At 35.7% G+C, this 71,096-nt stretch overlaps 4 protein-coding genes, 1 long non-coding RNA gene, 1 other non-coding gene and 1 pseudogene across 10 annotated transcripts; 3 read left to right on the top strand and 4 right to left on the bottom strand.

The window, feature by feature from the left end:
* Window positions 1-11,285: 11,285 nt before the first annotated feature.
* On the bottom strand, window positions 11,286-18,334 carry LOC132623069 (glycosyltransferase BC10). The gene is made up of 11 exons (XM_060337775.1): window positions 17,584-18,334; window positions 15,054-15,170; window positions 14,776-14,876; window positions 14,320-14,391; window positions 13,767-13,848; window positions 13,533-13,613; window positions 13,248-13,286; window positions 13,058-13,123; window positions 12,125-12,274; window positions 11,725-11,853; window positions 11,286-11,581 (listed from the first exon to the last, which is right to left on the bottom strand). The coding sequence occupies exons 1-11, from the start codon at window positions 17,827-17,829 to the stop codon at window positions 11,540-11,542; spliced, it is 1,125 nt and encodes a 374-aa protein (XP_060193758.1). The 5' UTR covers window positions 17,830-18,334; the 3' UTR covers window positions 11,286-11,539.
* Window positions 18,335-24,793: 6,459 nt separating this feature from the next.
* Window positions 24,794-32,044, top strand: LOC132621243 (sirohydrochlorin ferrochelatase, chloroplastic-like). 4 transcript variants are annotated; one of them, XM_060335433.1, is made up of 8 exons: window positions 24,891-24,948; window positions 25,627-25,694; window positions 28,765-28,904; window positions 29,060-29,268; window positions 29,361-29,422; window positions 30,355-30,465; window positions 30,647-30,739; window positions 31,357-32,044. In XM_060335433.1, the coding sequence occupies exons 3-8, from the start codon at window positions 28,864-28,866 to the stop codon at window positions 31,459-31,461; spliced, it is 621 nt and encodes a 206-aa protein (XP_060191416.1). In that variant the 5' UTR covers window positions 24,891-24,948; window positions 25,627-25,694; window positions 28,765-28,863; the 3' UTR covers window positions 31,462-32,044. The 4 variants fall into 4 exon arrangements, with proteins under 4 accessions (XP_060191413.1, XP_060191414.1, XP_060191415.1 ...); XM_060335430.1 differs by lacking the exon at window positions 25,627-25,694 and having other exon boundaries at window positions 24,794-24,948; XM_060335431.1 differs by lacking the exon at window positions 25,627-25,694 and having other exon boundaries at window positions 24,803-24,948; window positions 28,726-28,904.
* Window positions 32,045-32,654: 610 nt separating this feature from the next.
* LOC132624766 (DExH-box ATP-dependent RNA helicase DExH17) lies at window positions 32,655-47,267 on the top strand. Its single transcript, XM_060339493.1, has 30 exons — window positions 32,655-35,985; window positions 36,311-36,385; window positions 36,738-36,851; window positions 38,357-38,430; window positions 39,296-39,479; window positions 39,924-40,085; window positions 40,182-40,419; window positions 40,505-40,541; window positions 40,624-40,670; window positions 41,164-41,201; window positions 41,446-41,467; window positions 41,574-41,786; window positions 41,955-42,111; window positions 42,187-42,238; window positions 42,409-42,480; window positions 42,648-42,697; window positions 42,802-42,919; window positions 43,009-43,072; window positions 43,152-43,235; window positions 43,311-43,436; window positions 43,517-43,713; window positions 43,793-43,981; window positions 44,064-44,315; window positions 44,423-44,472; window positions 44,985-45,002; window positions 45,145-45,227; window positions 45,322-45,514; window positions 45,831-45,868; window positions 45,957-46,316; window positions 46,387-47,267. The coding sequence occupies exons 1-30, from the start codon at window positions 33,805-33,807 to the stop codon at window positions 46,947-46,949; spliced, it is 6,051 nt and encodes a 2,016-aa protein (XP_060195476.1). The 5' UTR covers window positions 32,655-33,804; the 3' UTR covers window positions 46,950-47,267.
* Window positions 32,864-33,024, top strand: LOC132625266 (U1 spliceosomal RNA). The gene has a single exon (XR_009576711.1). It is a non-coding gene; the product is annotated as a U1 spliceosomal RNA (small nuclear RNA).
* Window positions 47,268-48,606: 1,339 nt separating the features above from the next.
* On the bottom strand, window positions 48,607-49,930 carry LOC132623060 (uncharacterized). Its single transcript, XR_009576086.1, has 2 exons — window positions 49,767-49,930; window positions 48,607-49,688 (listed from the first exon to the last, which is right to left on the bottom strand). It is a non-coding gene; the product is annotated as an uncharacterized LOC132623060 (long non-coding RNA).
* LOC132625273 (U2 spliceosomal RNA) lies at window positions 48,628-48,794 on the bottom strand (annotated as a pseudogene).
* Window positions 49,931-50,715: 785 nt separating the features above from the next.
* On the bottom strand, window positions 50,716-55,042 carry LOC132622388 (cysteine-rich receptor-like protein kinase 42). Of its 2 annotated transcripts, XM_060336996.1 has the most exons (6): window positions 54,032-55,042; window positions 53,040-53,150; window positions 52,587-52,937; window positions 51,832-52,066; window positions 51,594-51,738; window positions 50,716-51,208 (listed from the first exon to the last, which is right to left on the bottom strand). In XM_060336996.1, the coding sequence occupies exons 1-6, from the start codon at window positions 54,765-54,767 to the stop codon at window positions 50,804-50,806; spliced, it is 1,983 nt and encodes a 660-aa protein (XP_060192979.1). In that variant the 5' UTR covers window positions 54,768-55,042; the 3' UTR covers window positions 50,716-50,803. The 2 variants fall into 2 exon arrangements, with proteins under 2 accessions (XP_060192979.1, XP_060192980.1); XM_060336997.1 differs by lacking the exon at window positions 53,040-53,150.
* Between the last annotated feature and the right edge of the window lie 16,054 nt (window positions 55,043-71,096).

The raw sequence follows: 71,096 nt of genomic DNA, 5'->3' as shown, positions 1-71,096 counted from the left end.
TCATTTGGTCCTTTGCAAGAGGGTTTCTTCGGAAGAAGTTTCACCTGAAATGTCGACGAAATCAATCGACCTTAGAGGAGTCGGGTAAAGAATTTCTTCCGCACCTGTGTGTGATGTCGGAACCAAAGGAAGGGGTGAAGCGGCGATGTCCTCCTCCGGAATGGCGGCCACGGAAGGGGCCTCACTGATACTCCGGACGAGAAGCTCGGGCTCAGCTTCGTCCCGTAAAGTCCTAACGACGCTCCTCGCCCTTTTCTTGGCTTTCTGCCCTTTGTCCGAGGGCTTTTTTCTCTTGGCAGCAGCGGCAGCAGCAAGAATACGAGATGCACCCGCTGAATCGAATTCGGGTGCCGACGTTGTGGGTTCGGCTGCCGACTCCGGCCTGGGATCCACCGAGCCTTTGGGTAAACCTGAAAATCGAAGACGCAATCAATACGGATAGAAGAGAATGCAGCGAACACGGGTATAAGTAAAGTATTACCGTGGTTCTGGGCGACCCATCGGCCGCGTGACAGGTGGCCCCACGTCCGGTTGTCGTGGGCATGCTGGCTAAGGAGTGCAGTAACCCATTCGTTCAGGTTCTGGACGACCGGAGGAATCCATCCATTGGCTAATATAAATAAGAAAAGCAGTGAGAAAGTAGGACCGAAGTGTGACAAAACATACAAAGGCAATTACTTAGAGTTCAGGCTTACGCTTGTTGTTCCACTTTTCCGGAAAGGGCATGTAATCATCCGGAATGATATCCGAGGTCCGCACCCGGACGTATCGCTCCAACCAGCCCCGGTCTCTATCTTCATCCATTTTCGAGAAAAAGGGATTCCGGCTGCGCTTTGCGAGTTTTATTACGCCATCCCGGAACAACCTCGGGGAATACAAGCGTATCAAGTGGGCCAGCGTGAGCTCCTTTCCGGCGTTATTGGCCAATAGCCGGAGGCATGCCACGACCCTCCAGACGATTGGACCAATCTGTGCCAAGGTCACGTCAAAGGTCCGGCACATGTCCAAGATGATCGGGTCGATCGGAGGATCGAGCTTGAGAGTGAAAGGGTAGGTATAAACGTATAAAAAACCTTCCCGGTGGTCGGTGATTGATTCGCTTGGCCCGGGGGCAAATACTCGAACCAGACGCGTGTCCCACCCGCAATCGGCCCGGACCAAGTCGAGTTTTTCCTCGGTAATGGACGAAGGATATCGTCTCACATCATACCTCCTGTCGGATACCGAAGAAGGTTTTTCGACCTCAAAATCTTTGTCGAAGTTAGGCTTGGCCGGTATAATGTCCGAGGCAGTGGGCTTGAAGGTGCTCTTTGCTTTAGCTGGAGATGCAGGTTCGGTTCCTTGAGATGAAACCGAGGGAATATCATGGGAAGTGGTTTCAGACATTTGGAAATATGAAAAGAAGAAGTTGAGTGGATTCGAAAAGAAAGGTGAAAGAGTAAAGGAAACAGTCAAAGAGTTCAAAAATGGCAAAAGCGAAAGGAGGAAGCAGCAACAGGAGGAAGCAGCAGCAGACGAGAATGACGAGTGGAGAAATTGGCAGTATCGATTCTTTTCACGTAGTGCAAGCAGCAGATCAACAAGAACTGAGTTTTTCAGATGATTATGAGTAAAGATATGGAATGTATAAGAGGCAGAAAACTTGAAGCAGAACGATTAATTGAAGAGGTAAAATGTTCAAATGAAGAGATGAAAGAGCCTTATATAGGCATGGGACTGTGACGGTTACGATTCCCCAGCCAACTGGGGAACGCCACGTGCCCCATCATTAATGAGGAATGACTTGAGGCGACGTGCGTTGCGGCGGTTGTCAGAGTGGCCATCCGGAATAAGACACGTGGCCGATGAAAAGGGGGACGTGACGCAACTGTTCCCGCCAAAATGAGAAGATGACAACGGACGAACGGAGTTGTCACGACCCAGCCCCGTGGGCCGGGACTGGCACCCTACCTGGGTACCCAGACCAAATCGCATATTCATTTCCGAATCCAAACTTATTTCAGAATTTTCAAGAAGTTATATCAAACATAATTTATATCGAAAATATGTCTTAAGCGGTCATATCAAATCAAACTCAAACAAAGCGGCGGAATAGACCTCGCCGGTCAAAATACAAATATATACAAAGGGTCATTTGGGGCCATCATAACAAACAGACCGCCTTAAGACCAGATAACGGAATCAGACAAACACACATAGGACCCTCGCCCCACATATATGACTACAGGCCTCTACGAACTCAAAACAAAGACATATGGCGAGACAGGGCCCCGCCGTACCCAAATAGTCAAATATACCAAATATATACAAAGCAAAAGAGTCTGTACCAAAAGTGGACTCCGGATCAAATAGGAGTACTCCGGAATAGCAAGAAGTGAAGCCTACTGCGGAGGATCACCGATATCTGCACCTGCGGGCATAAAACGCAGCCCCCGAAGAAAGGGGGTCAGTACGAAATATGTATTGAGTATGTAAAGCACGGAGTACAGAATTATAGATCAAAACCGAAAGCAAATCAAATGTCAAAGTGGGGTACAAACTGGTATGTCAAAATCTGTATCAAAATCATATACATATGTTTTATGCAAATAAAATCATGCAAACGCTTAAGAACGTGGTCGCCACTCCGACGCTGGCGCCACACACAGCATAACACCAGAAGGTTTCAAATCTCCGTACATCCCCGAACATAATCATAATCATCGGTGAGCGTATCGCATCACGAGCCATATCACAGCATAACTCCAAACGGAACCCGGCCCTATGGCGAAGCCTCGGGAACCGTAACACAGCATACGGCCGAATTGTCATAAGGCGCACGAATCAAAACCGGCCCGGGAACCGGTGAACGAAGTCATAATAAGGCACGAGCGGAGTCGTGAGCAAACAAATGCAAATCGTATTTCAAAATAGTGTTTCAAAACAAAGTAAACTCATAAATCATATCCTATTACAAAATAGTCGAATACTTAGTCGACATAAGGTTTCATTTTGCGAAACGGTTCCAAAATGGTCCATATAGTTCAAAACCTGGATTAGTGCATCGAATAGTCCAAACATACCCCGTGGAAGGATGTTCCAAAGATCAGAAGTGGTACGTTTAACTCTATTCTCAAAGATGGCCCGAAGGGCAAATCGGGCATTTTGGGGTAGCGGACCCACCTCGAGTCGAAGTGAGGTGGCGAACATATTTTTTTTATGAGTAGTAATATGCCAAGGGTCATACATAATCATTTCTAGGTTACCCGACCACATTTCGATAGGTTTCGGACGAGTAATGGCATTCTAGCCAAAAAGGGAGCCTTTAGGCTTCAATCGAATTGAATGAATAGTAACTTTCCTGTGGATCGGGTTTCGAGGAGCAGAAATGCTCCGGAAGGTCTCATATTCAACTAACACACTAAGATATGCCAAATAAAGAATTGGGAAGCTTTACATACCTCACAGACGTCGTAAGCCCTTCCAAAAGTCCAGTCCCGTTTCGTCAAAAATCTGCAATTGGTCAAAGTTACCAATTGAGATTCTTAGGCTTAAAAAAATGCCTTTAACTCCAATTTTTGCCTACCGAAATTTCGGCAGCACTTCCCCTATAAATCTAACATCCCCGAGACTTAGCTCGGCTCAAAATACAACAACAACAACAGCCCACACATCAACAAACAACACAAACAACAATCAAGCCATTCTAGCTTCAAAATTCCACTTTGTTATCTAAGTTGGCAACTTCTATTCAAACTTTCAAAACTCCAATTCTACATCTACATAATTGTATTCATTTCCACATTCAAACTTATACAATCACAACCTAACTACAATTCAAGCCATACCCGAAATTACACCAAAATCCATTATGTTCCATAATTCTTCAAAACAATCAAAAGTTCACGACGAACATTCTAACTCACGTCGTTTCATCCCGAATTCATTAACATCATTATAAGTTCATATCTAAAGTATCTAGCACCCTAAATATACAATGATATACATAATGATACCAAGGGTATACGCTTTCCGATAATATCCAAAAATCATTTTTCAACGCCAATTTCATTCACCAATTAATCATTTACGACATAAGGGTCACAACAACACATTATACCAACTTAAACAAAATCAATTCAAACCATTTCTTTCCTTCCATAACTCACGGCCAAACACACTACACACACACACCCACGACTTTCTATTTACGTTAAAATTACGGGATCTCCATCTACTTCCAATGCTTAACACATTCACATCAATTCTATAACATAAAAGGGGCAAAATTCTTACCTTTTCTTGAAAACCCGACTTGTCGAAAACGTCGTCCTCGTGCCAAACTATTTATACCACGTCGGAGAGCGTCTTGAGTACTTCACAAATATGTAGAAACCAAGATTTTTGAATCACTACACAAGCTTGGAATTTTTCTCTTCTTTTCTTTTTTTCACTTCGGCCGAACCCCTCTTTTGGTGAGTTCTTGATTTTTTTTTTCTAATTTTGTGATAAGTCAAGAGTAATCCATGTATATCTACTTTAGGGGTCATGTGCATAGCACATGCCCCTTTAAAAATGGGCTTGGGCCACTACTATGGCCGCCCCCCCCCCCCCCCCCCCCTTCATTTGTTTGGGCTTCATTTGCATTGTAATTTCTTGGGCCCAATTCTTAAAATGCCCCGTTTTGAAATTCCCGAAACTAATTTACGAAGTTCCAAGTTTACCCTTGGCCTTTCCCGAGGTCTTAGCATTTAAAGATTTCACAACCAACATAGTCATATTCACAAAAATTAAATCATTTCCTTTTTAACACACAAATCGTAATTATTTCTCGATTTCCAATTATACGAAAACACGGGACATAACAGGAGTCGCCGATTTTAAACCGGTGAGACCAAGGACCTAAGGAAGAAATTAACCAAAACGTGCACGAAGGCTTCCATTCTTAACCGGAGGAACGCTCTGACCAAGGCCAGGGGATGGCATCATTTGGTCCGGTTTTCTTCATGGCCGAGTTGGTTGTTGCTGTTGGTCCGTTTGGTCGAGGCCGTTAGTCCATTTTATCGTGGCCGGTGGTCCGGGAGATCCGTTGCGCAGTTGCCACGCGTCGATAACGTCCTGCCATGTTCAACTGCCAATCGTACGGGTGTCAGGTCGTACGGTCAACCTAACCCAACTCAGAGCTTTTTCTTTATTATTTTATTTTCCTTTTTGTATGAAGCTCATGAGGCAATACTATAAATAGGAGGCCTTGTCCTCCTTTTAGGGGGTTGGCTTCTTCATTTTCAAGAACTATTGTAATAGCAAAAACTATATAAAATCTCTCTCAAATAGCTGGTTTTGATCCTCAGTTGCTGCGTTCATCTCTCACATTTCTTAAATCAAATAATGCTCATATATTAGTAAATATACGAGTCTATAGCAAATCATTGGTTATCAGTCGCTTCTTTATAGCATACTCATACATTTCTTTTCTCTATCAAATAAACTCAAGACATAACCACATATCCTATATCTCATCAACAAATTTAATTGATTATCCAAATCCGGGGTAAACAGATATATGCATGCATTGTGAACTGCAAGTATTAATTAGACGACAACAACATATATATGTATTGTCTTCCTATTCGTGATTTTTATGGGAAATAGTTCGACCTCCCAATGGGGTGCGACAAGCAAACTAACGCTTTCGCATCAAATTTGCGTATCGTAACATTGAATTGTTGGTTGAGAGTAATGAAATTGAAAGGGATTTTAGTTCAGACGATTACGACATTATCCATTACTTTACAAGAGTTACAAAAAGTACTAACCTTAATCACTTTTCAATTGATAACTATAAATCTATAATGATCTATGCTAAAAATATCGAAGGTACAAATTAGAGTAGTTCTTGATAAAGAATTGGACATAAAGACTCTCAATAGAAAGCAGTCAAACTTCAATCTACCTCACCCATCTAAAAGCTTGGAGTTACTGCCTTTGTTTTTTGCGTATGCGGATGAGGAGTCCAGATGTTGGGCAGAAAAGGAGTACTTTTTTGTTTTTTCTTCCAAACAAGGACTATTTTAAAAGATAGTCGCCCTTTTCAAGAATGTGTGATCCCATTAGAGGAAACCATCACAAGTGACTGGTAAAGCAAATCATGCATAAGTAGACCTCTCTAAAGTTAGGGGTGTATCGTACCTGTTGACCTCTGTAACGTAAGAGGAAAACTTAATTAAGACCAAGTATTTTAATTTTCTAGTAACTACTTCACTGGTAATGATTCATATTGAATAATGATTCGTGCAAAAAAAGGTTTATCCACACTAGAATGTAAGGCAATTTGAACAAGATTAGCCGACCAAACAAAATATGATACGCTAGCTAGCAAAACACATATCGACTACTCTTTTATTTTAACCTAAAAAAAATTAAAAAATAAAATAAAAAAAGACTACTCTTTTATTCATAACACCTCTTCTTGTTTTCTTTTTATTTTTAATCCAGCACATAAATTAAATATCGGTAGAGAATAAAAGAAAAATTTAGAGCTGGAAAAAACAAACAACTAACTACCTTAATTTAATTATTCATCTTTAAGGTTCGAACTATATTGGATTGTGTTAACTTTTGATACTAGCTAGGTGACTACATGCAAGTAAAAGTTTATCATTTTAACATAACTTTGTAACAATTGATGAGCGATATACGTGGAACACACGTATCTATATAATGTTAAAGCGCTAATAATGATCAACTAAAATATTCTTAAAATGTTGATCGACTTCTATACCCTTTGAAAGCTAAATATAAGAAACAATTACAGGTGGTATAAAATTACGATTTTGACTAATATTTAGAATTTTGAAATAACTAAACAATCGGACTTTTAAATTTGTATCCGTATGGATTTACAATTCCAATTCAGAGCTAATGTAAAGTCCAACTTGGAGTAAATCAAAAACAAAAAGACACAACTATTGACAATGCTTGACCTGAATATTAGGGGCTAAAGTTTAATGTTGCTTGGTATTAACGAGATATATTTTTAGGTAAGTCTCTATTTCACATGCCATAGAAATCCGAGCAGTGTATCATCGATTTAATTTGATGCAAACTCTCCTCTACGGAAAAGTGGATAAAATTAGAATCCCAAATTATTATTTTTTGTTGGTAGATTCAGTTGGCGGAGCCACGACTTTTGAGAAGGGAATTCAAGAAGGTAAAAAGAATGTTTTTAGCGAGTTTCAGACCCACAACATTGGCAAAACATTATGCCTGTCGGTCGCTGAGTTGAAGCTCATATTGTGTTAAAGGGATTCAAAACTTAATATTTGTACATATATAATAAAATTGACCTTAAATATACAATGTAACTTTTCGACAAAGGGGTTCAGTTGACCCCCTTGCATTGTAGTTCCGCCCTGAGTAGATTTCTATTCACCCCCTTTCTTATTGCATTGAAACGTGTATTCTTCTCTCTAAGTTGTTCTCACTTGTGAACCACATATCTTTTTTTGAATCAATATTTTTTAGAAGCTTGACTAAGCATTGCTTGCAATACCAAGAACAAACTTTCCGTTCGTCTATGTAATTTCAGAACAAATTTTTTATTTTCTTTTCAAATTTTAATAATTCAATTATCATATTTATTATTTTCTATTATTATAAACAGATTACCTTTTTGAAACAGAAAAATAACCGAGGGTCAGTGACACATTATTATTTCAGTAGAATTATAACAGAATATGAATTTGAATTGGTATATACACTATGACAAAAAACCAAGTAAAAAAACTAATTGAGAGAAGAATAAATTAAGAAGGGGAATATTAACGTGCAATTCAATGGATCGACATAGCCTAGGCAACGTGGAATTTATAATATAATGGAGTTTTCAACAGGCTTAAAAATTGGTTGGGAATTAGACCTAGGCCAACCTGTTAAAAAAAATAAAAAAAAACTTCAATCCATAAAAAGAAATTATACCCTTTGAAAACTAAAATACACCGCATTGCATATAAGATAAAAATATTCTCAAATATTGAGCAACTTTTATACCCTTCAAAAAGATAAGTTATTGATCAACACATATTTCTTAAGTTGGATAAATTGTAACAACAATATAAAAGTGTCTATGGAGATATTAATTTCCCTCATGTATTTTGGTTAAAAGGTTGTTTTTATTCTTTTTAGGTCTACTAAAATGTTGTGTCACTTGGTAAAGTGGGATAGGAAAACTACGAGTTTTCACCGTTGGGTGAAACTTCTTGTCCCTATGATCTGCGTGAATTATTTGTGAACGAACATGCTATCATATATATTGTTTTTATTAGAATACATTGAACTTCTTCGGCAAACAAAATTTGATATTCTTTTAATTTTGCGTAATATAATAATTTTTAGTTTAATGAAAATAAATAAAATATATGGTCACGAGCTCAATTCATAATCTTGGGTTATTTTAGTCATAACATTTTTTCCACATAGGTAAAAACATAAATGATAATGAGAAGTATTAAGTGGATACGATCAGACGATATTGTTGTACCTTATAAAATAAATCATATGTAATTTCAAATAATATCATCAAACATTTGAGAGATTGATAGGGAATAATGACGTGTGAGGCACGTTCATAGAAACTAGTTCAACAAAAAGTTATAAGTTGGTCATCTTAATCTCACGCGTTTTTAATTTATAAGCACTTTTGAATTGACTAATTTTTTTAATGAAGCTTGCATGCACCTCCATTATTCCACCTCGTACCTGCTATTTCTGACCCATATAGATACTGAATAACTACGTCCATCAAGGTCTAAGCAGCTAAAGAAAAATCACCTAGAAATTTTTACTTTTTGTTTTTGGATTTAAATACTGATCTTCATAATTTGGCACTCACTTTATTAATCACTATATCACACTCTTGAGTGGTCTCTTTAGAATTTTAGGTGGCAGTGAAAATAGTTTAGATAAAAATTTTACTATTTTATTTGTTGTATCGTTTGTAATGTCTGAAATTCCGTTTCCATAAAAAAATCCTACCCTCTCCTTTCCTTTTCCGTTGCCCATCCTTCTCCTGGTAAAGACTATGTTTAATTTATATTTTTTGTGATTTAACTTTAAAGATAGTTTAGTCATTTTAATCGGTCTTAGTTTAACAAACTCATAATAGCTTATTGTCGGATTCAACAATTCACTTCAAATTAGTTAAGTCAAACCGACTCTAGCTCAAGCAAAGGATGTAAATCATGAACCTTTGCACCTCAAAAAAATCATAATTTAAGTTGTTTTTTTTGGTTAATCCTTTATTTTTTTATTTTTTTTATTTTTTTATTTTTTGCAGGTTTCCACAATGAGTTTGTTGTAGTACACTAACTTTAGTGATTACACAAACTATTAAGACTGACTCGATAGTCAAGTTAGAGTGCTGGAAGAAAACAATAGGCGTAGTTACTTTAGCACGCATTGCCTTCAATTAGAGGTGTCAATATGGGCTGGCCCAGCCCAATCCAACTCAGCCCTAAAGGGCCAAAGAATTAAATGGGCTAGGACGGCTGGCCCTTTTAATTGAAGGGTCTACAAAATGGTAGCCCAACCCAGCCCTAAGCGGGTCGCGGGTTAGGACGGGCCAGCCCTTTAAGTTTTTTCGTCTTCCGAAATAATATTTTTTAAGTAATTTTTGGTACAATTTGAACATGAAACTTTTGCAATATGAAATAGAATCTTCTACCACACCATTCTTAAGCAAAATCATATCATAGAAGAAAAAAATTTAAGAGAACAAATATAAATTATTATTTTTGATCACTAATTCAGATCACGTTCAAAAGAAATTAAACATAATATAAATTCTAAGACTAAAAAGTATTACTTTAGTTTCTAATTTACTACTTAGTAGTACGTACATTCTTTTTTTATCATTACTTTTTATCTTTTTGTTTAATTTACTTATATTCTTTTTTAAAAATTAATTAGTTTATTATTCTTTTCTGGCCTCAAGGGCTGGCCTCAGCCCAACCCTTGAGGCCGGTGGGCCAAGAGAGGCTGGGCTTTTGAGCCTCACTTCTATATGGGCCAAAGAAATCCTAGCCCAGCCCTACTTAAATGAAGGGTTGGGTTGGGCCGGCCTCGCGGGCCAAGCCCATATTGACAGTTCTACCTTCAATGTACATTCATTCCAACTTTGGCAGAATTAGAGCCATTTTGCTTACTATATAGGCAAGTGAAGCAAACCACCAAAATGAAATAAATATCCATCCCTATTAAAGTATAATTTAAGATAAATCCTTCATGTAAAATTAGGTGTAGAAAAGGGAAATGATATGTGAGCGTTGTGCTCACACTCTTAAGACACTGGAAGAATAATTTGCAGACGTACCTGGATATATATATATATATATATATATATATATATACATACACACACACCCTTGAGTGTGATATATATCATACGGGAAGCGAGGCTAAGATGGTCTGGGCATGTGAAGAGGAGAAACACAAATGCCCCAGTGCGGAAGTGTGAGAGGTTGGTTATGAACGGTTTCAGAAGAGGTAGAGATAGGCCGAAAAAGTACTGGGAGAGGTGCTTAGACAAGACATGGCACAATTCCAGCTTACCGAGGACATGACCTTAGATAAGAGGTTATGAAAGACTCAGATTAGAGTAGAAGGCTAGTAGATAGTCCCGCGTATCCCTTCGTACTAGTAGTCGCAATTTTAATCTATAATTTATTGTCCTTTGATTCTTGCTACTGTATGTTATTTTTTGTACTTCGATTATCTTATTTATCTGTGGTAGCTACTGCTTCTTTTCTCAAACTGCTTTATCATGACTTTTTCGCTTTCATTAGTTTCATTTTCATATTGCTTTGAACTGCTTGTGCTTATCGGACCTTGTCTCATCATGTTTTCTCTTGAGCCGAGGGTCTTTCGGAAACAGTCTTCCTATCTTCCGAGGTAAGGATAAGGTCTAAATACCCCCACATTGTGGGATTTCACTGGGTATGTTGTTGTTGTACCCAGATATATATAAGATGACAGGGACCAAAGTCTTAGTCTATTGTAGTTTAGATTGATTGAGAAAAACGATCAATGAAAAATGGAATAGAGAATGCTCCCTCTTTTCATCTCGTCGGGAACTCAGGATTGAAACTCACATTCCCGTCTTAATAAATAGCTAATAGCCAACCCGCTAAAACATTTTTCCCAAGACATCTATGGCATATCCATCAGCAACGTCTTTACACACTGCACACACATGTATATATACATTGAGTGAAAATCTAGACCACGACGTTATATATGGCTTTACAACATGGAAAACAAATATAGAATGATAATTTAATGGATATAGTTCACTCTACTTAACTATACGGTCAAACATTTTTGAGTTTTGACTGAAAATAATACAAATATACAAAAAAGGCAAGACAAATCTCATTAGTTTTTCTTTCTACTTACACGTCTTCCCATTTATTACCTATATTACAATTTTCTGTAGGTAGTCAACTTTGTATATCTTCTAACAGGTGTTGAACTCGTAGATTGATGGTGTACTGCATTATAGATGTCAAGAGTCGCTCGTTTCCTCGTGGAAAAGTCCAAGCACAGACTGCATAGAAACCAGAGCAACAACCATTTGCAAAAATGGAAAACCGGATATGGAATTAGACAATATACAAGAAAATGGACAAAACAGTGTGAAAGAAAAACTGTACTAGTATTTTTGCTACAGTGCATATATACGGCACTAACCATAGTGAGAAGCCTCAGAGCTGCAGGACGAGTGAACTTCCTTGCAAAGAGGAAGCAAGGGGCAGGTTTGTCCTTGCTGGTGCACCACTCTCTCCGGTATTCTGTCTCATAATTTATGTTGTCTATGTCCTGTCAAAAGCAAATAGATCTAAGGTGCATATTTATCATTTTACACAGGATAATTCAGGGTAAGTCTCAAGAAATCAACTTTTCCTAAAGTTGTGTGAACACTTGAAATGCCTTACTTCCTAAAATAGCTAATTGAGTGGATTACTATTTCATTATTTTCTCCTAATTGGCAATACATGAGTGATATAATTTCCTAAAATAATTTCTACCAAGTGTTTTACTAGTAGGCCTCCGAATTACTAATCTGCTAGTTGAAAAGAACCAAGAGTACCTTGATAGATTGGATTAGTGTGGGAGTAGCATCTGCTAATTTATAGGTAACGGGATGCCATCCTTTCCGATCACGCTCCTTGTTGGCTAAAATATTCCATGAAGTGTGAGTCAGTGTCCTCCGTGTAATTTCATCTTCAAGTCCTTGGTGCTGGATTAAGTGAAAAACTACTCAGAAAAAAGACAAATTTGATACTTCAAGTACTTTCAAGTGAAAACTTAGGTTACATTTTAGAGCAATAGTGCCTCTTGCACTTATTCAGATTCCACTCATTAATAACTTTGCTAGTTACCCAACCTAAGATAGGAATGCAGCAAACTTGAAAACAACCTATAAGAGTTCACAACTAGCTAAACTCAATTAACAGCGCCAGATGAGCTAAACCTAAATTAGTACTTAGCAAAATAATGAAACCGACTTGACACAGCAAATGAGAACAAAACAGAACTGCTAAGGTTCTTTTTCTTTAGGTCCAGTCCAACGTTTAGTCATATTAGGACATTTATTTTAGGTCCAAAGTATGCTAAGGGTCTTCTAGTCCCCGTAGAAAATGTAGATAACCTATAGTATAGATAAACTAATATAATTATAATTTATCTTATGTTTTGAGAATAATATTATACTTAAGGCGGGCTTAAAGTGCCTTATTCTCTCCTATGCAAAACGTATAACCAAACACAACTCCATCTTCAACTCCAACTGCATAAATTTCAAAGAGTAATGTATGGAATCTATGGCCAAACGCCTGCTAAATGTACTAGCAATCAGCTCAAACTTGAATTGAACTGTTGTAGAGGGTGGATTGCATTATGCTAGCAATGGTCCATGCAATGGATTTTCTTTGACAGGATATCACAGTTAGAAGTGAAACCTGTGTTACTTAAGGAAAAAATGAAGTTTCTAAGACGGTTTAGATCACGGAAGATAACTTACAGCAAGCAGAGTTTGGACATAGTGTTCGTCAGGTATACAATTATGAATTTTGGATGTATCTGGAGGCTGCAGAACACAAGAGGTATTATAGAACAGTTCAAGATTATATAGAAGAAGATCTTTTAGCATAAAGTCAACAGATCGACTAACAGTAGAAGAGAAGAAATACTCAAATAGCATGGATACTCACCACATACTGATCCCGCCAAAACTCAGGTAGTGGCTTTTTCTGCACAATGATAATGTAATTAAGGTGCGTACAATGAAAATATGAAGGTAACAAATGTTTTAAATTGGAAAGAACTCAAGACCACTCATTTTATTTAAAATTGAAAAAAAAAAGGCTAAGATAAATTTCCTTTTGCATTGCTCATGAACTCAGGACCATCCATGAGCAAAGTAAACCAAAATTCATGTCCTGATTTTTGGAATAAAACTAAAGCCAGATTTCCAGGAAAAATAAAAAGTAACTTGCCTTGCAATGCAACTGAAACATAGGAAATAATCTTTCATCCTTCACTACAATATCTGCATGCTTTCTGTTTAAAACAGCCCACTGCAAAGACAACGTGAAAATAAATAGTAAGATCGACATTTTATAGAAGTGAAAGATACAGGTTACTTTTTTGCTCCATTTCTCCTTTGAGAATTTCCTTTAAAGGATTTACATTGAACTTCATGAAGCTAGAATTCATATTTCAGACAGTACCTGAGAACCTTTCCTCCAGCTTTGAACGGGAATAATTGGATCCATTTTGGGATTGTAGCGGCCTTGTTTTGTATCAGCAAAGCTGTATTCATGTTTGAAGAAACGACAGTTAGGTGACTGAAGCATGAACACTGTTCCACATTTTAGCTTGTGAAAGTAAGATGCCAGCTAGATATTTGCTAACAAAATGGATTCAGAAGTAATACTCCCTCCGTCCCAAATTATGTGATGGTGTTTTGCTGGGCAGGGAGTGGAGGGCTTTTGAAACTTGTGGTCTAAAATAAGCCATAGATATTTGTGTGGCTATAATCATCTCATTAACGGTAAAATTGGAAGTTTAAAGTTAATTTGTTACTAAATATAGAAAGGTGTCATACTTTTGGGACTGACTAAAAAGGAAAGAGCGTCACATAAATTGACACGGAGGGAGTAGTTCTTTGAGAATGACTAATGCCCTTCCCGGAAAGAATGAAAGCTTACGTATTTCTTGAGTTTCGGACTACAGAAATAAATCATTTACTCAAGAAAGAGCAGAAATACCACCGTCTCTTACCTGTCAACAAAACTATTTGGCGTAGACATTATGTAGTCATATGTGTAGCTGAAGTTGTACAAAGGTATGCAACTGAAATCACACGAAAAAGCTGAAATAAATTTGATGACAGTCACAACACAAATGTTAATATGATGCATATTATGGTAGAGATAACAATGTTGGAAAAAACATAACCACTTGGCTCTCTGAGACCAATCTATGATTATGCTCAGTGATTGTATGCAAAAATCATCGTTTGAATAGTTTATTAGAACATTAATTTTGACTATTCAGACAATTTACCAAAATTAGCTTGAAAAACAAATAGGGTTATAATAAGTAAAAAGCTTCAAAAGTAGCTTACAATTATGGTTCTAATTAATAAACAGTCAATTAAGCTAATCAGTAGTACCAAATGAGTCAACTTGTGCTCCAGATTGGACAAATGAAGACATTAGTGAAATGGTATCTCACCTGTCTGAAATAAAAACAAATCGTTCATTGAGAGGATCCATCAATGCGTGCTGAAGTAAAATCCGCTCTGCCTGGATCATGCTTGCTTCTCCCCAATCTACCTGAAGGAAAACACACTCGCTAAATATTGCTGCGCCAGAAGAAGTACGTGAAAGAGAAGAAGAAATATAACTTGGATGAAGTATACAACAGAAACTCAATAGGTAAATTACCCAACTACTGCATTAAGCGATGATGATATTACCAACAAAAAAAGTTCGGAAGAAGAAGAAAGAAACCTGTATACTATCGTTAACTTGGCGATTCAAGAAATACGCTGATCTTGTCGTTACTTTGTTAAATATAAACCCTGGTCGTGAGTGAACCAATATTGAAAATTTGTTTTCCTTATCACCCTGCAAAACATGCACACACAATATATAAGTCTGGAAAGCTAGCACAAGTATATTGGAGAACTCTAAGCACTAAGCACATTTCATCTGCGCTCAAAGGACACTCAGATAACTTCTTTTAGAGCATACGAGACCTGGGAGGATTAAAATTAACCCTAAATGTTGCTGATGAATCAATGACTGATATATTGGCAAGTTCTCGAACTACAAGGATTTGCTAATGTCATTCAAAAGACATACAATCCCTCGAAATCGATACAAACTTAAGTAAGAACAAAACATAAAATGAAGCAAATTATCTGTATAGGCAACAGCAAGTAGTAGGAATTAAGGCTTAATTGTTATTGCTGTACCTGCATCAAGTCTCGGGGGGGAAAACTTACATTAAGTCAGGTTTTCCAGGAGTTTTTTGAGTCTTCTTATTACGGCTATTGTATATCAGTATAGGGTGTTAAAGTGTGTGACCATTTCATCTAAAGCTTAAGCTGTTAGAAAGAGCACACTTTTATTATTTGATTATATTCTTAACATAAGGTAAGCGCCAAATTTAGAGAAACCTTCAACTTTAGGGACTCCTATTTTTCCTTGAAAAGGCAAATTATTTATGATAGGATATAATGTGCCTGAATAGAATGGTATAAGAGCAAACGAATCATACAACTGATCTCAACTAATCTGGGATTATGGGACAGTTGATTGATTAAAGAGCTCAGCGATGGTAATATATTTGCTCTTCACAAAGCTCAGGCCCCACTAACACAAACATTGAAAATCATACATTTGATAATATCCTTCCTCTTCAAAAAGGAAATGTCACACACTGCTCAAACACTAATACTAACAAAAGAAAGATAAACAATCAAAAAACAGGGTGCTTCTATTTCACACATCCTGGATAATTTGTTACCTCAGCAAGAGCCAGGTACCCCTAACCCCCCCCCCCCCCCCACACACACACACACAAAACCAAAAAAAAAAAAAAAAAAAGTCTTGCAAAAAATACTCCCTCTGTCCATTTTTACTTGTCCTGTATTAACTTTGCGCACCCCTTGAGGAACCATAAATAGAAAGACAATTTTACTATATCACCCTAATTTTAGCCCCCGTTTGGCCATAAGAATTATTCACTTTATTCCGGAAATTTTTTTCACTTTTTTCCGGAATCAGCGTTTGGCCATGAAAATTCCGAATACAACTTGAAGTTGTATTCCGGAATACCAAAAACTCAAAAAACTTGTTTTTCAAAAAAAATTCACTTTTTTCACTCTTTTACAACTACATTTCACCAAAAACTACAATTTCAAAACTATGGCCAAACACAACTCCAATTCCAACTCCAACTCCAAAATTCCAAAATTCCAAAAAAAAGTGATTTTTTTTTTTGGTATCTATGGACAAACGGGGCCTTAATAAGTAATCTAATGGTTGAAACCAATAAAACATACTTTAAAAGTTGTGCAACCACTGACAATTCCCAATTCCTTAAAGTTTTTTTGGGCAGCCACTGACAATTCCCAATTTTTTAATTTCATTTTTGGCCCGTTGGCTGAAATTAGTTACAGGTGCTAGCCAAGATATACAAAACCTATACACTGATTATTTATATTATATGTATATTTTGTGAATACAATATGTATGTTATATGTATATGTTGTGTATACTATGGTTATCATATGTATATTTATATTTATAAGTAATATGCAAAACTTATACTTTCTGGTTATTATTCTTTTGAGCGGTCCAAAGATGTAATTAGCCCATATTCTTTATCAAAATGTCTCATCTATGGTTTACTTTTCTTTTCTTTTTGTTGGCATTAGGGATTTCTTTGGTGTTTCTGAGGGTAGTGTTCCTGTAGGATTATTGGGAGACGTAGTAGGTGTTTGGCCATAGATTGCAAATATTTTTCACTTTATTTGGAATTAATGGAGTTGGAGTTGTGTTTGGTTATACTTTTTGTGCAAAGAATATATCAAATAGTGTTCATGTATGAACACTATTTGATAATCAGGGTAAAAGAGGTATGAAATGGTAAATTATCTCTTAATTTTTTAAAATGGACAAATAAAAGTTGACATCTATCTTAGTATGCAGTACAAGTAAAAATGGACAGAGGGAGTATAATCTATGCTAACTATACTAATATTGCAAGTCCGTATACAGTTTCATTGGGACTTTTAAGTATACACTTGGTAAAGAAGCAAAAGTTCCTACAACACTCCAATTTCCAAATATGAGATAATCCACGAAGTAATCAATGTTAACAGAAACGACAGAGTTCACGCACTTAAGGGAAATGACACAAGCATAATAATTAAGGCGAAAAGACAAAATTTCCCCCAAAAAAAAATATATATATAGATAGGTAAAAAAAAGAGAAAAAACATGAAAAATTAAACTGCCACATAATTAATACCTGAAAAAATGCGTCCCAAACGATGTCCAAAGACAGACGATTCCGAGCTATAAACAGAAAGGCAATTTTGGGATTTTGAACTGTAGGAGTAGAGAGCAACGCTAACATTCTAATTCTACTATACTGCGTCTCCATTATTATTAAAGTCCCGAAGAAAAAAACAAGTAAAATCATAACAAACACCTTTATCTTCCATCTTTGTTGAGATTTCTGGGAATTGGACCTTCTCATCAATTTCAAGCCCATATTCCCGGCCCAATCAGAGAGTTTAAAGTAGCTATTTTAATTACATGAATTGAAAAAAAAAAAATGGATCTCTAAGCAATTGAGTTGCAAATTGGATCCAACTCCAAAGGGTGGCTCAATAAAAGTAGCAGTAATTAGGAGATAATAGGATCTGTGAAAATATTAGACTTTGGTTCTATGTAAATCCCGTGAACTGACACTATATTGAAGAGAAGAAAGGGACAGAGGACAAGAAACTTAAAAAGAGTGTGAGTACAAAGCTGACTTGAGTCTTGACTTAGCTTAAGTTGTTGAGGCCTGATTGATTTTTTTTAATTGCGTGAGTGAAAAGATTAGCTCAATATCAGCTTGGTTGAGTGGATTGCAGGCCCCATTTCAATGGTGAAACGAATCTCCCTTTGCCAGCAAATCTACCAAACTTGGGTCTGCCTCCAATTTGAGGGCCACTTCAGCCTTTGCCTTTACTCAATATTGATCCCTTTTTTTTTTCTTTTTTTTTCAATTATTAACTGTCTTGTTTTAGACATCTTTTATCTTTTTCTTATGTAACGCAGCTTCGATGATTTTCAGTGATTGTTTTCACCTCATCTCTCATGCTACTCCAAAGTTGCAATTACTTTACTTCCAAATATAATATAAGAATATTTGTACATCTTTTTTGGTGTAACCAGTACAGTATAGTACATAACAGTTCACTTCTGATTATAATACTGTAAGGAACACTTATACCCTTTTAATTAGTGTTCAGTACATAAGCACAATAGCAAAAACTATATAACAACTAGCATATGAGTTAAGGTGACATTAATCAGTTGCATTTATCGGCTTTTGTACTACATTTGACATCTTTAATTACATATTTTATTTGTTGCACATTGATGATCCTTTTCAAAATAAGACGTGTAGAAAAGATTTGACTAAACTTATAGGCTGAGTTAAACTAGCATACGAGTAATTTTTTACTTAACTACGTACGTTTTTTATAAACATCAAAGGTGTTATAAGTTGTGCTTACAAGCCAAATCGGTCATAAGTGATAACTTAGTCATCCTCGACTTACGATTTTACGGCTTATAAACATTTTTGTTATGACCAACGATTTACCATTTTATTCGTAATATCTTTTGTAATCTCCAATCATTACATCGAGTGTTTGTTTCATTCGGGGAAAATGATATAAATTTTCTCCTCCAGAGAGATTAAAAGAAAAAGAAATGTTTTATAAGTTTAACGGTGACAAGTTAACATCTAAGTAAGTTTATATGGGTCAAATTTTAAGTGTAGGTGTATATAATAAAATTCACCACAAGCATTCCACATAACTATAGCCCTACTCTCCTGGTCTATACATACACAATTACACATGCCTCATTTTCTCTGGGAAGTCTATGCATACACATGCCTCACTTTCTCTAGGAAGCTGGGGATCTATTTAAGACATTGCAAGCGAATGATTTTTAAAAAGGGCCCTTAAAATCATGGTCAACAATTTTCCAGTGCTTCCATCGGATTTGGCTGTGATAATGTCTTTCATATGGGAAATTTGGTAAGGGAAAAACTGTTACTATACTCACTCGACTTATTTTCAACAAAAACATCAATGATGATGGAGTAGTAAAAAAAAAAAATCTGCTCCATGCCTTGAAAGTTACTGCACAACTAACAAAGACAATGTTCCATTAATGCCCTATCTCTAGGTGCTTGACTTGCTTAGGAGGTCATTGATTTTACATCACACCGCACACCAACCCAAAGTAAGTATATGAAAACTTTAGGTGTGTTTTAATCAAATTACATTAATTTAATATAGTCGAGTGAATATAAATTAGAATGCATATAATGAACGATGGTTAAATGATAAAAGTGTAACCAAACAGAACATATTACTATTATGTATTATCAATTTGATGTACAAATATATATAAGTTACTTTCATCATAACACAGTTAGTTGGCTAGGTTGCTAGCTGTCTATTGATACATGAAAATTGAAGAACTTATGTAAATCCGAAGCTAGCATCATTAATTAACACATTCCATTGAAATAATTATCCAATCTGGTAGGAGCACCTACTTAGCCTGTTTGTCCTTTAATTTATTGATACCCTTTTTCATCCTTCTATGTTTTCTCGCCAAAGTAAAACAACCATTATCTCTCGAGTAAGGTCTTGAGATAATAATACCCTCTGAAGCTCGTGGATAAATTCAAACGCCCCTTTACAGTATATGATACTCTTATTTTTGGAAGTATTTGTGAAAAACCACACCCAAAAATGAAATAAGAAAAAGAGAATGGCATGTGATGCTACCAGTTAGGGTGCACAAAGCAAACCGACAAACCGCACCAAACCGATAATTCGAACCAAACCGAGAAAAAAACCCGACTAGTGGTTTGGTTTTAAAAAGAAAAACCCGAACACTATTGATTTGATTTCGTTTTAACTAAAAAAGTCAAACCGAATCAAACCAACCCGACATTACATTTATAAAATTTCAAACACATTTTATACATAGAAATATTTATTTATAATGTAATTTATAAATGTTTCTTTAACTTTTTCATAATTTTTTGTCTTTTAACATATTATTTCAAGCTTGGAATTAGACTTTTGAATGGTTTAATAAGTTTTATAGCCCAATGATATTAGTAACTCAAATAAAACTCAACAAAAATCAAATCAATACTAATGCTAACAAAAGAAATTCATATCTAACACTGGAATGACAATAATTTTGATATCTATTCTTTAGTTTTATATTAGTTTAGAAAGTGAAAATGCATAACTTAATTTTATTTTTTCTTTAATATTTAGTCATGTAATTAATACTTAGTAGCCGTACTTATTTTAGCATGACTTAGTACTTTTAGATTATGATCATTTTTTGCATGCCTTATAAATTAGTTGTATTTATTGTAGCATGACTTAGTACTTTTAGATTATGATAATTTTATTTTATGCAATTTCATTAATTTTTTTGTTGAATATTTTAATACAATGTCATCTCTCATCACGTTTTGTGTTATTTTCTTAATAAATATCTTAATTAGATCGTTGTATCTTACTAGGACTAAAGAAATATTTGAAGTATAAGTTATATGTTTTGTATGAAGATTTTACCGGAAAAAATCCGAAAAACCCGAGCAACCCGAAAAAATCGAGAAAACCCGAGATTGAAAAACCCGATTTTTGTTGATTTGATTTGGTTTATAGATTTAAAAACCCGATGCAATTGGTTTGGTTTGATCTTTAAAAAAACTCGAACTAACCCGGTCCATATACACCCCTACTAGCAGTCATTCGCCTGTCTTTCTTTTTCACAATTTCTAATTGTGGCTAAACAATATAGCTCCCACACATATTGATGTATTTGTAGTAACTGACTTTTCTAACTGGGATCCGAATAGTGAGCTGGATATATTATTTGTGACAATGTGCATTCACTTGCACATGGCGCACCCTTCGATGTTGGATGTCATGTGATAACCGCAATATATATAAATTTTGAATAATTGATTAATTCCCCCGCTCGTCAGGAGAGTATTTCTCCAATGAAAATAAATGAAGTTTTTGAATAATATAAGGAAAGAGTATCCCCTTCCTAGCTACTCCCAAAATGTTTTAAAATAATATTAATAAGAATCTTGATAATCATAGTGCTAAACAAAACTGGTAAAGACAGAATTTAAGAATCTCGATTATTATAGTACTAAAAAGAAACTAATAAGACAAACTTGCGCATCAAAAAGTTTTTAATTAGAATTGGGATAAGATTATAGTAGTAGATTTTTGGGGGGTATTTGATGTAATTCTTTTACTAGATCACGCTCTTGCGGTGCTTTTGTTGATGTGAAAGTAGCCAGAGGAGCAATGTTGATATAAAAGAGGAAAGATTTTGTTTGTGAATATCTATTAAGTCATTACATAAATTATTCCAGCAATATTGTGTGATCAAAGAAAGGCATGCCAGTTACAAATTTCTTTTGTCAGGTACACAATCATTAATGATTATGTGGTAGTGGAGGTTCTAAACCTTCAGAAAAATAACAAGTATATGGAGTTATATGTTACTCCCTTTCTAAGTGATGCTAACCTAAAAAGTGAAAAGACATTGAGTAATTTATATCTTATTAAGATAAGCCACCAATGACCTTACTAGTCAAACTACAAATAGCACATTTTAATTTCGTTTTAATCTAAAATTTGAACCCAGTTCTATTTGTTATCAGTTATATACAGTGCACATGGTATGTTCCGATTTGAACAATTTTAAACTTTGTAAAATATTCTTTCAATTAACGTGCAGCGTCGAATTAGGATATTCAATTTCCTAAAATGAGAAGAGTAAGAAAAAGAAAAAGGTATGGACAGCTATTGGCCAGAGGTTGTGGGCCTTTTGGCCCGTTTCGCCATTCAAAAATGGGCAATTCGCAGAATTGCCCTTCTTTTGGGTGGTCTTTAAATTTTGCCCTTCATATTTGAAATATTTAAATTTTACCCTTTGGCTAAAACTCATGAGTTCCAGGTTCGAACTCCCACTCAGTCAAAAAATTTAAAAAAAATCGCAAGGCAGAGTTTAAATTTCGCTATGCCCCCACCGACATACATTTGTTAAGGAATTACCAAAGTTATGCCGAATCCGACATACTTATGCCTTATGGGCAGACTTGGCATAAGTATGCCGGATCCGACATAACTTTGGTAATTCCTTCACAAGTTTATGCCGGATCCGGCATAACTTTGGTAATTCCTTCACAAGTTTATGCCGGATCCGGCATAACTTTGGTAATTCCTTCACAAGTTTATGCCGGATCTGGCATACTTATGGGCAAACTTTTAGTTAAACCTTAACTAAAAGTCTTTTCCTAGTTATGCCTTATGGGGCACACTTTTAGTTAAGACATAACTAAAAGTATGCTCCATAAGGCATAACTTTTCCTTAAGACATAGACTTTGTTTTATAAGCCAAATTTGGTTAGTTCAAACTCCGCATTTTAGCAACCAAATTGAACTTAACATCAGCAAAGCAGTAACGCTGGGAAAGAAACAGATCATACATTGGCAGAAACAAAGCATGCTAAAAAAAGGCTGATATTGTTTTTATATTTTATCTACTGGTGCATCGTAGGATGTGTCAATTTTCACAACTTGGTAAGTGCAAATACTAACAGACTGAGGTACATTTGCAACATTTTAAGACCTGAATATGCATTAAGATACATTTAGGTAGAACAAAACATCCACATTCTTTATTGGTTTGTTATGATTTACTGGTCTGGTCCCATTAAAATTTTGTCCATAAATATGGCTGACCGGGCATAAACTTGTTAAGGAATTATCAAAGTTATGCAGGACCCGGCATAAACTTGTTAAGGAATTACCAAAGTTATGCCGGACCCGACATAAACTTGTTAAGGAATTATCAAAGTTATACCGGACCCGATATACTTATGCCAAGTCTGCCCATAAGGCAGAGTATGCCGGGTCCGGCATAACTTTGGTAATTCCTTAACAAATGTACGCCGGGTCCGGCATACACGCGATCCAAATCTTGTCTTACAATTTTTTTTTAATTTATGCTTGAGCGGGGTTTCGAACCCAGAACCTTATGAGTTCTGCGTGAATGCTCAGGGTTGCAACGCAAAAGGACAAAAATTAAAGACCAGTAATATAAGGGGCATAATTTAAAGACCACAAATACGAGGGACAAAATTTAAAGATCACTCCAAACGAAGGGCCGTTTGCGCAAAAAAATGTTCAAAAATGGTCTTTCACGCCCTTTATACTTCTCATTTGGGGACTTGTACACTTGCAAATGAACCCTGGTGAAATGTTTCTTTCGCGGGCCTCCTCTCTTCGGCTGTTAGACAAATACCTCAGATATCGTAATGGGTTTTGTGTAAATTACGGGGCAATTTGCAGGGTTGTCCTTCGCTAGGGTGGTTTTAAGGCAGAATTTATATGGACAGATTTATAAAATTAAGGTAGAATTTGCATGTAAAGGTATAATTTTGCAAGTTCTGCTTTGTGATTTTTTTATTAAATTGGAGTTTGAACCTGCAACCTTAGAGTATTAGGTGAATGACAAAATTTAAAGACCACCAATTTGAAGGCAAAAAATTAAAGACCACTCCAAATGAAGGATAATCCACGCAAAAAAAGAAGAAGTAAATTACGTATTTTTAGGGCCCGTTTGTCCATGAGAATTATTTATTTTTTTGGTATATTTTTTCACTTTTTTCATTTTATGGTATTTGGCCATAAAAATTCCAAATACAACTTAAAATTTGAAAAACAACAAAAACTTATTTTTCACTTTCAATACATTCAGGTGCCGTTTGACCATAAAAATTATTCACTTTTTTCCGGATTTTTTTTCACTTTTGGGCGTTTGGCCATAAATATTCCGAATACAACTTGAAGTTGTATTCCGGAATACCAAAAACTCAAAAAACTTATTTTTTACAAAAAAATCACTTTTTTCACTTTTTTACAATTACATTTCACCAAAAACTACAATTTCAAAAACTATGCCCAAACACAACTCCAACTTCAAAAATTTCAAAAAAAGTGAATTTATTTTTGGTATTTATGGCCAAATGCCTACTCAGTAGGCGTCTAAGAATTATTCACTTTATTAGGATTTTTTTTTCACTTTTTTTACTTTTCAACGTTTGGTCATAAGAATTCCGAATACAACTTGAAGTTATATTCAGAAATACCAAAACCTCCAAAAACTTATTTTTAAATTTTTTCCACTTTTTTACAACTAGATTTCACCAAAACCTACAATTTTAAAAACTATAGCAAACACAACTCCAACTTCAAAATTTCAAAAAAAATATATTTTTTTAGTATCTATAGACAAACGGGACCTCAAACAACTAAATATTCTTTACAAAAATTATAACCAAACACAACTCGATCTTGAAATCCCCAAAATATCAAATAAAGTGAAAAATATTTGATTTTCGTGGCCAAAGGCCTACTGACAGCTGAAGCATCTCTATGTACTTTATTTTCTTCTTATCAATACGCACAGTAAACTTTTCCCTTTCTATTCCATAGTTGTCTCATGGTACTCATGCTCCTCCATTGAAGTAAGAAAAAAAAGATTGGGGGTAAGTCTTTTCAAATTTGATATCTCTTAATTTATTCCTATCTCTTGTTCTATTTTTCATTTTTTTTGGTGTTTGTTTTCATTATCTGGGTCACGTTCGTTTATTGTCTTGGATATTCAAGATGGACATGGGTCGATGTGTTAGTTTTAACATTCAGTATTTTCGATACCCGTGCGAGATAGAGAAGCAGGGGGTGTTTGATTGTCAAATACTTCGTCCAATATAATTCATCTTTAATTACCAAAGTTCCCAGATAAAATATTGTTGGCCCCAAATTGGAAATCTAAATCTTTTTCACTTTTAACTTCAGTTTTTTTCTATTAACTCTACCTCAATACATTTTTGTGTTAATCTTGACTTGTCATACTTACCTGAACTTATAGTTGATGCAAGATAAGAAGATACTGATGCTAAGATTAGTAGGATATAGGAGCATATATGGATAACTTTAGAGCTGCAAAATTTCTTTTGGTATTAGAAATAATTTACCTTTTTTCTTAAACCTCGAAACTTCATTATTGGCCTTACACGTTGTCCCTGAGCTCTCTTTAATGCTATGTGCTGAGGAGCCTTGCGCAATTGAATATCTGGCTTCATAGCTTTAATATATTCTAAAATCTATATACGAAGAAGCATGTTGATTATTGAACATGATGTAACTTCGTTTTGGCTTTGTAGGACTAGATGTGTTCCTTGTACCATATAGAGCAAAAAGACTTTGCACACGAGGGCTTAGCATTGTAAACGTAAGAATCCGTCTCATCCTGATGCTTAAAAATATATGGTTTGCTCATTGGGAGCAATAACTAAATAAACTTTTAAGAGAAAAAATAAGCGAGCAAACAAACAATACAATGAAAAGAAGTAGGTCAATTTTAGGATTTCTCCATATTTTGGTTGTCATTGATAATACCCAACTTGAATCCTCAAAAGGATAAGTGATATCGCAAGTATAAAATTGAATTTGAGTCCGAGTCAATCTATGAAGAGGGAAAGGGTAATGGGTCGTCTCTACTTTTAAACTACACGCCAAATACTTTGAATTAGGTAAATAACTGCCGACTACAACAAAAACGAAACAGTAATAAGTGATTGGAAGAACAAGGAAGTAAAGCTCTAGAGTCTTAAACTCCACTAAGTTTTTCAGGGGCTTCAAAACTCTTGTATAGTGATGATTGCATACTCAAGTGTGGCGATGTCACCCTTCATAATGCTCCAATTCCAGAGTTTCTGCCTTAAGCTTCTTATGATAAGTGAGTGTTACTCTTCATAGTCTCCCAATTCCAGAGTTTCTGCCTAATCTTCTTATTTTAAGTGACAACCATAGTGATGATAGTGACGATCACCAGTATTCTTAATTCCTATACTTGGCCAATTTCAGTTATGTGACGATCACATACTTTACCCTGCTGATCCTTACTCTTCTTCTTCCAGCATTTTTTCTAGACTTTCTGCTTGAAATGCTTCTTCTTCTTTCCACTTTGACATAGACTTCTTTCAAGACTTATCATGAAATTCACCAAAATATATTATTCAAGTATGAATGATAACTTTAGTGCTTCAAAAGTTCAAAATAGATATAAGTTGGTATAAATCCAACTTATTAGTCATCGACATAGTTTCCCAATGAATTATCCTAAACTGAGGCACAAAATATTCAGTCCTAAATTCTAAAATCGTAAATGGAACTTTTAATGTGGTTGCACAGTTTGTGTACTTATGTAATTTTTAATAAGTTTTAGCAATTCTTGAACTTGATGGTGTAATGCTTACGGACAAAAAATTCTCTACACTCCTATGAAAAATGTTATAAGGGAGAGATATTATGACCCAAAGAATTCTTGTATCTATAACATCTCCGAACCTTATCAAGTTTTTGAATACTGTGACATAAGTTGTGTTTTCTTACTTTGCAGCCACAAATAATGGGTTTTTAATGCTTTACGGACTTCAGTGCTAAAGATGACTTCCTCATGTTAAACATTGCTAGAATTTTCACTATCTCAATTTGTTGTAGGTTTCTATTTACTTGTGTTCTCAAACAAAATTTGATAGAATTCTCACACTTGTTCCTAGTGAGTTTTAAGTTCCTCTTTTCAATATATATCATGATTTTTATCATTTCATTCGCTTCAGCTATATAATTGAGGACATACTATATAACAATTTTGTTTTCTAACATAGCCAGTTTCTTTTAGGAGTGCCCCCTTTTTCCTTATTGCTGCAATCTGGTTTGTGGTATTTACATTTGGTTGCTTCTAATTTGTCTCTGTTGCTGCTGGAAACGAGGATATCAGAAGTTAACTATTACTTGAATATACTTGGTATTGCTAATGATGTGAGCCTTTTAATACAATGATATAAACGGGAGTTGTTAGCCTCCAGAAAATGATACTACTAGACATCATAATTGATAGCCAAAAGGGGAAAAGGAACCAATCTGTGTTGTTACAAATGTTCATCTTTCTTCAGGAAAATGAGAGGAGACAATGTTCTCTCTTTATTCATGTCTCAATATAAGAAAAGGATTTGTATAGCCAATGCTCTGTCTTTAAGGGTGGACAGAATAGTTTGAAAGGCCTTTTCCCAGACTTGTATGTCATAAGCCTTCAAAAGCAAGCAACAGTAGGACAAGTCTGGAGGGAAAATGGGTGGGAGCTGATCTTTAGAAGGGCTTTAAATGATTGGGAAATTGATAGAGTCACTGCTTTGCTGCACTGTCTGGACTCTTTTAAAGGCAATGTGGTGGAGGGCCCTGATAAACCAGTGTGGAATCTTTCCAGTAAAGGATCCTTCTCAGTCAAATCAGCATTCTGGAATTTGAATAGAAGGAACCTTGCGACAGTGGTCTGGCCATGGAAATTCATCAGGAAAGTTAAAATTCCTAGCAGGGTATCTTGTTTTGTATGGCTGGTTATTAGGAGAGCATGTTTAACTCATGAGAGATTACAGAGAAGAGGTCTTCAGATTTGCTCAAGATTCCTGCTCTGCGGGCAAGAAGCTGAGAACAATGAACATCTATTCCTGCATTGTAAGACAACTGTAAATCTGGGGCACATGTTCTTTTGTATGATGGGGGTGAACTGGCAATGCCAAGAACAACTTTGGAATTTTTGAAGAACTGGAAGAGCATTGGAAGAAGAGAGGCAGAGGAAGATTGGTGGCAGAGTATACCAGCAAGCATATGGTGGACAGTATGGAAGGAGAGGAACCGTAGACATTTTGAAGACAAGTGCGATCCCATCCAGAAAATAAAGATGAACTGCCTTAACCTTCTTTATTTTTGGTGTAAACAGGATCTAGTGGGGGATACTGGAGATTTGGTAGAATTTATTGGTAAACTGTTAGATAGTAGATGTACAAAGGATCCCATACTCCTTTTTGTGAATGTAACCTTTTACCTTAGCACCTGTTGATGGTGTTGAGTTTCTTCGAGCCAATGCAGCCTTGCTCAAGGGGCAAGGTGGAGGTGCTGAGACTTCAAGGTCTTAAGGTTAAGTGCCACCAAAATTGCGGGCTATGTCCAACCTTGTGTTGGTAATGACAAAAAATCAACAAAAATAATAAAAAAAAATTAATTGGGCTTGGGCCCGGGCTTAGCACGGCCCATCAACACTAATGTCTTCAATAATCAAGGATCTTTACATAAATAGCCGGTCGAATTTACTATTTATTTTTCTTAATCCCTATATAGAAATTATATACTGATTATAAACAATTATATATATATATATCATATATTCGCCTGCTATTTTTAGTTTAATGGCGGCTATGTAGGTTAATTCTTCAATAATTATCAAGGCTTTCCTGATTTAGTTGGGCTTCTTACAACGCCACAATCCACAAAATAGAAAGGAGTTTATCTTTTAGTACCGGAAGATGGAAGAATAATCTAAGCGGTCTTCGGAGAAGTGAATGGATTCGTTGTCTTTTCCCTGTCATCTCAGTTTGAGGAGGTAATTTATAGTTCTCTTGTGTTTTCATATAACAGTTTCTTCATGTTGTAATTATCGTAAAGTTTGATTTTTGATTAGTATTATTCCTTAGACACTTCTAACTGGAAATTCGTATGAGTAATTTCTGCGCTTTTGTTTTGTTGAAACAATGAAAGCTCAACTAGTGCATACCCAGCTAGAAAACCAGGAGTTGCAGTTCCTGCATTTTTAAAATTGCATAAGGGTCCTTCAAAATCCAGATATTTACCACAAAGGTATCGTATGGCCACTGCAAATAGGGAGGGGTTGAACGGGATTGAAGAAGGCGATGGAGTGATAATTGTGGATCATGGGTCCCGCAGAAAAGAGTCCAATCTTATGCTAAGTTAGTTTATGGGACCCTTCATTTTTTTTTCTCAATTTGTTGCTGGTTTTTTATGAGTTGCTTATAGTTGTATTTTTGATGATAAATGTCAGATGAATTTGTAGCAATGTTTAGAGAGAGAACCAAATACCCCATTGTGGAGCCTGCACACATGGTAAGAATGTTCTATCCTCCTCCTTTTGTATGATTTCTGTTGTCAAGCTTGCTGTCTATTTCGTCGTTTAATTCTTGATTCCTCATCTGTTTATCTTTGTTTTACACTCTGTTTGGAATTAGAATACCATCGAGGGAAAAAATGCAGTGGAAAAGGATAAGAAATGAGAAGTCTGAAGTATGTTTGGGTGTTAAAGAGCAAAAACAAAGGAAAATGAAAAATCAGAAGTATACCTTTTCAACCCGTAAGGGTGGCTCAGTTGGTTGAGCATGGGGCTTTCATAATGGAGGTCGCAGGTTCGAAACTCCCTGCCTATGACAACAAGTGATTTGCCTTCTGGGTCGAGCTCGTCGCACGGGGCTTGCCTAGTGCGGGTTATCTCTTCTGTGTAGTTTGCGAGCTATTACACAGGAGCTGGGTTTACCTTGTGCGCACCCGAAGGGTAGCGGTTGCGGGTTCCCATGTCATTAAAAAAAAAAAGTATACCTTTTCATTGATAGTATAGAGTGGGGTTGGGAAGGGGTGGTAGGAGTTAAAAAAAATCCAAATATTTGGATGTTAAAAGCAAAGGCAACGGATTTCAACTACTGATTTCTTGTTCGGGAAAAGTTTAATTTTTTTTAATTTCAACCCTTTTTTTTTTTTGGGGGTGGGGTTGGGGGTTGGTTGTGGCGGGGAGGGGGGGGGGGGTTGCTTTTAGGAGTAAGATTGTAGTAGGAAACTAGGAATAAGAAAATCCTAATGTTTTCACTAGCCTTCAAATACAAATATAGATTTATTTTCTTATCCTTCAGAATAGCTCGTTCCAGACACAGCCTTAATCTCTCTATTGTCCTTTCTATTTAATCTTCTCAAAAAGTTGGGATTTTCATATTTCCTCTGTATCTCTTCTTTGGTAAAGATTTCCTCTGTATTTCTTTACTGACAATTAGGAGCTAGCAGAACCATCTATCAGAGATGCGTTTAGTTTATGCGTTCAACAAGGAGCACTTCGAGTTATTGTGAGCCCGTTTTTCCTTTCTCCTGGACGACATTGGAACCAGGTATCTTTCGTTTCATGTAATCTGAAGTTGTGCCAGGCCATGTAGAATTTGTCGATGATGCATATTGCTAGGTCTTGACCTGATATCAGAGTTAAAGCCAACCTTATCAAAAAAAACAAAAAGATATCAGAGTAAAAGCCAAGGAGCTCGGTGCAAAGGCTTACGACCTTTCCCTTTTCAGGATATTCCTTCTTTAACAGCTGAAGCTGCAAAGGAGCATCCAGGAATATCATATGTCATTACAGCACCTCTTGGCCTTCATGAATTACTTGTTGTAAGACTTATTTTCTTCTCTCTCTTTACTTTATCACCATTTATTCTTTTTATTTACATATGGCATCCAACAATATTGAAACCTCAGCTTATTCATACTCCATATTTGCATTCAAGCCGGTGAGATCAACCAACCCTTGCTTTTATAGTTGCTCACATTCCCCTGTTTCCTCAGCCACTGGCCCTATAACAGTTCTTGCCTAACCTGAGGTTTTCTTATTTTGATTGGTTTGCAGTTTGCCTTTTCTTTCCTCGGCTACTGGGACTTGTAATAGAATTCTTTTTTTAATGAATGCTTTGTTCCATCGGAGTTATCATTCTGATTTCCTTTGTGTCAATGGCTTTACAATATCCTATTTAGATCCCAACAATTTTGTTGCTCAAGTAACTAGCAAGCTTTTGTTTCCGGGGAAAGAGTGTGATGGTCAGATGTTTTCGCATTGACATCCCTTAAGTATTAAAGCTGTTTGGTTGAAATTTTAATCCTATAAGGTTGATTTAGAAACAGCTAAATGTTTTTTTCATTGAAATTCTTCTATAGTAAACTTGTAGGTTAAAATTCTAATTCTGGAATATTGTTATTATTAAAATTCTAATTCTTGAATATTGTTATTACAGGATGTTGTGAATGATAGGATCAATCATTGCTTGAGTCATATTGCCGGGAAAGCAGATGAGTGTTCAGTTTGTGCTGGAACTGGAAAATGTCAGCTTCGCCAGTGATAAGATATATGAAGCTTATCTAGGCTTTGTTATGTGGAGAGAATCTGTTGCTGATGCCAGTTGACTTAGTTGGATCTGGACGCGGAGTTACTGCCGCTTGACAGTACGTTCAATTATCTCCCACAACTCAAGCATCCAAGTTAACCAAAAGGACTTTGGTATTTGCGAGTTAGTATAGCTTTCAAATACAAATATCAACTGGTGAGTGCTTAGTTTCTCCACACAGCTGATGGATAGTTGGGAGAGCTGGACTGCATTCTGATTATTCTCGTCTTTAACGAAATTTCGTCGGTGTTGTAAATCATAATAGGGTGGTTCAGAGCAGTTATTACTAAACTCGTGGCTGCCCATCAGGTGCTGGTGGGTTGCTCTTTATTCCTAAAGTATTTGGTTTGAGAGTATTGCAGTCTTAACAGTTTGTGCTTTAATGTGTCTTCCTTTACTCATTATCATAAGTTAACAAGGATTTTATTCACATGGGTTGTAGCTAAAGTTGTTGGGTATTGTATTTAGCTTTTCTTGTCAACAAGAAGAATGTTCATTTTTTCGTTATAAAATGCTTAGAATCTCTGATTCATGACCACCATGCTCGCTGCTATATCGTGGTGTCCATGTTTGAACTTGGCACTATACATATTATATGCAAAAATGGATGACCCTGTATTTATATTAGATTAGCTTCACCTCATCGTCCTTTCACTTCCTTCAACCAACTCCATATTTTGAACTTTCCATCTTCTAGTTTCATGCTTGCACTAATTGGGCAGGAGTTTTTTTCCTGCTCCAGTTTCATAAAACTGTGATGGATAACAGAGGAATAAGCAAATTAAAAGAATAAAAGGAATATAGAGTTAGACAAAGCAATTTCTGGGAGTGACGGTTAAATTAGAAGGGAAAGAGTATTGATAATGAGAATCAACCAACACGAGCAATATTGTCACAAAATAAAGCTTTCCGCCAGCTGTAAAGCAGGAGAAAGGATTAATGTACCCAACTTCTCATCAAAACTCTGCACTATTGGTTCACCAGTCAGTACTCCCTATAACCATTAAACGAAAAGGTCGGACTAATGGAAACTAAAGATCCATCGTACTTAAAAGTTGACCCTCAGGTTAAGGGTTGTATATATTTGGTAAAATTGTACATCTTGAACATTTTTATAATTTGAAAAAGTTAGTAGTATTTTTTTTTTAGGGTAGCTACTCTTCATTTCAGGTTTAAAGAGAGGCAGTTACAAAAAAAAAAGAAGATGAAAAAGGAAGAGCTGCTCCGTTTCACACACATGGAGGGCATACATACGAAGGCTATAATACAAGTGTGTAGTTTGTCCCACATCGGTGGAAATAAAGCCGGGCAAGGTGCTAGAGTGATATAAAATGGAAGGAGGGAGCAACGTTGAAACATACTTACCTGGACGGGGTCAATGGGTGATCATGAAGGCCCATGGCCTAGGTTGGTGACCTCCATTGCACTTTGGAGGGGCGCCCGCCTAAGGTCGGCCCAAGTGGCCGAGCCTACGTCATAATTTGTGGCAGCGGGGGCCTGCGTTCGCGCGGCCCCTACCCAATTCTTAGTTATAAGTTTTTAGGTAGGCTTGTTCTTATATGTTGTGAGGCCTATCATCTCTGTATCTCTTTTCCAATTTGTTAAAGCTGTAGTTAATTGAATTTTACTAAGTTGTGTGCGGTAAAGAGAATTTATGTTTGTCCTTTCATATATTATTATAAATAGTCTGTTCCTTATTATGCAGTCAATAATTTTTTTGAATCTGTATAAAACGAGTTTGAGATTTCTAGAAAGATGTCAATTTTTTTGGACAGGAAAGGGTAGGATATTTTTGTCTAGTAATTGGTTTGGTTACCTAAAAGATGTTTTAGCTTTAAAAACTCTTAATTTTCATGCTATTATCCATAATTAATTTTGTTAATAAATTATTTTGGCAAATCCATTTATATATATATGATAAATCAATTTTTTAGAAAGCATGTCCTCTTCGGTGTGTCATGATTGATTTACTTATAAAATCCCAACATTTCTTTGGTTTAACTTCATCACATTTTTGTTTCAAATTTCATTAATTTACCACTCGCCATTTTGATGGTTAAGACTCGAGACATAAAGTCTCCCGCCCCTACTTGGCCCTCTTATTTCTTTGGCCAATATCTTTATGTTTGCATAATTTTATCTTCTAATTTTTGTTGCAAAAGCTTTTGGAATCCCGTTTCACTTTTGAGATTTTTACAAAACTATGTTCAAATTGAATTTCTTAAAACATATTTGGGGTAAATAAGAAATTTTAGACTCAAGTAGACAAGCAACAAAAATATAGGCCTAGCATTCAGTATGAGAAGTATTATGAGGTCTCTCTTATCAAACTCAAGAGAAAACTTGAAAGATAATGTACACAAGATCGTCTCCATTTTGAAAGACTTCACAGAAAAGAGATTAATAGTCCAAGGGACCATTTTTCATGGGCATTTGATTAAAAATGGCATCATTTCATCTCAGAAACACATTGCCGTTAAGTTGCTTATTATGTACCTTAAATCCGGAAAACCAAATGAAATTAATCAGATGCTTAAGGAGTTTGATGGGTTTAACTTAGTTGTGCATAATTGTCTAATTACTGCAAATCTTGAGTGGGGAAAGCTGGATGAAGCTCGTCAATTGTTTGATGAAATGCCTGAAAGAAATGACGTTTCTTGGACTGCTATAATTTCGGGGTTGTTGAGGTTTGGAAGAGTTGAAGAAGCGATTTCGTACTTTGAGAGGAACCCAATTCAAAGTTTGTTTTCGTGGACAGCAGTTATCAGTGGACTTGTTCAAAATGGGCTAAGTTTCAAAGCAATGAAGCTGTTTGTAGAGATGCATCAATCTGGAGTATTACCCAATAATGTCACTTTTACTTCTGTTATTAGAGCTTGTGGAGAGTTGGGTGATTTTAATTTAGGAATGTGTGTATTGGGTTTGATTGTTAAGGTTGGATTTGAACATGACTTGTCGGTTTCGAATTCTTTGATCACGTTTAACTTGAGATTAAACGATACTGTTTCAGCTAGGACAATTTTTGATAGGATGCAGAGTAGGGATGTCGTTTCTTGGACAGCGATACTAGATATGTATGTTCAGATGGGAGAATTGGCAGAAGCTCGTCGTGTCTTCGATGAGATGCCAGAAAGAAATGAAGTTTCTTGGAGTACGATGATCTCGAGGTATAGTCAGAGTGGTGACGCAGAAGAGGCAGTGAATCTTTTCATTCGCATGGTCCAACAAGGGTTTAAACCAAATAAGTCATGTTTTGCTAGCTTAATAAGTGCATTGGCCAGCCTGGAAGATTCCGTAATGGGACGGGTTGTTCATGGACATATATTAAAAACCGGGATGGAAAAAGATGCCTTTATTGGTAGCTCACTTGTTGACCTGTACTGCAAATGTGGAAGCACTAAGGATGGACGTGTAGCATTCAACTCAATCTTGGAAAAGAATGTTGTTTGTTGGAATTCCATGGTCAGTGGCTATAGTCTCAATAACCAGCTCGAAGAAGCTAAGGAGCTATTTGGAAAGATACCCCAAAAAGATATCGTCTCATGGAATTCGCTAATAACAGGTTATTTGGAGTATGAAAATTTTGATGAGGTTTTTGAAGTTTTTAGTGACATGCTTCTGTCTGGAGAACGACCAAGTAAATCTACTTTTTCCAGTGTTTTATGTGCTTGTGCGAACTTAGCTTCACAGGAGAGGGGGATGAACTTGCATGGTAAGGCTATTAAACTTGGTTTTCATTCTGACATTTTTGTCGAAACTGCCCTTGTTGATATGTATGCCAAATCCGGTGATGTTGAAAGCGCTAAGAAAATCTTCAAAAGGATGCCCAAACGCAACGAGATTTCCTGGACAGCTATGATTCAAGGGCTTGCAGAAAACGGCTTTGGAGAGGAAGCACTTGCTGTATTTGAAGAATTTGAACGGACCAAGTCCATTGCACCTAACGAGCTGCTTATATTAGCCGTTTTATTTGCTTGTTCCCACTGTGGCCTAGTTGATAAAGGACTCTATTACTTCAATTCAATGGAAAAGGTCTATAATATACAGCCGAATGATAGGCACTATACATGTGTAGTGGACATGCTGTCTCGTTCAGGACGTCTTTCTGAAGCAGAAAAGTTCATCTTGGACATGCCTTGTGAACCAGAAGTTCAAGCCTGGGCAGCTCTATTAAGTGGTTGCAAAACATACAAAAATGAGAGAATGGCAGAAAGGGTGGCGGAAAAGATATCAGAGCTGGCTGAAAAGCATCCCGAAGGATATGTGTTGCTATCAAATGTTTATGCTTCAGCTGGCAGATGGTTGGATGTCTTACACACGAGAAAACAGATGAAGGAAAGAGGATTGAAGAAAAGCGGGGGATGTAGTTTGATAGAAGTGAGGAATCAATCCCATTTCTTTTATTCCCAGGATGGTTCTCACAATGAGTCCAAAGAAATTTACGGAGTTTTGGAACTAATGAGGTCAGAAATGCTGCCCACATAGAATGTGTCATGTTTTGAAGGACAACTAATTGAAGCCAGATGCAGATAGGAGGTCAGTTTTGGGAAATTTGAAGGTCAAAGAGCTTTAGAAGACGTTTGTGGTGTAAAAAAAAGGTGAATGGATCCGACTGAATTGAATTGGGTCCATGAATCTATGAAATGGTGAGAATCCTTGATCACCTCAATTCGAAAATCCAGGATTTGAATTGATGTCCTCCTAAATTGAGTGTAGACTGATGAGCCCGTGGAGTAAAAGTAGGAATCATAGCTGCAGAAACGCTTTGCCTGAAGTTGTAAAGTGGAAATGACATACAAAGTAGGGAAAGCTCTCTTCATTAATTTCAATCCCTTCACATAGTGGTCGAAGGTGTTTTCTTCTACTGCCAGAAAGGCTGGTAAGTAGGAAAGCAAGAGTTGCCCTCAGGGGTTAGCGCAATTGGCAATGGTTGGGACTTGTGTTTGGTCACAGGTTACAGTTGAATGAAGAAGGCGGGCCCATCATCCTCGAGTTTCAAAGGCTGTAGTTGGCCCAGAGGGGTCTGCTCCGGAAGGATTTCTCAGTCATCAAAGAGTTGGAAAGAAGAGAGCAATAGAAACAAAAAGGAAAGAGTGACTCATCCCAAATAGTTGCAAACGTTCTCTTAGGTGTAGTTTTTGACCTTTTTCCCAGGGGCAAAGGGTCTTCAGATCAATATTCATTGATTATTCCATAATTATATATTTCCTAAAAGATGATATTTGACACAGGAACAGCGATTGCTTGTAAATGCCTATAGGAAGTGGCAAATTTTGGATATTAGCCTGTTGAAGTTCTCTAGAGAAGATAGTGCTAGTATAAGACATCTGATATCTGATACAGTGGTCTTTTAATAAACAATAGCACTAATTGATACTCCACTATACTCCCTCTATTTCATAATGAGTGTTTTTTGAAGCATCTGGACTACCCTTGAGAAAGTGTGTTTTTACTAACTTACCCCTGATTAAATGTCTAGAAAAGAAAAACTACTTAATGATTCTTGGTTATGTAAATAAGGGTAATTTTGGAAGAATATATATATATTTTTTAAATCCTAAAGCACCACTTATTTTGAAACAAAATGAAAGACCTAAACACCATTTAGTTAGAAACGAAAAGTAGTATTTAAGTACCATTCAATCAACTACGTCTAATTCTAAATTAGTTGAGGTTGGTAGTATAAGATATACTATAGGTAATTGAAGTTTTTAAATTTTGTTCAGGCTTTAAGCTTGTACTTCTCCCAGTAGTTGCTACTCCCCCGGTTTAAAGAGAATGTTCACTTAGCCATTTTCACATTCTTGAAGAAAATACCAACTATTAATTTTTTTATATAATTTGACTAAACTATCTCTAATTAAATAGGTATTGAGATTTGATCACTTAACATTTAATAATTTTATTTGAAAAAACACGGTTAATTCTAGCTTAATTTGGTAAGTGAACACTCTTTTTTAACCCAAAAAATAGATCAAGTGGACACTCTTTTTGAACCGAAGAGAGTACTATTCTGAATTAACACTAAAGTAATTAAAGAAACCATGTCTGTTAATTATTAGAGAGATGATTTAGTTTAGTTTCCTCAAAAATAATTGATGGAGTAATTTTTTTTTTTTAATTATGATTTCACCCATACAAAAAAAAAAATAAAAAAAAATTGTGTTCAGTTGCCGCTCGCCATTAGTCTGTGGGTTTGTATAAGAAAAATAATTATAAATGGTAGAGCAACAGAAATTTTCTGAACTAACTACAAACAAAAAAAGATAATTAGTGAATTGTATATAATTCATTTGGCGCGTTTTGTGGGCCCCATATAGATTTCAAATTCAATGAGACCCATCAAATTAATTTCAAATTAGCCCCATTTTATTCTCATCTCTCTTCATCAAACTCACAGTGAGTGATCACTGAATTTTCTCACAGTAGAATTGCGAGTTGAGTTGAAATATTCAGTTTTCTCCCATTCTGACGGTAAGTATTTCATAATGTTATTAGTCTCAGATATTTTAAAGTAAAAAAAGGTAATATATCAATGAAAAAAGTTACAGGCATAAATTCTTTGTGAATTTCATACTTACATGACTCGATCAATTCAGTAGCCAATGATGATTGTGATGAGTAATAATGTGATTTCGATTATGTGTTTTTTCTAATGTATCATAATGTTGTTGGTTTCAGATATTTAAAAGAGGTAATTTATCAATTAAAAGGGATATAGACATAAATATTCCAGTTAATGCTTTGTAATTTTCATCCTTACATTATTTAGATCAATTCAGCAGCCTGTAATTCATATCGAGGAATGATGATGTGTTTTTTCTAATGTATTTGATTATCAGGAAATTAGATAATCATGGATGGATTTGCGCTTAAGTCTGTGTTGGACTTGCCTCCAGTTTTCCGTTCAACTTTCAGTTTCAGGTACTACTCTTTTCAGTATCCTATCAATCGAATTTCTATGCGCTTTTGTCTATTCGAGTTCTAAGAAACTTTATTGTTTGTCTCAGATATTTTGTGTAAAATTTTAGTAAGGCTTCCGTTAAATGAAAACTGTCAAAATACTGTCAATTGAATGCTCAAGTGTGCTTATTGTATTGGAATCCTTGAAATGAAAAAGTTAAATACTCTCTTAGCGTCAAAATTTGTATGCATGTGTAGGGATAAAATTGGGATATACGAAACCTCTTAGTATAGAGATCGATTAATTATTTTGGGGAAAAATTACGCTCTATGTCTACTGGGAGAAAATATTTTGTGCCACGTAGCCCATATTTTGAGTTTGTTACCCGGTTTAGCCCATATTTGTGTATAAACACCTTTATACAAGGTTGATACATTATGTATAATGCTTTTCCCCCAGGTGTAATGTTGTATAATGTTGTATTAAATTGTATATTGGGCTACGTGCCATAATATTTTATATTGGGCTGTATATTTTTGAAAATTTCCCTTTTTTTAGAGATAAGTAATTGACTATTTGAATGAAAAGAGTCCAAATGGGTGGAATGAGATACATAAAGGAATCGTATACTGATCTCAACTAGTTTAGGGTTGAGGCGTAGTAATTATTTTTGTTGTAACATAAATCATTTAAGAAGCTGCTACACATAGACTAGCCACGGAGCATGTACACCGTTTCCAGACTCCTAGAAATGTCTCAAATCAAACTGTGGAGATGACTGTTTGCTCAGCAGCTTCACATCTGCGCTAGGCTATCACTGTATTACATTCTTTAGTATCCCAAAGTAGTTGGTGGTGTTTTAAGTACTGTTGTTTCTACATGCAGATATTTTAACTCGCTGCAGAGCGAATGCTTTCCTGCTTGTTTCCTGTCGGATGTGAACATGGTAATCTCAGCACCAACAGGAAGTGGGAAAACAGTGCTTTTTGAACTATGCATTTTGAGGCTTCTCTCAAGGTTTATCTCAAGAGAGGGGAAATTTATTCACGTAAAGGGGTCTCTGAAGACTGTAAGTTTCTATCCATGTTTTGCGCAAGATAACCGAATTTGCAATTTCAAAGAGAATGATCCATTGAAATGTGCTGGAAAACTTTCATTTATGATGCCTTAACTGCATGCCTTGTATATTTTATTTCATACTTCCAGCTTATTTCCGACTCTCTCTTTGCGACAACTTTTTATCTAACATTTCCAAGCACCAAAAGGATCATCTGTTGGGATGAAAGAGTTAGCGCACCTCAATAATGCACGGTTTTATTGGTCATTCCTACTCATGTCCTGTAGATTGATATATTGTTTCAAATTGCATATGTCAGTCAGGACATTCACAACGATGTTTGCCATTTTTGCCTACTCCTGCCCGTGCAAAGACGATTATGTAGCCATTGGAAATTTTCATCATCTTTTAGTCTTTTAACACTACTGCAGCCTCCTTTTTTCTTCTGATATATAGATATATGTTGCACCCTCAAAAGCATTGGTACAAGAGAAGCTTCGTAATTGGAACCAGAAGCTTGGTTCATGGGGGATAAATTGCTTAGAACTGACAGGGGACAATGAGTACTACAAAATCACGGATATACAGGACACTGATGTAATTCTTACCACTCCTGAGGTCAGACTTTAGATGAAAACCAGCCATCACTTTTTTTTTTTTTTTTGTTTCTTGGCTAACTATGTGTTCGTCCTTGAATTTTCTATTTTTCTGCAGAAGTTTGATGCTGTGACTCGTTATCGCATAAAAGATGGAGGCCTGAGCTTTTTTGGTGATATTGCATTGGTGCTAATTGATGAAGTCCATTTGTTGAATGATCCTCGTGGAGCAGCTTTGGAGGCAATTGTCAGTAGAATTAAAATGCTTTCTCGCAAACCTGAACTGAAATCAAGTGCTCTAGCTAATGTCCGTTTTTTAGCGGTTTCTGCAACCATTCCCAACATCGATGACCTTGGTGAATTTCGAGACAGTTCAAACAAGCCAACCTTTTATTTTAATCGCTGATATAGTAGTTTGATTGTAAGTCTCACTTTATGCAGCAGAATGGCTCATGGTCCCCAGGCAAGGAGTGAAAAGGTAGGATTCAATATATATTGCATCTTTTTATTGATCAAAGGAAGTGTCACTTTAATTCTACATGACACTGTCCAATATGCAGGTTTGGGGAAGAAATGAGACCCGTGAAGTTGACTACCAAAGTTTTTGGTATTTACTTATCCTTATGATGGATATTTTATTTGATTCAGTCCTGGTTACACCCTAACTCAAAATAGGTGTCATTTTTTTGACTTTTCGCAGTTTTAAGATCTAGAGTTAAAATCTGCATTGCTTGGTATTAGTTAGGAAGGTGGGCAGGATACGCTTGGGAGTTTGAATTTATAATATAGTAAATGTAAAACCTAAAAAACATGGAAGTGTAAAACTGAGTTCAAACAAAAAAATATTAAAACAGGTCCCAGCTAGATCTTTGAGTTGGACAATATTGTGAACCAAATGCCAAGTAAATGACAAAGTACTTGGGAGAGGATACATTCTGATAAAATGAGAGGGAAGTACTGTGAGGAAACTGAGTCACACATTTCGGTATAATTCCTATGAGATGTATTAAGCGCCTCTGTAGGATGTGCATTGACATGTCTCCGGGTAACCACTGCCTTAACTTCTTATAAGTTCTGCATTGCCAACCCCTTGTCTGCAGGATACACTCCGGCGAAGAATGACTTTCTATTTGAAAAGGTATGTTGTTTGTTGGCTTTTCTTTTTCAGTTTTCTGTTTATGCCTCTTTTACCCCCATTCAACGGGTAAAAGTTTTGGATGTCTCCCTCCTCCTATCCAATTTCATGTCTTGCTATGTCAAGTTTAGAATCTTTTTTATGGAATGGCTAGTGATTTTCATTATTACACCTTGAAATACCTCTTAATAACATTACCAGTTTCAAAGAACATATCTTGACGATATTGTTTGATTTTCTTTTCCAGCGCCTACAGAACTATGTCTTTGGTAAGCATAGAAGCTAGTTGTGACATCATATACCTCCTACTTTCAATTTATACTCCTTCACAATGTTCTATACAATGTCTAGCACTAAGCATGAGAATTTGTACAGATATTCTCATGCAACATTCTAGAGGAAAATCAGCTCTAGTTTTTTGCTCAACCAGAAAAGGAGCACAAGAGGCAGCACAACAGCTCTCTCAGACAGCAATGACCTTTGGTCATTCAAATCCTTTCATCAAAAGCAGAGAACAACAGGAACGGTTGAGGGAAGCTTCACTATCATGTAGTGACAAACAAATGCAGTCTTATATCCCTTTTGGCGGTATGTACTATCCTCCTCCTACCTTTCGTTGCGGCCCTATCAGACCCCATATTGAAACAAAAATGTGTTTTTCATTTTATCACTCTCTTTTCCTTTGGGGTGGGAGGTTGAACATGTAGGTGTATTGAGCATAGACCCTGCAGATTATTGATTATCTGTGTTGTGCAGTTGGTTATCACAATGGTGGTCTTTCCATGAATGACCGCAACCTCATTGAAGGCCTCTTTCTGAATGGTGATATTCAAGTGCTGTGCACTACAAATACTCTTGCCCATGGAATTAATCTACCAGCACATACTGTTGTGATTAAATCAACTCAGTACTTGTATGTCAACCGGCAATTATCTAATTCGTTTATCAGTCGCATGTCATCTTTGTAATTGTATCATGTTCTTTCCAGCAATAAGGAAAAAGGGATTTACATGGAATATGATAGATCAACCGTCCTGCAGGCACGCTACTCATCCCTGGGTTCCTCTGCTAAGTCATTTGTATTCTGCAATACAAAATTGTACTCTATGTCTAGCATTCAGAGATGATTTTCCCCACTCGGAAAAACCTACGACTAAATTATATTATTCTTAGTTCCAAATAAGAGCTATATATTGTCCAACTATTGCAGATGTCAGGAAGAGCAGGTCGACCACCGTTTGATGACACGGGAATGGTCGTAATCATGACCAGAAAAGAAACTGTGAGTCTTCTAATTGTGGTACAGATAAAGGTTCCCTGCATTATGAAAATTCGACTTAGAAAAAGTAATTTTATGTTTTCTTTTGTTTTCTTTCCCCTCAGTCAGTAGCTAATCTGCTGTGCTTCTCTTGACCATTGCTGCTAATTTTCCTACCTGATCCCTTTCAGGTTCACTTGTACGAGAATTTATTAAGTGGATGCGAATTGGTGGAATCACAGTATGTAATTATTCCTCTTGTTAGTTAGTGATGCTTTCTGATCTTGGGTGCATGCAAAAAGGACTGTCCTACCAAAAAGCTGACGTGGTTTTCTTTCGCTTTAGATTGCTTCCATGTGTTACAGAGCACCTAACAGCAGAGATTGTTCAACTGACCGTGTCAGATATAACAGGAGCAATTGAATGGATGAAATGCTCATATTTGTATGTAAGAATAAAAAAGGTATAGAATCCTGAGCTGATAAACGGAGAACATGATCTATCTGTAATTTCCGTAAAATTTATTCCTAACAATTTTCAGTCAAATTATAGAATCCAGAGAAATATGCTGTAAAGAAAGGGCTAACTGGTGACCGTTTAGAGCGGCATATGCAAGGTGATAAAATGACATTGGGAAACTATGATGTTCTTTCAAGCTTATTTAGCCATATGTGCTCACTTAAAATATATTCCAGATATTTGTGTTCAGAATGTAAATGAGTTGTCAAGGTATCAATTGATTTGGACAGATGAAGATGGTTTCCTCTTAAAGCCTCTCGGTATGGAGATTTCAGAATGCAGTATAGTCTAATATCCATGTTGGAAATCTAAATTTCTGCCTCTTGTATATGCAGAACCTGGAAAATTGATGACGAAATATTATCTGAAATTCGACACAATGAAGCACATCATGCAAGCCCCTGGAAACTGTAGCATAGAGGATGCACTTCAAATTATTTGCCGTGCTGAGGAACTTGCCTGTATCTTCTCATACTCCACAAATTGAAATGTTTTGAGTAATTACAACTACTGTTATATCTCACTTGACTGTAAAATGAAGGGATACAACTGAGGCGCAATGAGAAGAAGCTCCTGAATGACATAAACATTGATAAAGACAATCGGCTACGCTTCCACATCCTTGGGGACAAAGGGAAAAGAAAAAAGCGTGTCCAAACCAGAGAAGAGAAAATATTTGTTTTGGCAAATGACTGCCTAACGGGGGACCCTTTAGTCCATGATTTATCCCTTAACCAGGTTTCATCATCAAGTTCATGTGTTATATTACCATGCGCCAAGAACACTGCTATGGGCTAATTGTCTTCCAATGATGTAGGACATGAACTCTATCTGTGCAAATGGCTATAGAATTGCGAAGTGCATGAAAGAGTATTTCTTATACAGGAAGAACTATCGAGGAGCTTTGAGTTCAGCACTTCTAACCAAATCTTTGTATCAAAAGGTCTGGGATGACAGTCCATACGTGCTGAAACAATTACCTGGTATTGGAATGGTGACAGCAAAGGTTTGTAGTTTATATTGATCTGATAGTCCATGCTTTGGGATTCCTAAGGTTTCTCATGATGTAGACTTATCTTCCTGCATAGGCACTGCATTCAATGGGAGTAAAATCATTTGCCTCGCTCTCTGAGGCAGATCCAAGGAAAATAGAGATGGTCACTGGCAGAAAATATCCTTTCGGGAATCATATAAAGGAGTCATTACTATCATTACCCCCAGAAGTTGAGATGAGGTTTGAGGAAATTGAGAGGCAAAGGCAAGGGAAGTCCAAGGTTATGGTAACACTGACTAGGCTGTCACAACCTGTGCAAACAACTAAACGACATTATGCTGATATGGTATGGTAATTATAGGGAACAATTCGCCTGCGTGCGATTTGTTACATTTCACACTTATTTTGTTGTAGAATTTACTCAATGACATTCAGTTGAAAATTTTCTGATAGGTGGTTGGCGTCGAAGAGGATAATCTGGTTCTGTTTCATGAGAAAGTAAGGTAATAGATTCTTAAAGATAAAGTGGGCGCTTTAAAACGCCATCATTTTTCTTGAAAAAGAGAAAAGTTTCCCAACAAAATATGAACATTTCAAAGCATGTTTATATCAGTTCAAATTTAGAATTGCAATATTTTTCTTGAATTTCCTTTCTTTGAGCCAAGGGTCTTTCGGAAACAGCCTCTCTGCCCCAGAAAGGCAGGGGTAAGGTCTGTATACATCCTACCCTTCCCAGAACCCACTTGTGGGATCTCACTCGGTATGTTGTTGTTGTATTATTTTTCTTGAAAAGAAAAAAGAAAGAAGGTTTCCAACAACTATTAACATTTTTGAAGCATTTCTATATTAGTTCAAATTTCTAGGTGTCCAGCATCTACGTCTGTACGACTAGTCATACGTTTGACGCCTTCTTAATGATTTGCTTTGGCTGTTCAACTTATGACCTAATGGTGTTAAGTTTCTCTTTAAGATTCTTTAGCCGCTCGAATGACTTGATTTTTTTTTCTTGGTGCAGGGTGGATGACTTTCCTAGGTACTCTTAGAAGCTTGGTCCTCATTTCCAAATAAGGCCTGAGAAACTGCTAAACAACCAACTAGATTATCATTCATGAAATTCTTTTGAGTTAATGCATATTTAGTAGTGCTCTGCACTGATGTTTTGGTTTCTTTTACAGCCCTTATAGCAAGACAGTTATGGTGCCAAGTCCTCAGCAAGGGAAAATGACTGTCAAAGCAGATCTGATATTTAATGAATTTAGTTAACTCCTCACACATTCTATCTGTTGCTTCATTTATGTGTACTCCTGTGCCCCTTGAGTTTTATGTGACCAGATCACATCATTTTTCTGCAGTTGGTGTTGATCTCCATCAAAAGATTGTATTGATAAAGGAGATGGACCATAATTTTGTGATGAAGTACAGAACCAAGCAGCCCTCTTCCTTCCAGAACAATGATGTCTGCATCATAGAGGACACAGAGGATGCAGCTCAAGCTTCATGCCAAGTGTCTCACAGTTTAACTGAAGCTGATAGGAGCTCAGACATGTGAGAGCTAACTTTTCCTTTTTATGGGCGTAAAGTATATGATAACCATGATGATTGACAATATGACTGCTAACTTTTGTAGTTTCTGTTTCTTATTTGGATTAGGGGTGTCATATTAGATATTACCTTATATAGGAGTGGCAACTTTAAACTTTTAGCAAATTCCTACTGTATTATGGGACCCTATGAAATAATTCTGTGGTGTCTGTTTTGGGGAAACAGAAGGATCCAGATTCTATCATTCTCTTTTACATGTATGACAGGTTGAATCCCCTTCCACACTGAATACTAACTGGCTTTTGGTTTCTGTTATCAGGCCCAGTTTCAAGCTAATAGATGACGATCTAGACGAAGGTAGCAATTTAAGTTCTACCTTAAATGTGTTACTGTTTTATGTATGTCAATGTGCCACTGACTTCTGCCGCTATATACATCAATGAAGCGATACCTGCTGCTGCGATTGAAGATGATGAATGCAGAATCATAAATGAAAAGACTATATTTGACCATATACGTGAAAAGGCTAAAAACCTCCCTGCTTTGACCTCACTGAGAGGTACATTCTCGCCATCATTAGAGACTTTGAATCTCATCAGAAAGCGCACTCGCGAGAAGCAGTGTCTTGTTGAGAATGAGGTAGGAGTATATGAAGAAGTGAGAAGAACCAAAGTTCCATGTCACAGCATGGACATTCAATCTGCAGAATATATCGATCTAGAAGATAATAGACCACTTTCTAACAAAGATGAGAGACCATATAGCCATCACGTCTCTAATGCCATTTACCTGGCTAGTGACACAGGTAATATACCGTCCTTGGTACTAATATTTATAGATTATATGCAGGCTGACATCAAATTATATTGTTCTAGGTAAGTTTTCCTTTGAAACTGGGAGTGTTCCATCTGAAACAATGGCTGAGGAAATGATATTCGAGTATAAGCCTATGGATTCTAAGATCTTCCACAGCTTTGAGAATGTGAAGAACACAGAACCCAAGTTACTCAGTATGTCCAATGAAACCTTCATAATTCACCAACCTCAGCATAATTCTGCCATCTTTGGCTTTCAAGAGACAACTCCAACAAAAGTTTCAGAAAATGCAGCAGTTACTATGGAACTTGAGCCTGTGAAGACAAAAGGAAATGCAATTAAACAAATTAAAGAGGTTGAGGGTCTAACTCTTCATGGATACACACCAGGTGCAGGTGAAAAAACTGATCTTTCTTTGGAGACCTCAAGAAAAGTTGCCGAGGAAGGATCAAGATTGTTGTCACCTGCAGATGCTTACTTTATAACGAATAAAGTTGGATATCCACTACGTTCTCCAAGTTTCCAGGAACAACAGTGCACTTCTTCAGTACAAGTGGGAGAAATCAACCAAGCAAATTCCTTTCTTGGGTTTAAAAGTATTTTTACGTTTCTGTTTGAGTGAGCATGTTTGATTTAGTATGTTGAATCAAATTACTTGCTCTGTCAGCTATATTGAGAACGATAATGAGATATTACTCTAGGAGGTAGAAGTAAAAAATTAGCTGAGAAAATTTGTTTGGTCTCCTTTGCTTAGTTAACTAATCTCCACAGTAATGTTCTGTCAGAAGAATCTGTATTTTCATGCGATTTATGATGTATATGAATTTTTACAATATCCATGTATTTTAACTTGTTATACCAAGTGACCATACTTATTTTCAAGGTTACTGTTCCCACTTTCTATTAGCAAAGGGAAAAGAAAATCCCACTTTTATGGACTTACTTGTAGTTATCATTTCGATGATCTCATAGCGTAAAAGAAATTATATATTGAAGTGTATAGAAGTTAAACTCGACATCTAATAGTGGATCATAGATGCACTGCTTTTCAACTGTTCTGAGGCTACGCATACGTTTTCGTTTAGATTCTATCATTTTAAATGAACAATTCTGATTTAAAATGTTACTTGAGTATACTTCTTTCTTGTTAAGGAATGTAACAGGATATTTTAGTGTTTCTTTCCGTTTCAGATAACATTTGAATTTTCTGAGGATAGTTTTCACTGGGAAATGTAATGCTTTTGAAATTTTATAACTGAGCCTAGCATATGTGGGTTTAGACTTTAGCATGAATATGTTTTTGTGTTTTATTGTCTGCCTAGTGATATTTAGTGCTTTCGAGCTGGAGAAATTCCCTTTTCTTGGGCTCGCAAATGTTATAACCTAGAAATTCTCGAGAACCTGTGACGCATGGTTCAAAACTTGATGGTTAATGGGCCTGCTACTCTACCCTTCTCAACTTAATACCAAGCATTTGTATGCAACAGCGTTTAAGCCTGTGACGTGAGTCTAATCAAACACATCATAAGTTGTGCTCTTATTATTAGACCCATGGCTGGGGCATGTGGCTATTACGAAGCAGATTGTAGGTTTGCTAATTGCAATCATGAAGTTCTCCCCTTCCATAATCTGAGGCTTAACACTACTAGCCAACAGATGTCTACAGTGCAAAGGCTTAACGCTACTAGCCAATAGATGCATACAGTGCAAATAGTTGGTCATAGCTGTGATGATTGTCAACATTGTTTGCTTTAATAGAACTTAGACATATCCAATTTAACTTAGCAACCCATTGAAGACTATGTCCTAGTATTCGTCACATCGAAGTGAATTATCTAGGAGCCGTACGAACTAGGCAAATAACTAACATCTTGTCAAATTTATAGGAAGATTACTTAAAAGAGCAAAAACCCCTTCACTCTGCCGGGCACTGGATAGGGGTTAGCTCTGTAAATGTGTAGAGCCAAGTGTGTGTGGTGTAGTAGTAGGCACTTCTAGCCCCCTTTCCCACTACTGGATCACTATTTGTTTTATTTCCTGTGTTAAAAATGATTGAATGAAGTAGGAGAGCAAAGTAAGGGTATATATAGTTTGTGATTTGTATAACACCTAGAATGACAGTAATTGCACATTAGCTCAATGGTGATGAAGTTTCACTACAAATGTTATGTTAATCACGAAAATATTTTTGTACGCTGGGTCAAAATCTTAAAATAAGGACCAACCAAGTAAAATATCACTTCAACTGAGCAGAGAAGCAGATATCAGACATTACACGCAGAAGTGTTGGACTAGATTTGGTGGGGTGCGCCAGGCCCAAGCAGCAGTGCGACGCATGGGCAACACGTGAAAGCCCAGGTAGCAAGCTACCTGAATGGACCCTCCCCTTAAAAAATTAAGCTAATATCGTGTGAACCAATGGTCCACATACTACACTTGATCTTAGCCAAAAGGCCGAGAAAGGTATGCTTTTTCAAGTGAACGGGCCTCAATTTTTATAGCAGCTAGTGGCTATCTACGCATTAGCTCTTCCCGATGTGGGATGAAATAGAACATACAAAAAACATTCCCGTTGCTCTCTCTGAAGTGTAAAGCACTTGGCTTCATATGTATCAGAGTCTGCGTAACATGAGAATGAACACCTCAGTGGATGATTCGAGTATTTCCTGATGCCTAACTACTAATGCTTATTTCACTTCATTGTGGTACTGCAGATCCCTAAAAGATTCATTCATTGCTGTAATACGAAATTTGAAACCTTCCAAACTAGCTCGATGTCTAAACTTCCTTCAATAACTTCCAAAAGATCCGATATGGATAATGTGTGTATCAGGCAAAGGAACTTCTAGATTCTTCTTGTTTTAATTTAAATTTGTAGTGTATCTTGGAGAATATAATTGCAGTATGTACATTCATATCATACTCATTTGTCAGGAGTATGTGTTAAAATCCACAACTCAGGTCGAATTGATGAAACAGAGAAGGAATTTTAGAGAAAGGAATAAGGGGAAAATTGTTTTCTTCAATTCATATTAAGTGCTTTAAAAATAATGAGCTGTACAATATATAAAGGCACTAACCGACCTCTGAAAATATCTTAGATAACTAACTATTGACTAAGCAGCTAACTAATCAAGCTTGACATAACAATTAACAACCAACTCAGGCAAAGGTCACGTGGGCTCATCTATAAGATTGGGGTCTTCAGATTGTCTTATAGCTGGAGAAGTAGTAGGCCAAATATTTCTAGCAGTATGTTAAGACAATTAAAAGAACGATGTAACATTAGGCAGCTAATGCAATTACGCAAACATCCACACCATGCTCCACGAGAAGTTCTTGAAGAAACCAAAGAGGGAACCTGCAGTTTTATAATTTAATCAAAGAAAAAGGAAATAAATTAATAGAGAAAAGACCACGTGATGTTAATTCACCTCACCTTTATTTCCAGGCAGCCAAAGAACATTGAGTGTCCACTCTGTTTTATTATGTTTGTGAGCTATTCTATGTGGCAGGTTTTAGTTGACATTTAAGGATCGTTTGGTCCAAAGATAGTGAAGTCCCAACTGTTAATGCTATGGTCCTTCGACCGCAAGCGCTTATCAGCCGAATTGCATTATTATATTTCATTCTCACGACATATCAACTTATTAATAGATTTTCTCAAGTCTTCTTCAAAAATCATTTTCACCATAAAATATTCATTTACTTCATTTTAATGATAAACTATAGTTTCTCATCTATTGCCTCAGGGCTTAGGACTAGTGATAAAAGTAAAGCGCATGATATATGGGTTAGGCGCACATCATGAGTTAGAATCTTGTCATACAATAATCGGTATTTAAGTAAAGAAGGATAGAGCGGTGGCGCATTAGGTAATTGAGTTGTAAACTGTGCGTCAGTTAACCCTCTGAGATTTCTCAAATTATTAAAAACATCTCATATATTAATTTTGATATTTTTACTCTTGATTTAAAATCACAAATAAACATAATGTAATTGAGTTTCGGAATAAAAATACGCAAATAAGCTAAATATTACTTGTCTCATAAGAGCTACCCTTCAAAACGAAAAAGGACAAAAAAGAATTGTCTCCTTAAATCTCTTACAAAATATATTCTTGGGTAGCAAATACTTTCAATTCAATACGTAATAGATTTTAGCTCGATTATACTAAGACCCACAAAAGCAGGTGGTTGAGGATAATGAATTAGTCGGCATTTAATAGCTCAAAATGGGGTCCAAATGAACCGTCCATATCCACATAATTTATAGTGACAAAAAGTTAGGACAAACGGATTAGCTTTAAGCACTTCGCACAACTCTTTGAAAACGATATATGTCGCTCTGCTCCTGTCTACACCTTTTTGTATCATTACACGGCAACAAATCCAAAATAAATCATACAAATGCACTACTATTTCATAACTGTACAAAAATTATACTGCAAAATTTCCGACTTTTTTGTCCTTGCACTTATTTCCTATTTTCAGACTCTTTTAAAAGGAATTCATCACTTCTATGTGGTCCAGTTGATGAGCTTTGCATACTAGAGGACCCTGTAGTATTAGTATTATAAGATGATGACTCATCAAGTTTAAAGTGTGTGTTTGAGACGAAACTTCTTATGGTGGATTTGATAGAACCGCCAGCTAATAAACTTGAATTCAGGAAAGGTGGTTGGCATGGTTCTGGTATTTGATAATCCTCACACGTTAACATTTGGACAACTTCACTCATTGATGGTCTTAAAGCGACTGAAGCTTGAGTGCACAACAGCCCCACTTTTAGGACCTTTGATGCCTCTTCTGCTGGAAATTCACCTTTCAAGAGAGGATCTAATGCTTCAGTGACCTGATTTGCTCTGTAGAGTTTCCACACCTGAAACCAAAAAGACAATATACTTAGTTCAATTTATTATAGACAAGGTTTATTTTCGCGTATTGCAACTGAATTCCACTCATTATAATAGTAATGTCACAAAACTATTCCTTAGGCACTAACTTGAGTGACCAACTTTGCTCACTGTCACGCTAAATTAACTAAATATTACCCACTATGATAGTAAACTCATTGAACTCCGCCCGCTATAACAGTTTTATTTTGGCATTATAGTGAGTGAAGTTTAGTAACTTCATTGTTGTAGTCGGTAAAATTCAGTTACTTACATATGATAATAATGGTTTTGTGACTTTACTGTTATAGCTAGAGGATAAAGTCAATGATCATAATGATGATGCTAAAGAGAAATCTACAGCATTCTTACTGTTTGTAGTAGAGAGCCAGAGTCCTCCGCAAAGGCAATGTTTTTTCTGCCACAAACAATTTCAAGAACAAGCACCCCATAACTGTAGACATCAGCCTTCTCTGTTAGCTGTCCTTTTACGAGGTATTCAGGAGCCATATATCCCCTGTACAACAAGAAAGTAAAAAAATAAGTAAATAACCATCCAAGTACTAAGAGAATATTGTTGGTAAGTTGTGAAAAGAAGTATTTAACTTACAATGTGCCTGCAATTCCAGTGCTAAGATGGCTTTTATCAGCTGCTAAACACCGAGCAAGCCCAAAATCAGCGATTTTCGCTTCAAGATTTTCATCAAGAAGTACATTGGAGCTCTTGATGTCCCTGTGGATGATTCTGATCTCCGAACCTCTATGGAGGAAATCAATGCCTTCTGCTGTTCCAACTATAATACGGAAACGTTCTTCCCAACTTAGAATCTTTACCTTGTTTTTATCTACAACAGCAATTCAACAACTCAATCAGAAGTCTGCGACTGTCACTACATAATGACTTAGAAATGTACAAGTAAGAACAATGCAGTGTCATAGTTTAGGTTCAACTGTCAAGGTATTTTCCGCTCTGCCCCAACCTTTGAGGCCTCATGGTTTTTTCTCTTGGGGCTTACCCCAAAAGACGTCCTGACAATTAAATTCCTAAACTCGCCCTTTATATCTCTAACTACCCTCAGGGGTCGTTTAGTTGTTGGTTAGTAAGTGAATTATTCATTAAAACCAGCATAACTAGTACCTTGTTTGGTAGCATTTTAGTAGCTATGCAGACCAAGTATGGTGTTCCGTTACCAGTTTATAATCCCGCATAGCTAAGGAATCTATGTATTATTTTATGCAGGATAGAAGATGGATTAACTAATACTTACATGAATAACTAAACTCTGCATTACTAATACTTGCATAACTCTAACTAGCAACCAAACGACCCCTTATTGTATGGAATAAGAAAAGACAGATAATTACCAAATAGATATTGGTCTAGACTTTTATTGGTCACAAACTCGTACACGAGCAGGCTCTCTGGGCCTTCAATGCTGCAACCCAACAACTTGACAAGATTTTTGTGTTCAATTCCATTGATGAGATTAATCTCATTGAAGAACTCATCAACCCATTGCCTTGTATTGAAAAACAGTCTCTTAACTGCAATAACCTTCCCATTAGGCAGAGTCCCTTTGTGTACAGAACCATTTCCTCCTTGGCCAACTTTAGTTGAGGGATCAAAATAGTTTGTTGCCTGCTCAAGATTTTCATACTTATAGTTCAAGCTTGACCTGTTGTATGAACTCGATATCTTACCAAGATTCATGCGTTCTGCAACAATGCAAGTGTACGTATTAATATACAGTTCGTTGAGTGTTATCAATGGTAACAGTAAAGTTATAAAACTATTTTATTTTGTTCTTTTGATTATACCTCGTCTTCGCCTTAGTGATCTTTTACGAGCTGTGTAAGCAACAGAGAGAACCAGCATGGTGAAAGCTGTCACTCCAAGAATGATAGCTAGTATCACCCCTTTGCTTAGCCCTGAAAATAAGAGCATTTCATTACAAAATGCAGAAAGATGATTGGCTTTGGTTTTTTTTTTTTTTTTTGGGGGGAGGGGGGGGGGGGTTGGGGGATGTTTTGCGGGGGGGGGGGGGTTGTAGTAGACAAGTCTAAACGCTAAAGATAAAAGTCTCAAGAGGGGCACAGAAAGTAACGTCGGTAAAATTGTAAATGGCCATAGGGACCATTTTCTTTTTTAACAACCAAAAATGTCAATTTTGTAATACGAAAAGTTTGAATTTAAGGGTCACGAAACTTTAGAAATGTATGGCACTTCAACGTTAAATCGTAATTAATGGTGCCATCAAAATTAAAGCAAAGCACCAACCGAAAAAAATAGTAAAGCAATGGGAAAATTTGACCAGAGGTAGATGCAGCCACATTTATTTTTGACATGGAACATATATTTTTGTGTGAAAATTACTAAAATTTAATAAATTTTAAATTTTAAAAAGAAATGAAAGGTAAGTGGAAACGTGCTCTTGAACCAAATTCACCTTGACAGGCCACCGTTTAATATATTTTAATTAGTACGTCAACTAATAAAATATTAAGTACAAAGTAGTGTAATTTACTAAATTGCCCTAAATTTTCTAAAGGGAAAAATAGTTTAAAACATTTTTTAAGTCTAAAAAGGACACTTAAAATGGAAGTGAGTATATGAATCACATAATAATAACATCTTCAAGTGGCAAGAAATTGTAATTTTTCGCATTAAAATTGTTTTAGCAGTAAAACCCAATTGATTAAACGAAGAAGAAAAGCAGATATAATTCGGTTTCAACATTTCCATTAATTTTCAAAAAATCTATTGATTAAACGAAAAAAAATTATTGAAAAATGAATAAGAAATTACTTACCGCTACTACTTCCCTCATTTGGATCACTGATAAAATTGTGTGTAGAATATCTCAAATAACAGCCAGCCATTAAAGCTCTAGCATCTTTACTCGGAAAACAACTCTTAATATCTCTACTTGCTTTATCCAAACATTTTCTACAACCTGTTTTATCCACAGTTTTCCAACACTGTGCCAATCCATAAAATCCATTCAAATGCGCCACAGCATAACCACCGTTATTCACCGCTGTTACCGTCAATCTTTCAATCAAATTACCAGCAGTAGCATTTAACGTGGTCAATTCTTGTCCACTAGCCAATCCAATTGAGCTGCTACAGTTGACTTTATCTTCAGCAGCATCAGTTGTCTCATTGAAAAAATTATAGTCATCGTATCGAAGAAAACATCCATCTAGATATATTCGACCTGATTTACCAGGAAGACAACGTGGGAGTCGTGTTCGACTTGCAGCGTAACATAAAAGACAATCTTGATGTGGAAGATCTTGATAACAATTTGCTAATGCATAAATTGAAATATTTGGTGAAGTTACATTATGGTTACCCCAATCATGATCTGTCACACGTTGTGAAACAACTTCCATTAGTTTAACGAACTGTGGAATTATGATTGCTGGTGTTGTCCTGTTCGTGCCACATACAAGTCCAGCTTCTGAAATTCGAGGATCGGCTTCACAAATTAAAGCATAATTCACCAAGAAAATCAATATCCATTTTAGGAGTGGGAAATTCATTTTCTTTTTTTGGAACGATACTAGCAAGCTGCTACTAGATGCGAACAAAGTTTACTAGAACGACGATTGGAGAAGTCTCGTTCTACTTCTCCTTCGTCTTACTCTATGTGATTACGTTTTGGTAGTTGATATGTTATGATGATGATAATAAGAAAAGAGAAATATGGTAGTTAAGAGATTGGAAGAAGAAGAGAGGAGAAGAGGGCAGTGAAACGAATAAATGAATTTTTTTGACTAGTGTTGTTCAAAAATGATTTGGACCTTACAGCCAACCTTTGTCTGCTACGTGCCCTTTTTATGTGTTCCCCATACGCTAAATTTGGACCTCTTTCCACGATTTTGCTTTTCAAAGTCTTTGAGCTCGTTTGGATTGGCTTATAAGTTGCTTATAAACTGTTTTCAGCTTTTTTGAGTGTTTGACTAACCAGCTTAAAGTCATTTTGTGTATAAAATAAGCTCAAAAAAATAATTGAACCTGTTTGACTTAGCTTATTTAAAGCAGTTTATAAGCTGAAAACAGCTTATAAGCCAAAAAAAATAAGTTGGATAGGCTATTTTTTTTTTTGGCTTATAAGCTGTTTTCAGCTTATAAGTTGGTTATTTTAAGCTCATCCAAACAGGCTTTGTCTAGTTTCTGCCTAACTTTTAAAAAAAATAAAAAAAAATCATCTTATAATCTGTCAAAATAGTGGTCGTCTTTACCTACTTGCTAATATGTCTAATATTACTACTTGTTAATTACTCAAGTCATAGTCAATTAAATTGTTATTTGGTTGACCGTGTGCGTTGGCCCTTCATAGTCATTTAATAGTGATTTAGGAAGTTTCTACCTCGCTACTAGTTTAATAACATGCTTTGTCCCAAGTAAAAACCATTAAAAAAAAAATACACAATTAAGAAGAACTGTCGAAAGGAAAATTGGCCATCTTACTTGATACATCACTAATGACATCTTACTTGGATGCCCAAAAAAAAAATAGATGATGAAGAAGAAAAACGATTACACAATTAAAATGAAATGTCGAGAGAAGGAAAATTGTCCAAAAACAATCAAGTATTGATGGTACATCACTAATGACATCTTAATACCAAAAGCTATAATTGTAGTTGTAAAAACATATGAAAGTCAAGTAGTTGTATCTGTCAACATCATGATAAATGGCGAAATTCACATGGTAATATTAAAATAATGAAAACAAACAAAAAATGATTCCTAGCTTGCACCTATGTTCATAGATTCTAGTGATCTACACCTCTGTCGGATGATCAGATGGAAGCTAACATAAAGAAATTCCAGTATTATATATGTGTTAAAAATTTAGCCACATTTTTTATTTACATCAAAATAATAAATGCAAAGTATGTGTTTTTCATTTACACAATTAATTAAGTAATATGTTTTACCGCTACAATTTGTAACTACTCAAATCATAGTTTTTGATTTGGTGCAAATACTGACGGTTAAATTTTTATCTTATATATTGCAGATTTGCAGTCATGCTTTTCTCTACACTATGAGTGCATTTCAAATTATTATAACAGGTGATCTTTCTCATTTTTCATGTTGCAACTAATCCAACATAGTATGAATATGTACAGAGACTGTAAATTTTAGGAACGTGAACTCATTTAATTAATCAAAAATCAAAATTAAACTCGGATGTCATAATTTTCTCTATAAAAATAAATTTAAACTACATTTTCAAAAAATATTTTAAATACATTTTCAATTGTCACTTAGGAGTATATAAGTCAAATTGGAATTTTGAACTCCATGTCTATTGAAATGGTGCAACATAAATAATACTACCATTTTCCGGTAATCTGTCTGTAAACGAAGAGTCAAACTGTGAACGCAAAAGACAGTATAGTAGTTGAAACTACCGACGAATTTTTTTATTTTATTTTTTAAAAACAATCAGACAAATAATCCATACAAAAAATAATACTACCACTCGTTGTTTTTCTTAAGAATAACATTGCTTTTGCGTATAAAACCGCTTTTATGAGTCGATTTTTGTGCCATTTAAGTAGAGTAGTAGATACATCGTTCTCGTTGTTTTTCTTCAGGTTTACTTTTAAAATAAAATCTCCTTGACTGTAGGAAAATATACCAATTTTTCTCTTCTTTTTCTCCTGCTCTCCTTCTGGAACCAAAAAAGTAGAAGGTCCCGCTAGTAATAGCAATATATTATTAGGAAGATGAATTGAATGTCAACTAATTACAACAAAAGAAAACTCTTGTTTATTGTCGTAATTAATTACTGTATTATTGAATCCTCGTCATCATCTTATTAGCAGAAGTTATTGACTAACAATACATTTTCTCAGGACAATCTGGGATAGTTGCAAATTGGTATTGGGTGAGAAAGGAAAACAGGCTTCTAGAAAGACCGGGGGTAGTAATTAGAATGTATTTGGATGAGTTTAACGTTAAATTAATCACTAGGTAAAGCTTTGGGGTTATTAGGGCTATTTATAGTTTACCAAAGTTTATGGCTATGCGGGTGTACACAAATATATTGGGCGGCTATACGTGAATTTTCCCTGTTTATTAGTACTCCCTCCGTCCATTTTTACATGTCCATTATACTAAAAGTAGATGTCCATTTTACTTGTCCAGCTTGGAAAATCAAAAGATAATTTATCATTTCATATACATTTTATTCTTATTATTAATTATTGGGTTGAAAACTTAAAGGAATTGTTAGTGGTTGCATAGCTTATGAGGTATGTATGATTTATAATAATTAGGGGTGATATAATAAAATTGTCATTTTGTTTATTGCTCCTTAAGGGGTGTGTTAATTAAAAATGGATGGAGGTAGTAGTAAATTTTGATTTTTGTCCTTATAATACTTTAGTAAGCATTTTAGACCTCAATGCGTGTGTTTTGACCCTTTACATAGATATATATTATGTTTATATTAAGTATCATTAAAGATTTAACATAACATATGGTTAATACTTCACAATTAGTTAAATTTGTGAAGATTCACTAATAAAAGAATCAAAAGTGCAAGTTTCAATTAATTAAAGATCAAACGCTACTTAACCAAGTATTTTAACAACCAAATAAGAATTTGTCAATAGGACTAAAAGAGCAAACTTCCCTTTTTACTTTTCTTCTTATTCCTTACCGTCTTTATCTGGCAAATCTACGAATCTTATAGAAGCTTCTGTCTATGTTGTTTTGTTCTGTAAAGATTGCCTTGTGAAATTTGAAAAAGAAGGTACAAAAAAGACTGTAAAACCAAAATGTAGAAGCAAATTGAAGGAAAAATAAATAAGTGACAGAAGAATCCACAGGAAAAAAAAAGGAGCAAAAGAAGACTAACAGAGGAATATGAAATTTTGGAGCCACCTGTAATTAAACCAAAAGGAAAATCCAAGAACGCTAATAGTAGTTTATATGTGTAGTCGTAGTCTTAATTTGGACATTAAACAGTAACCGGGAGTATATTAATTGAAGTAAACAATTCATTAATAGAACTTCCTCCATCCCCAAATAAGTGTCACCATATCAAAAATCACGCCCATTAAGAAGAAATCAATAAATACAATGTGAAGTTTATTAAACTGCCTTCATTTATTAGATGTTTTTGAGAATTGAGCAATATTAAAGAGGACTACTTCTTTAATGCGAAGGCCATAGTTAGAAACACTCGCTAATTTTGTATTGAATTCCTACAGTGACACTTATTTTGGGATAAATCTCTTTTGCTAAGGTGATATCTATTTTGGGAAGATGTGAGTAGTACACATATAGCCAGAGGCGAATTTAGGATTTCAGGAGGATGAGTTCACCATTGCTTTAATATAAGATATAAATTTTTATGGGGATAATTCACATTAAAAATATCAGGGAATCGCACCCTTCCAAATTTGTAATACATAGAGGAATCACACCCCTTTTGCATTCAAAATAAGGGAATCAGACCTTTCCAAATTTGTAATAAAATAGAGGAATCACACCCCTTTCTCATTCAAAAATAAGAGAATCACACGCTTCCAAATTTATAATAAAATAGAGGAATCATACCCCTTTCGCATTCAAATATAAGGGAATCACACCCTTCCACATTTATAATAAATTAGAGGAATCATACCCCTTTCGCATTCAAAATTATAGAGAAGTGTTCATTACCGTCTATCGACCTCGAAATTTAGTGCAAATACGATCCAAGAGATCCAAAACTTTAAGGCCGCAGTGCAAATGGTACTTCTCCTTCAAAACAAAATGATGACTCTAACCAAAAAATGAAAATTTGTCAAATTCCTTAAAACTCATAAATCCCAAAATTCAAAAGAACCAAGAAAATAAGCTTTCAAAAGTCAAAACCCATAAACCCCAAAATTTAAAAACTCAAAAAAAAAAAAAAAAAAAAAATCAGAAACCCAATTTCAAAAATCAATAAAAAGACCAAAAGGGTGTTCGAAATTCGAATTCAAGACTTACCGGACACTTTGTTGTTTTTGTCATACCCCATTTTAACCGGGTTAAAGTAGAGTACAACATATTGGTGATCCCTATTTTGTTTATTTTTAAGGAGTCGCCACCTAATTATTTATGGTGAATTAGGACACCTAAAGTTTATTAAAGTTATTCTCTAAAGTTAGCTCTGTTTAAGGTCTGCGAAACTTAAGATTCTAGGTAAGGGTTCAATTAGTCTAAAGGGAAGGTATTAGGCATCCTTTAAGATTCATTAACAATGGTTAACCGACCGGACTTATGTTATTTAATTAAAGGCTAAATGTAGGTGTAAATATTTAAATATTTAAGAAAATACCTTGTAAGTATTGCTAAAGTTATTTAAAGTGAAACTTGTAGAAAATAATAGTTGCATAAAAGAGTTTAATTACAAATGAACTAAAAGAAACAGGATGTGTAATGTTTATATGTTTTGGAGAAAATGACTAACAAATTTAAAAGAGTTATTTAATAAAGTTTTATAGAAAGGCTATTAGTTCAACGTATATTGTGCGAAGGTTATTTTAAACAAATATGTACTTCAAGTGTTGAACAGAAACTGAAGTGAAAAAGTTATCCGTTGAAACTAATTTGCTTTTATTTCTTAGAATAAGCTAACGTTAGTGTAAGATTTGTGACGTTTTAAACTTCTAAAATAGTAAGCATAAATTATGATTCCCTTAGCCAAAAGATGTAGTCACGCTATTTTGAAAATCAATTACTCAAATAAATGTTATAGATACTTTAAATAGTTTTAAAAATAGAAGTGAATGTAATTTGTGGAATTAACTACCCATTACTAAACTAAAACCCTATGTTACTAAAGTTTATCTTAATTATCAAGCACAAATGTTAGTCATACAATGCATATTAAATGCACACAACAATAAAAATGGAAGGGTAAATGTAATGTAAATGGGCTTGGCCCATTCGGACTGTTGTGATCTGTTTGCAGCTGTTGGGCTTTGGCCCAGTCTTTTTTTTTTTTGTGGACTGTTGCGGCTGGACAGAGAGCGGAATCATGTTGGGCTTTTAGCCCAACGCCAAATACGGAAGAAAACGAGTCCCTCGGACTCGTATGCGAAATGATCATGCATAAAAAAACGAAAGAAAAGGATTAGTATACGATCAATAAACAAGTTTAAACATGCAAAATATAACGCAAAATAAATTAGTAGATTATGTATATACTATGTATATTTTGGTATATCTTAGGTGTACACATTCATAAAGATGTATAGAAGGTTAATATCGGAAAGCTTTCGCCCTCGTCTTCCCGATGTCGCACAAGTTCCAAGAGATTTCATGAATCCCAGGCATGGCTAACACTGGAGAAGGTTCAAGCTTGATCCATAACGACTCACTAATCTCCCCATAAATGTATTAACTAAGGTATGCTGGTCATACACATATATACATAATCAAACATGGTATACTTGCAATATAAGAATCACAAAAAAAAACTGCATAGGCAGTAACACGACAGATCTGATCAAGATAGCAACTACACAGCTTGAACATGCAGCGACTAATCCTCAAAATGCAGCAATAAATATAACAAAATGCCACAGCAACTTCAGTCCAAAAATATGACAACAAAGGTTAGAAGTGAGGAAAAACTAAGGGGTCACCACCATCCTGTTTCAAATGCCGCGACAAGTTCCAAAGGTTTCAAGAACCTTAGAGGGCAGGCCATTGAAAGAGAGGCTGATCCGATCCTTCTGTTACCTTGGTTTATGTTCAGAAAGGACACAAGAAATAACAACAGTCTGGAACTATAAGTAAGTTCCATTTATAGTGGTAACACAGAATCACTTCATCAGTAGTTTCTTAGATTCATAAAGAAGGCAAGAAACAACAACTAACCGAGAAACAATTTCTATGGCAACATTATGTATTTTAGAAAGCAGCAAATGTCCTCAAGAAAGTGACAATGATCTGCCCTAGATTTCCAGCAACAAAGTAACTGATAAATAAGGCTAAAATAATTGGTTCAACCTAACGCAGTATTTTAATTTTTAGCAACAGTGCAGCAGCCAACTTGCTTAACATAGCAAGACACAGCAGTAATCACTCCTTTTCTCAATGCAACAACAACATTTTATAGAGGTATCAATAAACAAGTGCCCAAGATATGTTTACAAACAGATGTCCAAGGTAGGACAACCACCAATATTCAGGATAATAGATTACTGATAACATTTCTCAACCTTAGAAGTGTAGCAAGTTGAAGGTATTTTTTAAGAGATCCAAATCAGATATCAACTTGCTGTTATAACTGAAACAAACTGCTCAACTACACACTTAATATAAGATAAGAACAAACTGAGTTTGACTCTTTTAAGCACGCTGGAATATGAAACTGGTTTTAGACAACTTAAACTATCATTTGAACATTAGATTCAGTCTTCAGAGAACATACAACTAAAGTTTAAGAAACACCAATAGTTAAAACAGGATTATTTCCTGATTTGAAAAATACATGCTTCCCAAGAACTTTACTTAAAGGGGTTTTAACAGAGCACATAACGGATTAGAGTAGCAAACCGAGCTAGTCAAAGGCGAAAAGATCACTGAACAGAGGCCGGAAGATGACAGAGAAGAGCAGAGCAGAGGAAAGTAGCAGTGCATTACTATTACCCAAACCTCATGAAGGGCTGACCATAATCCATATGTGAGATGGTTCCCCGAAATTTTACTTGGCTCAAAATAAAGCTTCTGATTTTATTAAAAAGTATTGGAACTACTGGTTTCAGAGCAAAGGATATTTAAGCTATATGGTTTACTTTATTTAACAGTTTAGACAGGGACATGAGGGTCAAAGTAGGCAGAATTCCTACATGAGGAATTGGTGTAGACTTTCTTTCATTTCAGTTTCATAAGCCTAATAACCACTAACTCATACTTGAATCATTGATCAGACTAGACATACTAATGAACCAACAAATGAGGAACCATATAATCATTTTATTAAACATACAGTACAACAAATGACAACAGTTAAGTAAGATTCAAACTGTAAACACATGGATAGCATCTATAAGCACATGGCTAAACAACACTCAAACTAAGCTACAGTTCCTGACCTAAAACAGGGCAAGCACTTAGCACATAAGACTCAGATGTTTAGTCTCAAGTAAGTTACTGAAGAGTCAAAACAAGTATAAAGCAGTTCAAACAACACTTAGGAACAAACCAGACCCTAAACTATTATTGATATATCATAAACCACAAAGAAATCAGACAAGTGAACAGATATTGACTAATCATTTGAGTTTGAGGCAGTTTTATGCTTAACTCCAGATTGACATAAGAGAATATATATGGAATGTTTTGTTAAGAGACTAAGGCGTATTATCTTAATGTAAAGCGGCTCAATGCAATTTCTACATCAAATTGGGTGCACATAAGCTTGAATAATCATACTAGAGTTTTTAAATGCTACCTCAAATTCATTTTTTACATATAATAACTTCATGCGACTGATTTGAAACCTTTTCAGCCCCTTATATACTAAATATACCAACTAATATACATCTAAATGGGTATGAAAATGAATGTCTCGAGACTACCCACCTTTAATACTCCTCAGAAGTCAGTCATACCAAATAGAAACAAACAAAAGGGAAATCATGCTGAGGTATTGAAACTAAAGAAAATCATGTATACGGTTGCATACAGAATCAAAACAAGAGGGTAACTACCCAAAAAAGAAACTGAACCAAACAGGGGACTAACTACCCCAAATTGTGCCTAGTAGACTTAACAACAGGAAACCAGCCATTCTAACACATACACAGATATTTAGACTACATACACAACTCATATAAAAAAAAAAAAAGTACTTGGATTAACACAGAATCATTAATACACCTTAAGATCTGAACAAAATGGCAAGAGAAAAAGAAGATGGCACTGACCTTTTGTTGGTGCAGTGAATGGGGCGTCGAGGTCTCGAATCTACTCTCGAACACGACGAACGATTTCGAAACTCGAATTATCACAACCCAGAAGTTCTTCTTCTCCAGAAATATTCAAAAAGCAGTCCTGAATGATTTCTCGAATCTTCTGTTTTGTAGGGGAATTTGTAGATTCCAAATTTTGTCCCTCCCCCATTGATTTGTATTTCTTCTCCCTTTATAGAGTGAGGAGAGAGGAGCTTATGAGAGAGAGACGATTGGCGTGGGGAACAAAAGGAAGTGGGGAGCAGAGAGAGAACGTGGGGGACAGAGGTATGGTGGAAATGGCAGAGAGAGAACGTGAGGGAGAGGAAGAGGAACGAGAGGAATAGAATGGGGAGCGTAGAAAGAGAGAGAAGAGAGAGACGAAGGAGGCGGACCAAGAAGAAAATGAAACCCTAGGGTTTAATTTTTGTTAAAAGGGGAGTTGGGCCGGGTCGATAATTCGTTTGGGCTGGACCGGGTCGGATAGTTGATGTTAGAATTGGGATGAATTATTTTTGGGTAGGGGAATAATGTGGGCTGATTACTTGGGCTGGTATTGTGGATAATGGACTGGTTGAATTAATTAGAATATGGGCTAATAATTTAGCTGAAAATGTTGATCCTCTATTTAATTATTTTTTGGGCTTCTAATTTAATAACTAGTACAATATATACTATGTGAAGATAATTAATAACTAATATGTAGAAAAAATAAGAATTTAACAAAGTGTTGTCTGGTAATTAATTTAACGAGTCCGAACACGAAAATGAAACGATGACGAACATTTAAAATTTGTGATAAAGTAATGTTCGTAATGTTAAAAATAAAAGTAGCGATATTAGTAGTAGTAGCAATAAAAAATAAAATAGTGAAAAATAAAGTATTTAGCTTGTCAATAAATTCAGAACCCGAGTGAATAAAATTAGATAAGGAGGGACAAAATTGGGTGTCAACAGTTTTGAGATATTTTGTTTTGGGATTAGAGAATAATAGTAAAATAGAGAATAAATATGGGAATGAAGAATAGATTTTGCCTTTTGAAACTTGGGACTTTAATTTTACTTGATAGATTTTGGTAGGTTCATTGCTAGCTTGCAGCTAAGCTATCAACTATGGGTTTCTAAGTTCCCTGATTGTCATGACTCATGAGTTCATCGTTGCAGTGCAACCATGGATTATTATTTATTTAACTTTTTGGGACTTGGTAACCCGTGACCTTGAGAATACAAATATAATCTTTGAGCAGTGCTCCACTCAGCCTATTATGATCATGTGTTCACTTAGTTAATACAACAACAACAACAACAACAACAACAACATACCCAGTTAATCCCACATCGTGGGGTCTGGGGAGGGTAGAGTGTACGCAGACCTTACCCCCACCTTAGGTAGGGAGGCTGTTTCCGGAAGACCCTCGGCTCAAGAGAAAGCATAAGAAAGGTCAGATACGGGCAACACATCAAAGCAGTTATGAAAATGAAAATAATGAAAGTAAATAAGCCATTATAAACCATTATAAACCAACAGATACTTGCAGAAATCAAGAGACAAGAAACTATAGAGCAACATAGCTACTCGTAAGAAAGGATCAACGCAACTACTTACTAGTCTTCTACCCTAATATGAGTCCTCCATACCCTCCTATCTAAGGTCATGTCCTCGGTAAGCAGGAAATGCGCCATGTCCTGTCTAATCACTTCCCCCTAATACTTCTTCGGCCTACCTCTACCTCTTCTGAAACCGTCACTGGCCAACCTCTCGCACCTCCGCACTGGGGCATTTGCATCTCTCCGCATCACATGCCCAAACCATCTCAGCCTCGCTTCCCGCATCTTGTCTTCCACTGAGGCTACCCCAACCTTGTCTCGGATGACTTCATTCCTAATCGTATCGCTCCTAGTTAATATTAGATATATTTTCAGAATTATATACACAATATATCGAGATTAGTCGAGTGACCATGTGTTCACGTGACCCAAAATTTACATACAAATTCGCCCCTGCATATAGCGATAGAGACACCCTTTAGTAAAACTTATCGCGACACCGGCTCCAAAAAAAAAAGGCTTTCTTATATATGTATGTAATAACACTACACCAAAAGAGGCTTTTAGTGGCAATATATTTTCTTTTTAGCGGCAATAGTTATTGCCACAAAAACATTTACCAGCAATTGGTTAATGCCATTGGATCAAAGATCGCTAAAGCCTTTAGCGACATTTATTGTTAGGGCTAAAGTTTGGTATTGTCGGTAATAATTGATTCTATAATATAATAAGCGGCAATTAAGTTATTGCCGCAAATTAATTGCCGCTAAAAGCATATTCTGTTGTAGTGTAATAGCAGTTTCAAAAATTACATGTATACATACAATAGGCTGACAATACTTAAAACTAATAAGGATTTTACAGATCTGAAAAATGTATCCCATTTTCCAATTTGATCTTGCTGAAGCATATTAAAAGGGATCATCTGAGATATGTTTTTCTACATAGAAAATGGTAAATTCGACTAGATAAAAGACTTGATACGAACTCGTAATTCGTAATATTACGATTCAAATTGTGATGTTATGAATATTTAGCTGTCCAAGTTAGGTCACCTTAAGCCTTTTTGTCTAATCTTATCAATTAGACTAAAACAATCAGATAAGTTCAAAGTAGGCATACCAAATAAGACATTGAAAAAAATTGAATCCTTTGATCATGTGAACACCGAGCCAATTTGCGATAATTAGCCGCTATATACTTCCTTTTTTTGGAGGGGAAGGCTTGCTGGAACTTGTGGCACAACTTGTTCGGCTTGAAATATTCACACTAGACATTATAATAGTAATAGATATTTGGTATATATTTTTATACAATTTTTTTTTATCACTTATGCATGATTAATTAGCGTACATTCTAACCTCATTTTAACACTTAACTATAAAACTAATCCGACAAAGTTAAGCACCCTAAAGCATGAAAGGAAGAACAATATGTTAGTAACCTGTATTCAAAAATATACTTAAACAGAAACAGAAGCAAATTTCAGAAACGAAAACCAGAAGAACAGTATCTGAAAATATGTGTAGGAATTAAATCGAGCCCACTGAATACACAGTGTGTCCTTAAGGAAATTATTCCCCTCAATGTACCCGAGGTTGTGGAATATATCCTCCCAGGATAGAACGATTTACTCACCGTAGTAGCGGTACTGCAAACTTTGGTGGCAGCGAACCACTCGAAGGCTGTAAAATCACACAGAATTTTTATGAAGTGCAAAAGAAGAAGATAGAAGAATTCAGAATTTTTCATTAGGAAAATCTGAAGAGATGACTAGATATTTATAACCAACAACAGGTGTCTGTTAACGAAATAGGTGTGTCTTTTCTGAAAAGGCATGTGCCCTTTCGACAAAAAAATATTTTTCCGAAAAAGGCAAAGGAAATAAAACTTTCATTTCCCATTCACACCAAATACCTAACAATCCCCCACATGAATGGGGAATGGCTCTATGATATAAAAATGCACGGACAAGTGTGTGATTTACAAATAAAGATTAATTGCATCTGGATAAGTAGGTTTCCCTTTGAACTTTCCGTAGTGAACATATGTCGGATATACTCGGTCAATCGGTAGATTTGATATCTTTGAACCGTCGAGCTTTGGTGTATACCTAGACAACCATATGTCACACAATTAACCCTTAACCGTCTATGATTCTCACGGTTGTGTTCGTTTTAGCCATGAACACCGCCTGGTTTCATGAGTGCGTAGATCATGGGCCTTTACCTAACATACTCCTTGAAGCGGCTTACACTTCACACTCACATAGGTGATTCCTAAACGTGTCATCTCGTAGATACACTATTTGGTCATATGCCAAACTTAGAAATCATTAAAAAGCTTTAGCTTTATTAACTCGTTAAAAAGCCTTAAGGCCTTATCCTTGTTTTTGAACATTGTCTGATCACGAGAATGGGTTGAGTTATTTGACAATGTTGAACCGTCATTCATAACTTTGTTTTCTCCTTGAACCTAGCTCTTGGGATCTCCAATCTGCTAGGTAGAGTTACCGCCATGATGACTTGTTCTAGGCCATAATCCCATTCCCTTTGTTGATCTTTCAACTAACTCTCTAGTTAAGCCTTTTGTAAGAGGATCCGCGACATTATCTCTAGACCTTACATAGTCACTAGTGATAACTCCACTAGAAAGTAGTTGTCTAACGGTATTATGTCTTCATCGTATGTGACGAGATTTACCGTTATACATAATGCTCCCTGCCCTCCTTATTACCGCTTGGCTATTACAATGTATACATATATGTGCCAACAGTTTGGGCCAAAAAGAATACACTCCAAGAAATTCCGGAGCCATTCAACTTCTTCACCGACCTTGTCTAGAGCTATAAACTCAGACTCCATTGTAGAGCGGGCGATACATGTCTATTTGGATGATTTCCAAGATACTGCTCCTCCACTATTGGTGAAAACATATTCATTTGTGGATTTAGATTCAGTTCATCCGGTGATCCAATTTGCAACAACATATCCTTCAACAACCGCAAGATATTTATTGTAATGCAATATAAAGTTTTAAGTATGTCGAAGACTCATGCATCTTGAGTTTACATATCTGATTATTAGCTACACTTGATGTAGCATCATTATAACAATATGTGTGGATAGTTGGCAACAGTTGTGGCCACAACTTTTAACAATATTTTTTTTTCCAACCATTCCACTTCTATTCAGCAGCTGCACATTCAATAATTCAGATTTCATTGTAACACTCAAGTCTGCTTCTTTAATACCCAAGCATATAGTCCAATTGAGACTTGCTGTCACCAATATTCTTTGCAATAGCAAGATTTACATTAATCGGCGTTTAATACTTGAATGGTTCAAGTACCATTTTAACATAATGAGACTGAGACAATGCTAGGCTTTAAAAAGTTCGGTGGTTTTTAATTCTTGGAATTAAATCGACAACCTCTAAGTCTTTCATATAAAAATTTCTAACAAGCATACGCTTAGTAGCATTTATGTCATTAATGTCTTTACTCATTATCAATAAATAAACAAACAATGACTATATGATTTAGAGAGTTCTTAATGTAAACTCATTTATCACACTCATTAATCTTAAACCATTGCCAACATTGTTTGATCAAATTTAGCATGACATTGTTAGGGGTGCTTGTTTTAGTTCGTATAACGACTTAACAAGTTTGCACACCTTCTTTTCGTTACCAGGAACCACAAAACCCTTACGTTGTTCCATGTAAATTGCTTCCACAAATCTCCATTTAAGAAAGCTGTCTTAACATCCGTTTGATGGATTTCAAGACCATACACATCTGTCAATGCTTCTAATACCCGTATGGATATAATCCTTGTTACTAGCAAGTATGTGTCAAAATACTCAAGGCCTTTTTTTGTCTATAACATTTGACAACAAATTTTGCCTTGCATTTGTCAATAGTGCCATCAACTTTCACTTTCCTTTCAAAATTCATTTGGAACTCAAAGGTTTGTCCCTAGGAGCAAGATCAACCAATTCACATGTATGGTTGTTCAATATGAATTCAATTTTCACTATTGACTGCCTCTTTCCAATATTAAGCTTCAAAAGAAATCATAGCTTCTTTAAAAAGTTTGAGGCTCATTTTCCAACAAAAATATCAGAAAATATAGTCCAAAGAATATAGACATCCTTTGACGTTTACTAGTCCTTGGATTTTCCTTGTTATGTGTACTTTCCTTTGTTTCTTTCCGAGGTCGTTTAGATCTTTCACTAGACGTCGCACATTCCTTTTTATACGGATAAATAGTTTCAACATTATATGATTCAATTACCGTATTAACATGAATGTCAGATTTTCTTATTTGTACACCAAAATTGATATGCTTTACAATTTGTGGCATATCCTACAACGGTTTTAAGTCCTATTTTTACCCTTTGGGGTTTAGGAACTTTCACTTTGGCTAAACAACCCCCATTAGTAAAAGGAGAACTAAAGAAACCAGCTCCTGCTCCTTGCATCATAACCACTTTATCAACACTTAAATTATCAGTAAGAAATTGATGGCCTGAATCTCTTTGAGACTGTTAGGGAAACAGGAAACGTGACTGATGAAGAAGGCTTTGCCATGAACATAGATAACATGGGCATATTTAATGTCCAGCAATTAATATGATCCTCTTCATATAAATTCTTAGCCACTGAATTTTGTAATCAGAAGGACAATCACAAGGAGTTATAGAAAAAAAAAATGTGTCCGTTCACACTTTAAACCTCCAATTAGAATTTTCCTTTAATTTTCATCTCTATCAGTCAGTCGTACCATAGAATGCAATGAACATCCTTACGATCATAAGTTTTTTTTTTTTCCACTTAACCAGAGAATAAAACGGTGAAGTTTTTATATCTTCAAACCTAATACTTTCTGGCACAAATAGATTTAATAAATCGGTGAAGATTTTATATCTTCAAACCGAATGCAGAAACTTATATATACTCGATGAAGTTTTTATATCTTTAAATCGAGTAAACAAATGAGTGGAAAGTTACGAAAACTTTCATCTCAAAACTAGAGTAGGAAATCTGAAGATTTTAATTTCCAAAAAAGTAACTTTTTATTCCTGGAAAAAGTTATATTTTTATCTCAGGAAATAGTACTTTTATTTCTGGAAAAATACTTTTTTTTTCCTTCAAAACAATGAGAACCAATGAAGATTTTATTTCTTCAAACCAACACAATTTACTAACTTCAGCAAAGTTTTGATATTCTTTAAACCGAATTTACTAACTCGATAAAAAATTTATATTCTTTAAACCGAGTAGTAACTTGGAGTAAAAAATCACACAGATTTTAATCTCCAAACAGTGGAGTAGAAAACCACAAAGGTTTTAGTCTCCAAAAAGAGTATTATTATTTTTTTCTCTCAAAAGAGTGATTTTCTTTTCTAAGTAGACTATAAAGAAAAACACTTTCACCGTTGGGTTCCATACTTTCTGAAAATTATAACTGATGATCTCAATGAATGAAATTTCAAGTTAAGTTGCTGAGATAAATTTTCAGCACCTTGCCATGTATTACTAATGTTTCTGCCATAGAATATACTTTGAGATCATCAAATAATAAATATCTACCCTAACATGTATAAAACATGAATTTAATAAATCATAAGGGTAAGAGATTAAATGACAAGGGAGTGAAGAAAATATAACTTAATTTTAATGTCATTCCAATCTCTCCCAACAGTAACCATAACAAACAAATTACTCCCGAAAAGTTGCATCGTTAATTCATTTGATGACAACTCTTCATATTCAGTAAAACATTTGGAGCATATTAATGGAAGAACATCACATTCACTTAAGATCAAATCTTGAGGCATTGCTCCTCATCTGTCACATCAACCATCCTTTCATTTTTTTTTATTTTATTTTTTATTTTTTTTTTAGTCCAAAGCAGGACACAGAAAAATAATATCATTAAATAAAAGACACATGTGAATATCCAGACACTAAGTCAGTCTCCCAACAGACATTTTTTCGAATTTGAAACAAAAACTTTCTTCGTGTCTGTTGCAGCACCAACTAATTTCATTCCATTCGGTGCCAAATTTCTTTTCCAAATGTTATTAGAGCATCAACGTCTCAAGTCTTTCAAATGAGAAAGCTCAAATGACTTCCTAGTCAATCGCTATTTATTTGTCCCTTCCTACATTACTATTTTGAAATCATAAAAAGGGAAAGCATCAATATTATAGATGCTTATCCGTATACTGAAGGGATCTTTCAGATGTTGGTATTGTCCTATTTCATAGACAAAAATTTCCTCTTTCTTGTTTAGTTTCCAATAAACAGAAGAGCGATGAACACAGACTATAAAAATTATAATTTCCTTAAGATTGTTA

This window comes from Lycium barbarum, chromosome 12 (genome assembly GCF_019175385.1).
Source record: "Lycium barbarum isolate Lr01 chromosome 12, ASM1917538v2, whole genome shotgun sequence".
Classification (NCBI taxonomy): Eukaryota; Viridiplantae; Streptophyta; class Magnoliopsida; order Solanales; family Solanaceae; genus Lycium; species Lycium barbarum.
The sequence above is the reverse complement of the archived record's forward strand: the minus strand, read 5'-3'. Positions and strand labels throughout refer to the sequence as shown.

Excerpts from the sequence above, each read along its gene's own strand:
- LOC132621243 (XM_060335430.1), top strand. The coding sequence starts at position 28,864 with ATGGATTCGTTGTCTTTTCCCTGTCATCTCAGTTTGAGGAG. Across the intron at positions 28,905-29,059 it reads TGTCATCTCAGTTTGAGGAG|CTCAACTAGTGCATACCCAG; the intron begins GTAATTTATAGT and ends AAACAATGAAAG. Across the intron at positions 30,466-30,646 it reads CTGGACGACATTGGAACCAG|GATATTCCTTCTTTAACAGC; the intron begins GTATCTTTCGTT and ends TTCCCTTTTCAG.
- LOC132622388 (XM_060336996.1), bottom strand. The coding sequence starts at position 54,767 with ATGAATTTCCCACTCCTAAAATGGATATTGATTTTCTTGGTGAATTAT. Across the intron at positions 53,151-54,031 it reads AAATGAGGGAAGTAGTAGCG|GGCTAAGCAAAGGGGTGATA; the intron begins GTAAGTAATTTC and ends TCTTATTTTCAG. Across the intron at positions 52,938-53,039 it reads ATCACTAAGGCGAAGACGAG|AACGCATGAATCTTGGTAAG; the intron begins GTATAATCAAAA and ends GCATTGTTGCAG.
- LOC132623069 (XM_060337775.1), bottom strand. The coding sequence starts at position 17,829 with ATGGGCTTGAAATTGATGAGAAGGTCCAATTCCCAGAAATCTCAACAA. Across the intron at positions 13,614-13,766 it reads GCTGGAGGAAAGGTTCTCAG|TGGGCTGTTTTAAACAGAAA; the intron begins GTACTGTCTGAA and ends TTGTCTTTGCAG. Across the intron at positions 11,854-12,124 it reads CACTAATCCAATCTATCAAG|GACATAGACAACATAAATTA; the intron begins GTACTCTTGGTT and ends TGCTTTTGACAG.
- LOC132624766 (XM_060339493.1), top strand. The coding sequence starts at position 33,805 with ATGAGAAGTATTATGAGGTCTCTCTTATCAAACTCAAGAGAAAACTTG. Across the intron at positions 40,420-40,504 it reads TCCCAACATCGATGACCTTG|CAGAATGGCTCATGGTCCCC; the intron begins GTGAATTTCGAG and ends CACTTTATGCAG. Across the intron at positions 43,437-43,516 it reads CCGTGCTGAGGAACTTGCCT|GGATACAACTGAGGCGCAAT; the intron begins GTATCTTCTCAT and ends TGTAAAATGAAG.